This window comes from Humulus lupulus, chromosome X, assembly GCF_963169125.1.
Source record: "Humulus lupulus chromosome X, drHumLupu1.1, whole genome shotgun sequence".
NCBI classification, from domain to species: domain Eukaryota; kingdom Viridiplantae; phylum Streptophyta; class Magnoliopsida; order Rosales; family Cannabaceae; genus Humulus; species Humulus lupulus.
Window position 1 is genome coordinate 40,883,609 of NC_084802.1, and position 72,089 is coordinate 40,955,697.

The window sequence follows — 72,089 nt, forward strand, 5'->3', positions numbered from 1 at the left end:
ATCCATTTCATCATTAATTGCCTCCTTCCAAAAAGCGGAGTCTCTTGAGGACATTGCTTCTTTGAAAGTTTTGGGATCATCTTCTATTTGAAGTATTATTCGATGTTTCCAAGTAACTTCCTCATTATCACCTTCAACAAGGTATAGTGTTTCTATTTGAGAACTCTTCTCACTTAATCCCAAATCTTTGATCCTTTGGCTCCTTCTAGGCAATTGAGGTTGCTCACCAACTATTTTAGGAGTCTCCTCTTGAGGCTCTCTAATTTGAGTTGGTTCTAACTTGTTGTCATCGCATGACATGTTCTCAAAAAACTCAACCTCTCTTGATTCAATTATTATATTAGACTCCAAGTCTAATAATCTATAAGCTTTGATATTTTGGGCATAACCCACAAATGCACATCTTATAGCTCTTGGACCCAACTTGGTCCTTTCAGGATCGGTGCTCTTGCAATAAGCAAGACACCCCCACACTTTAAGATAACCAATATTTGGTTTCTTTCCTTTCCATAACTCATATAGAGAGATATTATTTTTCTTCATGGGAGCACGATTCAAAATATGACAAGTTGATAGAAAGGCTTCACTCCACAAACTAAAATTCAATTTAGAGCGTAATAGCATAGCATTAACATCTCAATAAATGTTCTATTTTTTCTTTCCGTTATACTATTTTGTTGTGGAGTATAAGGGATTGTACATTCATGAATTATTCCATGCTCTTTACAAAACAAGTTAAATTCATTTGAAAAATATCCACCACCCCTATCAATTCTAAGCACTTTAATTTTCCTTTCAAGTTTATTTTCAACTTCTGCTTTATAAACTTTAAACACATCAAATGCTTCATCTTTATTCTTAAGCAAATATACATATGTGAACCTAGATCGATCATCAATGAAAGTAATAAAATGTATACTTCCTCTTCTAGTCAACATTTCATTAAGTTCACATAAGTCACTCTGTATCAAATCTAACAACTTAGAGTTTCTTTCAACACTTGGAAAAAGTTTCTTTACCATTTTAGATTTAACACATAATTCACATTTATCATGCTCAACATTATCACAATCAATTAAACCACATTTAATAGCCCTTTTAATTGTGCTAAATCCTATATGTGTAAGTCTAACATGCCACAAATTAATAGAATTTAAGTCATGCATATAACAAAAAGAAGAAGAAACTTTATTGTTCACATTGTCAATTGAAGTACACAGTTTTAACATGTCATCACAAGCATATCCCTTTCCCACAAAAATATTGTCTTTAGATCAAATAAGCTTGTCTGAATCTATCACTACCTTGATTCTTGGTTTGCCAAGAAAATTGTCACTCACAAGGTTTCTACTCATTTTTTATACATACAAAACATTGGTGAGTAGAACCTTCTTGCCAGATGTAAAGAACAAATCAATTGTTCCCTTGCCTTCAACCTTGGACCTTTTCTTATTGCCCATTTGTATCTTATCCATTCCTTTGAAGATTCAAAGGTCTTGAAAAGAGTTCTATCATAGGTAACATGAATGTTGGCACAAGTATCATACCACCACCAATTCACATTTCCATGAATGGCATTAACATCGCTTAGTGTTGCCACTAGCTCATCTTGGGTTGAATTGACTCTTGCCTCGTTGTTTTGGTTCCTCTTGAACCTACAATATCTAGCAAAGTGGTCATTCTTGCCACACAAAGCAAGGTCCCTTGGAACTTTTGAATTGTTTCTCATTCTTCTTGGGCCCTGAGGGTTTTTGACCCTTGCCCTTGTTCTTTCCAATTCCTTTGCCTTTGTTGGGAGGCTTAGCCACCACATAGGCCTTAGAAGTCTCTTAATTTGACTTCTCCTCATCCATATCTCTAGAACGGGATTCCTAATCAACACTCAAGTATTTTAGAATTTCCTCCAAAGAAACCTCTTCATTTCTATGGAGAATTTTCTTTCTATAGCCTTTCCAAGAAGGAGGTAACTTGGCTATAATGTCACCAACAAGGAATTGTTCCGGCAATGCAATATTAATTATAGAAAAATTATTCCCAATAATTTCGAATTCATGAATTTGAGGGAGAAGGGGTTTATCATCATGAAATTTAAATTCCATATATTGAGTAATAAGGAATTTCTTAGTACCTTCTTCTTTCGCTTTGTACTTCTTTTCCAAGGACTCCCAAATCTCCTTGGCAGACTTGGTGTTGGTGTAGAGATCATATAACCTATCTGAAAGAGCATTACGAATGTGACCCCTACATATCAATACATCTTCTTCGCGCTTCTTCCGTTCTTTGACAACTTCTTGAGTATCGTCTTCCTTGGGCTCTTCAGAGGCTTCTAGGTCTTTGTCCAAGACATAGAAAACCTTCAAAGTAGTGAGCATGAATCTAATCTTGTCTTGCCAATGAAAAAAATTAGTCCCATCAAACTTATCCAATCTTACAAAGTCTTGAGTCATGAATTTCAATGTCGAAAAAGAGTTAGATTCTTCCATGATATGTTATCTCAGATTATAGAGTATTAGAATGTTGGGGGAGAGTGAGATACCACCACCTCAATATTTAGAATCTACATGAAAAATGGATTGACAAAAACTAAATAAAGATTGAGAAAGAACTTGCAAACCCAAATAGATGAATGATCTTCTTCAACTTTGATGAAGCTTCAAAACCCTAGGCAAAACCATCACTTTGAGCAAACCTTGAGAACAAAGAAAAATCACAAACCAAGGCTTATACACGTTGCAAAACACTGTCATAATACTCTATTTCCTAGCCACCATGGATGTTTGAGGCCTTTTCTAAGAGGAAATGAGGACTGGGATTGAACAAGCCTTAAACTCTCAAAGTTAAGCACTCTCTTTGAGAGTTCTTGGAGAAAACTAGAGATTTGTGGAGTTAGAGAGAGATTGGAGAGAGTGATCAAGTCTTCCAAAACCCTATTTTGACCCTTATATAGAGTAGGCACCGTCATTAGGTCTAACCAATAGGATTAGACTTGTAAAACACGTCATTAAGAGCATTTCACGTAACTTATACGTACTAAAGTAGGCGACGCATCGCCTACATGCAGGTGATGCATTGCTTGTTAGGGTTTTTTGAAACCCTAAGCATCAGACGATGCTACTCCCCCTCTCTGTTTTTTGGCACTTCCAAGGGTCCTAAAAATGCTCTAAATGCTACCAAACTTTTTGGGAACCCTTACATACCTCCATGCATCACTTTGGACCCAAAAAGACAATTTTAAAGTACCTACAATTGAAGCTCAAATTTCACATCTTCACTATGTGAAATTTACTAAGTGTTTATACCTTGCTTGTATTTTAACACTTATCTTTTGTATTTACCAATCATAACAAATCTTTTTATGATCTTTCTTAAATGCTCTTCCCCTAACAAAATAAGCTTCCTCTTTGTTTGAATCCCTCTCTTTAATGATCTCACATTCCTTAGACTTTAACACAAAAATTGTTATGATTGGTTAAATACAAAAGATATATGTTGTTATACAAGCTATGTATAAAACACTTAGTGAATTTCACATAGTGAAGATGTGAAATTTTATTTTCAATTGTAGGCACTTAAAAACTATGTTTTTGGGTCCAAAGAGATATATGAAGGTATCTAAGGATCCCCAAAATGTTTGGTGGATTTCAAGAATTTGAATGAAATGTGTTTGCTGCAATAATTTTGTGAGTTTGAGTTTATTGCTTATATTAAGAGTGCAATAGTGAATGTTAATGAATAATTCAAGGGTTATTATTATATTTGTTTTGTTTATACAGTTATTCATCATCATGTGAAATGTGGTAATTGTAAATTAACCATAATAATATTGGGATTAAGACAATTGATGTTGAGATTATTGCACTTCTAAATGAATTTAATTGTGTCACTTTAATTGATGATAAGATCTTTGTGACCTTAATTAAATTTAATGCATTCAATGAGGAATCCATGATAACCATAAAGAGAATTGACACAATTTATGCATATAGTGATGAGACTAATGCAACCATAAGAGAAGGTGGACATGTCAATGCAATTGATGATGAGATCATTGCAAAACAAAGTGAAGATACTAAGGTCAATGCATTTCATGTTGAGATCATTGCAAATCTAAGTAAGGATACCAAGGCCAATGCATTTGATGTTGAGATCATTACAACCTTGAGTGAAGTTAATTCAACCCAAGGAAAGGTGCAATGATGGTAGTATGATAATTGTGCTACCATGCATGCAACCTATGATAAAACTCTTTTCAAAATCTTTAAAAGTGCAAATGAGGGACTTGAAGTCCAAATGGGAAATGAAAAGAGATCCAAGGTACTTGGAAGGGGTTGGATTGATGTGTTCTTCACTTATGGAAAGAAAGTGGCATTAACTAATATTTTCTATGTTCCCGGTATGACTAGAAACATTATAAGTGGAAGTTGATTGAGTAAATCCAATATCGAAATGGAGTTTGAATCCAGTAAACTCATTTTGACTAAATTGGGCATTTTTGTGGGAAAGAGTTATTCATGTGATGAGATGATCAAATTTTGTACTCTTGACGATGACAATAATAATATGGCATCTAATTCTTGTAATGTGAATAATTCCAGTTCTATTACTTTGTAGCATAATAGACTTGTTTATATAGGTTATAACATAATTAAAAGTGTTGTTAAATGTAGATTAATTAATTGTGATGTGAAAGAGCAAAATAAATGTGAATTATGTGTTAAATCTAAAATGGTTAAGAAACATTTTCCAAGTGTTGATAGATGTTCAAACTTGTTAGATTTAATACATAGCAATTCATGTAAATTAAATGACATGTTGACTAGAGGATGGAATATATACTTCATATCCTTTATAGATGATTATTCTAGGTATACTTATTTGTACTTGCTTAAGAGTAAGGATGATGCATTTAATGCATTTAAAATCTATGAAGTTGAAGTATAAAATCAATTGGAAAGGAAAATAAAGACTCTTAGAAGTGATAAAGGTGCTGAATACTTTTCAAATGATTTTAATGTGTTTTGTGAACAATATGGTATTATACATTAATGCATTGCACCACACACTCCACAACAAAATGGGATAGTTGGAAGAAGGAATGGGACTTATCTTGAGATGATTAACTCTATGCTCTTACATGCTAAATTGTGTTATAATTTGTGGGGTGAAACTTTGCTTGCTACAAATCATTTATTGAATCGAATTCCTATGAAAAAGAACAGTGTGTCTCTGTATGATTCATGGAGAGGAAGGAAGCCTAACTTAGGCTATCTTAAAGTGTGGGGGTGCCTTGTTTATTGCAAGAGCACTGAGCCTAAAAGGACCAAGTTGGGTCCAATGGTCGTTAAGTGTGCATTTGTAGGCTATGCCTCAAATAGCAAGGCCTATATGCTATTAGAATTAGAGTCTAACGTGATAATTGAATCAAGAGAAGTGGAGTTCTTTGAGAATATGTTATATTGTGATAGCAACTCTCAAGAACTCACATGTGTTGGAGAATCTCGTAAAGAGAAAGATCCAAAGGTTGATGAGCAACCTATATTGCCTCAGAAAAGCCAAAGGCTTAAAGAGTTAGGATCAAATGAGAAATGTTCTCAAGTAGAGATTCTCTATGGTACACTTGATGAAGTCACATGGAAATCTCCTATGATTCTTCAAGTTTAGGATGATCCCAAAACCTATTAAGAATCAATGTCTTCAAGAGACTCCGCTTTCTTGGAAGGAGGAAATAAATGATGAGATGGATTCAAATATGTCAAACCACACATGGTAATTTGTAGTCCTTTTACAATGTTCAAAACCAATGGGTTGCAAGTAGGCATTTTAGAGGAAATATCATACCAATGGCACATATAAACCTTCAAAGTTAGATGAGTAGCTAAAGAGTTTAAACAAAAGGAAGGAATCAATTATTTTGACACATATATATTTGTCTTATCATCAATATATAACCTTTATGTTTATCAAATGGATGTCAAAAAAAATTCCTAAATGGAGATCTCAATGAGGAGATCTATATGGAACAACCGGAGATTTTGTTCTAAGGAGAAATGAACATAAAGTGTGTAAGCTTGTTGATTAACTCAAGCACTGAAACAATGGCATGATAATTTTGATAAAGCCATAGTTTCAGATGGATTTAGACACAATAATGTGGACAAGTGGTTATACTCTAAGACTTTTGATGCCTATGTCATATTGGTGTGTCTATACATATTAATGATTGTTGATTTTGAGTAATGAGATGGGAGGCATAATAGAAATGAAGTGGTTTCTATCTTCCACTTTCTAGATGAAGTACCTTGGAGAAGTCAATACTATTTTTAGTATAAAAGTGATAAGAAATAGTGGGGGGTATGCCTTAAGTCAAGCTCACTTTGTTGAGAAAGCTCTTGACAAGTTTAGTCATCTCACAATCAAAGAGGTGAATACACCATTTGATTCAAGCATAAAGCTTGAAAAGAACAATGGTAGAGTGGTTAGTAAACTAAGTAGGTTTACTAGCAATCCAAGTATTGAACATTGGAAGGCAATTGAGAAAGTTCTAGGGTAGCTTGTGAGTACCATGAAGTTAAGCCTCCAAAATACAAAGTTTCCTAAGATACTTGAAGGATATTTCAATGGAAGTTGGATATCGAGTGTAGGAGATAATGTCTCCACAACCGGTTGAGTGTTTATGCTCGAAGGAGGAGAGGTTTCTTTGGTTCAAAGAAACAAAATATATGTTACCCACAACCATGGAGGCTGAGTTTATAGCTCTAGCGGCAACCAGCGAAGAGGCCAAATGACTAAGGGATATCGTGATGGATATCCAAATTCTGCGAAAAATGTATCGATGATCTCGATACATTGTGATAGTCATGCCACATTAGCTAGAGTCTATAACGGTATATATAATGATAAGTATAGATGGAATCCTATCAATCTCATTTGTGAAGACAAGTGAGAACTTAGCGGATCCATTTACAAAACCTCTTGCGAAGAGGTTAGTGAGTTCCACTTCAAAAGGGATGGGACTGAAACTCCTAGAATAAAATATTCACCAATGATGGAAACCCAACTCCAAACTTCTGAACATCAATGGAAAAAGTTCAATGGGTAAGAACAAGTCATTGATTAGTGAATGGTTTCAACACTAAAACTAATTGTGAGTTCCATCCAAGATGGTTAGTGTTGGTTGCTACCGAGTAAGGGTTAAGCCTATGGCTTTTAATGAAGCTCAGTTGAGTGCAACAAGGATCTATAAAGGTAGCAAATATGTTGTAAGAAGTTCACCTATGTGAACTTAGAGGTGGTGATGCCTCTCATGGGAGCTGGAGTTCCTCCCTGGAAAGTTCATGAAGGGATGAGCACATGACCATATGAGTGTTAAGCGAGAAAGTGGGAAACCAAAAGATCTAGTGGAGGTGTATGAGTTATTACTGGTTTTATCATAAGAAATACTTTGTTCAATCTTTTAAGCTACCAATTATTTCGATAAGACTTGTGGTATTTTCACTAAGGTAAAGTTCAAGTCGAAAGACACTTTGTGAAAACAAGATTATTAAGTTGTGAAAAACAAATAATTAGCATAATATGCGAGTAGAACATTAGGAAAGAATCCTCGAACAGAAACAATAACAATATAATAAACATGGAAGAAAACACCAAGATTTATATTGGTTCGGAAAATTTGTCCTACGTCCAATTGAGCACCACCACAAGCTTTATTGATTAATATTTGAACAACTTTGTACAACTCTCATTCTTCACAGTTAAGAAGAACACACAATAAGTGACAATACAAAATCCCTTGTACTCTAAAGTCGACCAAGCTTTCTTGCTTTCTTGAAGCTTTCTCTCACTTTTGACTAAACTTGTTATCTCTCTTTCTTGAAGGATAAAAACCAAATACAAAGCTTACTATCTCTCTAAAGTTTACAAAATGATTATGTGTTCTTTGAAATGACTCTCACAATTCCTATTTGTAGCTAAAAGTGTTGTAATCTCCTTAACCTTCTTGACCAATAGAAAAGAGATGGTTAAGAACTTGACCAATAGGAATGATGCACCTATCTATGTCTAGAAGGAATAATTACCACAGTATTATATGATGATTGATGAAGAAGTAAGATTTACAATATGCCAGAAATGGTGATTTCAAGATTTGGAGATGTATTAATGTCATGAAATTTGATGGTATAATTCCTAATTAAGTAATTTGGAATTAATTATATCACTTTAATTTGTTATATTATATATGTTTGGTATTTTACTCAATGATTTTTTTTAGAGAATTTTTCTATAATGACCAAAAAGTAATAAAAACTAACATATTTATTGTAGCACAAAAATTTTTACTTCCTTACGTAAAAAAAATTAAAAATTACAAAAATACTACTTCATCTCTCTCTCGGTCTCTCTCTCGCAGTCGGCAACCGATACTCTCTATCAAGGGTTACCCACAGCGACTTCCAACTGCAACAATATCCAATCTCCACCTCAAACAACAATGAAACTGCAACCAAAAACTTTATCATGAAACCCACGACGATTTCGAATCCAAACAACGGTAAAGCTTGACCTAAAACAACACCACAACAACGACAGATCTCGATCTAAAAAACAAAACAACATCTACAACCCGATCCCGATCTAAGAAACCAGCAACAACAATGGCGTATTGTTTGATTTTGGGAAGAAACGTTTACAACAAAAAGACAACAACAGTTATGTTGAAAATGGCTAGACACGTTTAATTTTTGGGAAAATCAAGTCAACTATAAGGTAAGCAACGAAAAATGTAGCATCTCGGAATTTTACTTAGCTAGATAGTAGTAGTAGTAGTTAGTAGTAGCTTGTAGTATTTTAGTTTTAGTGGATATTGGTTCAAGCCAGGATTTAGTTGGAAACTCATAGAAACAGTTATAGATTTTATAAGTTTAACCTATAGTTTAGAAATATTAATTTTAACATAAGGTTTGATTAATATAGCTGGTCCTAGAAATATTATTTATTATAACCTAAGGTTTAGAAAGAATTAATAAGAATGTGACACTTGTCACAAGCATGTTTATTTAAGGATTTAAGGATTTTAGATGAATAATTTAATAATGGATGAATCTAGAAGCTCTAGAACCCGCCGGTACAGCACCCCATCTACTATCGTATACCTTGGAGCCTGGTACACGGTACAGCACCCCATCTACTATCGTATACCTTGGAGCCTGGTACAGTACCCGCCGTGCGTCATTACATCCTTCGAGTAACTTTCCTTTGGTGAGATACTCGAGGAGGGGGGTCATCCAGGTCGGTATGGCGTCAATCATCTCGACCTCCGCCCTAACCTCTTCTATGCTTGGTTTCTCCAAGAACTCTATCGGTACTAACCCCAAAGCCTCCGTCTCCCCGGAGGTCGCGAGCTTGGCAAGGGCGTCTGCGTTAGCGTTCTGCTCCCGAGGTTTCTGTTCGATTGAGCCTCGCTCAAACGCGGATAGTTCGACTTTTACCTTGGCCAGGTAAGCGGCCATCTTGGCTCCCCATGCCTGATACTCACCTAGCACCTGGTTTACCACGAGCTGGGAATCGCTGAAGCACTGAACGGAGCTGGCCTTCAGCTCCTGGGCTACCTTTAGCCCGGCCAGCAAAGCTTCGTATTCGGCCTCATTGTTGGAGGCCTTGAATCTGAATCTCAGCGCTGAGTGGAATCTATGCCCTTCTAGGGATATCAAAATTATTCCAGCCCCGGAGCTGTTCTCATTGGATGAGCCATCCACGAAGATCTTCCATGACGCCTGGGTCGAGGTGACCTGGGGTGACCCTTCCACCGGATCCTCCCTGAATCCTGTGCACTCTGCCACAAAATCGGCCAGGGCCTGACTCTTTATAGCAGTTCGTGGGGTGTACAGAATCTCGAACTAACTGAGCTCAATAGCCCACTTCAACAGGCGTCCCGATGCCTCAGGTTTTTGCAAAACCTGCCTTAAAGGTTAATCGATCATGACGTGTATTGAGTGGGACTGGAAATACGGCCTGAGCTTTCGGGAGGCCGTGATAAGACAGAATGCTAACTTTTCCATCAACGGGTATCGGGATTCGGCTCCGAGAAGTCTCTTGCTGATGTAATAGACTGGTTTTTGAACCCGGTCTTCTTCTCGGACCAATACGGCACTAGTTGCCTCCTCTGTGACAGCTAGGTAAAGGAAAAGAGGCTCTCCTGCCTTTGGTTTGGACAATACGGGTAGCTCGGCCAGATGTGCCTTCAGGTCGAGGAAAGCACTTTCGCACTCCTCTGTCCACTCGAACTTCTTATTTCCTCGGAGCAGGTTGTAGAAGGGCAAGCACTTGTCGGTGGATTTTGAAATAAACCGATTAAGGGCTGCAACCCTACCTGTCAGGCCTTGAATGTCCTTACGCGACCTAGGTGATGGAAGCTCGATTAATGACCTGATCTTATCGGGATTTGCCTCGATTCCTTTAGTGTTGACAATGAAACCTAGGAATTTTCCAGACGCGACCCTGAAAGTGCACTTCTGCGGGTTAAGCCTCATGCCATATTCTCTTAGTATCTTGAAGCATTCCTCCAGGTCGGAAACGTGGTTATCGGCAGTCTTTGACTTGACCAGCATGTCATCAACGTACACTTTCATGTTCTTCCCGATCTGGTTGGCAAACATTCTATTCACTAATCTCTGGTATGTAGCTCCGACGTTCTTCAGCCCAAACAGCATGACCTTGTAACAATAGACGTTAGTTGGGGTCATGAAGCTGGTGTGCTCCTGGTCCGCCGGGTTCATGGCGATCTGATTATAGCCTGAATATGCGTCCATAAAGGACATGAGCTCGTGCCTCGCCGTGGCGTCCACCAATTGGTCGATCCTTGGCAAGGAAAAACAATCTTTGGGGCAGGCTTTATTCAGATCGGAGAAGTCGATGCAGGTCCGCCATTTCCTGTTGGGCTTCGGGACCAGCACGGGATTGGCGACCCAAACCGGAAACTCGGCTTCACGGATAAAGCGGCATTTCTTGAGCTGGGCTACTTCTTCTTCTAAGGCCTCAGCCCGAGTTGTTCCCAGGCGCCTCTGTTTCTGGGACTTTGCAGGAACGCTCTTATCCAAATGAAGAGTGTGCATGATGACATTTGGACTGATTCCCACCATGTCCTCGTGCGACCATGCGAACACATCCAGGTTATCCTGCAGAAATTTGATCAGCTCCGCCTTCCTCTTGCCACAGAGGTCTTTCCCGAGCTTAACCATCCGTGAGGGATTTTGCGGATCGATATTTACTTCCTCGAGCTCTTCGATAGCTTGGAGCTCGGACTTGTCCTCGCCCATTCGGGGGTCAATATCCTCACTTAGGACGATACTTTCCCCTTCGGCGCTCTGAGGTTTTTCAATCTCAGGATTAGGCAAAGATTCCTGAGATTCCTCTTCTCCACCTTGGATGGCCATTGCTAACTACCCAGGTTTCAATTTTCCCTTCATGGAAATGTTGTAGCATTCCCTGGCAGCGAGCTGATCGCCACAGACCGTGCATATCCCTGTGGAGGAAGGGAATTTCAGTGCGAGGTGGCGGACGGAGGTGATGGCTTCAAAAGCTATAAGCGTAGGTCGACCCAAAATGGCATTGTATGCGGCGGGGCAGTCGATGACCACGAACTCGAGGAGTTTTGAGACTGTCCGAGGTCCCTCTCCTAAGGTGATCACCAGCTCGATCATCCCTATAGCCGCTGATCCTTCTCCCGAGAAACCATACAGCATCATGGAGGTCGCCTTCAGCTCGGCGACAGTCAAACCCATCTTCTCCAGCGTGGACCGGAATAGAAGGTTTACCGAGCTCCCATTATCGATCAACACTCTCCTAACCCTCCGATTGGCGAGCTGTACTGCTACGACCAGAGGGTTGTTATGAGGGAACTGAACGTGGCTAGCATCTTCTTCAGTAAAAATGATTGGTTGCCTCTCCAATCGCTGCTGCTTTGGCAGATGCTGCTTGGGGACGAACTCTACTCCATTATGAGCCTTGAGTTCGTTGACGTACCTCTTCTGGGCACCCCTACTCATGCCAGCCAAATGAGGACCTCCAGAGATTGTGGATATCTCTCCTCCTATCACTGGAGGAGGAACGTCTTGGTCTACTCGAGACCCGGGCTGACTGACTGGGACTTCCGGAGCAGGTCGGCTTACTGGAACCCTATTCCGCGCATACTGAGCCAAGGGGCCGGCTCTGATGAGAGTCTCGATCTCATCTTTCAGGTGTCTACAATCATCGGTATTGTGGCCAACGTCGTTGTGGAAACGGCAAAACTTGGAGGTGTCTCGCTTCCCCTTCCGGTGCTTTAACGGCTCTGGCTTCTTCCAGGGGAGGCGAGTAGAGTTTGCTAGGAAGATGTTCTCCCTAGAGTGGGTGAGCTCCGTATAAGTCGCGTAGACCGGCTTAAATTTTTCTACGAACTTATTCTTCTTTGGGTCGTGCTGGTTGCCCTCGTCGTTCCCCTTTCTCTTGCCACCACCGAACTGGTTATTCTGTGTAACATTCTAGGTCGCTGTCACGACCTCCGTTCCTACTCCAGCGGGCTGCTCAGGGACCTGGCTGGTTCCTGCGGCTGAGGCTTGGGCCTCCTCCAAGTTGATCCACCCCTGGGCCCTATTTAGGAATTTGTTTACTGAGCTGACTCCCTTCCTTTGTATTTCATTCCAAAGTCCCCCTCCGACGAGGATTCCAGTCCTCAAAGCCATGAGCTTGGAGCTGTCATCTGCGTCTCTGGCTCGAGCAGCGACGTTCGCGAACCTGCTCAGGTAAGCCTTCAGAGGCTCGTCGGGTTGTTGTCTCACGTTAGCCAAGAAGTCGACCTTGACGCGGGCAGCCTGGGAGGCTCGGAATGCTCTTTTGAAGTCAGCAGAGAATGTCTTCCAGGAGCTGATTGACTGCTTCTTGTTTTGTTTGAACTACTGTCTGGCCGGCCCAGTCAGTGTGGAGGGAAATATCAGACACCTCAGCTCGGGGCCAATGTTGTGGGCCATCATCAGGGTATTGAACATACCCAGATGATCTAACGGGTCTCCGTCTCCGTTGAATTTGGATAGGTATGGCATACGGAAACCGGGCGGGTATGCCGTTGCTGCTATGTTGGGGGCGAAGAGCTCAAGTTCGTCCCCCGAATCATATTCGTCTTTTTCTTTCTCCGACAGGAGCTTCCTCATTAGCTCCTCCATCTGAGCCAGGCGCTCAAGGGTTTTGTCCTGATCTCCTTGGTTATTCCGGGGCTATTCAATAGCTCCAGATCCATTGTATATGTTTGGTGGGTTATAGCCCCTCCTATCTTGAGATAGGTTATTTGGGACATTCCCACCGTTACGTACCTCAGACAGGTCTCCCATTGAGCGAGCATGGCTGCCACTTCCTACCGGGTCCCCCCTATGAGAGTTAAGGCGATCTCATAGGTCACCCCTAGGGGTGGCTTGAGGGCTTTGCGCCGAACTTAGGTGTTGGCGCAGGTCTCCGCCAGAAAGGTCACTTCGGTGACTTCCGGTCCAGTAGCTCCCGTTAGAGAAGCTCGGAGCCCGCCTCTGGGGGTGAGGATCCAAGCTTCCTCTGGGCGCCCTGCTACGATGGGAAGGTCCTGCGGATGGCAGGTTTCTCCTGCTGCTCCCATAAGCTGGAATATCTCGGATAGGCCGAGGAGGAGACGGCTATCTTATTGGTGAAGGAGGATGTCTGAACAGGGATGTAATCCTGGTTCCGTCAGGGCGAATCTGGTTAGGTAGAGGCCTTTCAACCCTGCCAACTTGTGGGCCTCGCGCCTGGCGATCTGGACGGGGCGCAGGACGGCTGGCCGGGACAGGCTGTCGCTGTGAGCCCTCCCCGGATCTTCTTCTAGAATTCCCTCGAGTCCTTATGGGTGCGCTCGAGGCTGGCTGTGAGCTGGGAGTTGAAGTTCGGACCGAGCGACTATACTGTTGTTCGGCTCTGGGTAGTTCTTCGAAGTTTTCCTCTCAACGGTGTGATGAGGGAGTAGAGTTGGGTGTCGGAGGTCTGGCCGAGCGGCTAGGCCTGGACCGATTACCCCGGCGGGACTTATGAGTCTCGCCTTGCCTCTTTCCGACGTTAGCGTCGGTTGTAAGAGGGGGTAGTCGGGCCAACACCTCCTTAATCTGCTGATTGGCTTTCGCCAGCTGACTCCTCAGCTGAGCATTCTCCATCTCTACCGCCGTGTAAAAATCCGGGTTTGGATTAGGTGGCCGGGGTGCCGAACTTCGAGTGTCATCCTGGCCTATTGGCTGCTTGCCCGGCCGCTGCTCAACTTCGAGGTTTTGCTCACCGGAGATGGCGGCATGATGGGCCCCCTGCCCATCATGTTGGTCCGCCTTATTACCGTGTCTTGATCGAGTGGTCACCATAGTTGGATACTTGCGATAGCACCAATCTAACAAGCTCTCAATGAAAGCACCAATCTGTTGACGCAGTTCTTCGCCAACAGGTAATTAAGAAAGTAAGAGAAATGGATTAGTGCTAAGTAATGAACCGAAACAGATGAATGATCTTAAAATGGACTGATGACACGAATACGTTTATAGGTGGTTCAAAGGTTAAAATCCTTCTACTCCACCAGCCAATATTATTGCTATATTTTTGGTATTTCTTACAAGGAATTTTTTTATACAATAGAATCCAACCCCTTGCAACTCCCAGGCTCTCCATATTTATAGGAGAGGGCACCTGGGAGTTGGTAAGGGGGGTCATCCTGTGACCTTCTTACCCATCATGTCACTACTGTGACATTCATGATTAATTCCTAAATCCTGACTAATGAAGTGTGGTCTAATCAATAGGTAAGGGGGATAATGGGCCGCACGGCCCAATCCAATCGTGGGTGCCTGAACACGCACGTTCATGCTGCGTGCCCGAGAATTCAGGGATATATCAGACACGTGATGTCTGATATATGCACGTTTACATTGCGTGGTTGACTTTATAAAGGGTCACAGCTTCCAACTCCAGCTCGTGCCTCGAGCTGGATGCCTTCTTGACCTTCGGTCTTCATATTCCTTACTCGGCCCTTAAATAATCTTGGTAAACCTTTGGTTACCTCAAGCTAAAGAGGTAGGACCTGACAACAGTAGTTCCGGCCACGTGGCTGATATTATTATTCCATATCTCAGCTCGCTAATAGCCTGTGGAAAATTAGGGCGTACAACTTAGTTCCTTGTAAATGATATTTCAGTAAACTAATTTAATTACTGAAATGAGATCTCTATCATTTAACACCTTGAACCAAACTAAAAGGAAACCATCGTTTCACTTCTTCATCAGAAACTATAGATGTTCATATCTATGATTAACACTCCCACTAATTATACTATCGAGTTCCCAAGATGTAAGTATGGGCTAGTCCGTAGGGTAAGCTGGTAATGAACAAGTCAAAGAACTCAAATAATACAATCAGTTAGAATACTAACCACTTAGAATTTAGATTGAATTGACCTATGGTCAACTATATGATATGACTAGAATAGATAATAACGGTATGTTTACTTATCTTATCAACTGTCAATATCGGTCCAGTCTGATGTAACAAATACATCCGATCTTATCTACTTTGCTAATGTTTTGGAAAGAACATAACACTATAATGTGTAAGTAGATCATATCGTAGATTGGCAAGTCAGTGTAAATCATGTGCACTGACTAATCTTAAGACTAACTTATTTTGAACATATAATCATATTTATATTCCACTGTAATTACGTCACTATAAATAAGATTAGCTATATGCTCGGGATTTAATAGAAGTTTATATTAAACAAATAATCATGAAAATAAACACATGTGAGCAAAGTGATTGACCAAGTCAAAATATGATTTCTATTATCTTATTGATAATAAAATGAGATTACAAAGAATTTGGGTTTTAATTAGGGCATAAAACCCCAACAATATATACCCAACCCGAATGCACCATCTTCTTCATTTCCCTAATTCGAAATCTAAGTGTAATGCCCAGAATTCTCCGATGTGTTTAACGACGTGAATAGTAGGCCGGGAGGGCCATACTTGCTTAATTGTGTTATTAATTAATAAAATGCATGTATATGTTGATTATATTATAATATGATGTGAGATGCATGCATGTGAGTCCATATTTTTAATTACAGGGGTGTGATGGTAACTTGGCCTGTTGAGGGTAAATTGCTTATTTGGATGCATGTTGGTGATATGTTTTAAGGCCACATTATAATGTGGATTTGTTCGAGCTATTCGGCATGAGACGATCTTTAAGTGTTAAAGTAGCGGTTTAGTCATAACGGGATTAAGTTCGAGGCTCGGGGTGATTCTCGGGATGTTTTAATGATTAGAACGTTGCCGGGAGTAAAAAGGGTAACGGGACATGAATTATTGGTGTTTGGGAATTTTGAGAATAGCGGGAATTGGGAAGCGTTAATTATGATTAACGGTATAGGTTCGAAAGTACCAACTTTGCCCTTGGGAAGGCTTTAGAAACTTTTAAAGACCTAGGGGTATTTTAGTCATTTGGGTTTGGATTTATATGGCTTTGGATGGCTGTAGAAACAGAACAGAAAAACAGAGCAAGAATTACCCTTCCCGTACATCCATTTCTCTCTTTCTTCCTTTGAATTTTTTGGTCCCAATTTGAAGATACAAGCTAAAAAATCAAAGCTTGGAAGTTGTAGACTCGGTTCATCCATTGAAAAGGACTTTAATTCCATTTGAGGTAAGAATTCATCCATGAAAAACAAGCCATACTCTGTTTTACTTTATAGTTTTGGTGTGGGTAGTTGGAATCAATGGGAGATTTTGTGTAAGATTGATTGGGTTTTGATGAGGGTATGATGTAGATGAAGTTTAGGGGTTGAATTGGGTGTTTTGGTAAGGTTTTGGATTGGTTTGGAGGGTTTGGTTTCAAGAGAAATCGCAAAGAAGATGAACCAAAAAGTTTCTGGTCTGTAATTGGCGCAGCAGCGCCACTTAGGGCGCAGCAGCGCTAGGCAGGGCTCAGAGCTGGGCTCTCTGACTTGGAAATAGGGCTGCAGCGCCACTCAGTAGGGCTGCAGCGCCATTTGGTAGGGCTGCATCGCTAGTCCATTTTTCAGCAAACCTATTTTAGGGCTCGGAATGATCCTTAAGGCTCGGGGTTTGGTTCCTTTGCCCCGTTTGAGTATATTAAGAATCCCGAGAGTGGGGGATTGATCCCGGGAGTGTGGTTTTAGATTGTGAACCATTTATTAATTTATTTTATTAATGGATTATAATTGGTTATGATTATGTAACCGCTAAGGAATCTAAAGGTTGATCGTTCTCAAGGGTCGTTCTTTTACTCATTCTAGCTTGAACCAGAGGTAAGAAAACTGCACCCCGAGTGTGACATGCATGGATATTCATGAGGCATGTTGGTTGTGTAAATATGGACATGGATTGAATATAGAATGCTTAGCATATGTTGCTCACTTGTGCATGGTACTGACTCATTAGTCAGATTTGGCAAAGGTGCTAGTATCAACTGTGAAGCTGTGACTTATTAGTCAGGTTCGGCAGTGGTATTGGGAACTGGTCACATTGCGCTGACTCATTAGTCAGGACGGCCTTAGCGTGTAACGCAAGCCAACAAAGATTGGATCTAATCTACTATCAGCATTGAATGTCTCAAAGAGCGTTAATGCCAGACCGACCCCGAGGGTCGATGAATGAATTAAGCGCTTGGAGGCTAGTGGCTTACCTAGCAGCCACTCTCCCACTTGAAACAATGACATGCTTGTCAGTCACTCAGTATGGTTTACCAGAACCTGTTGAAGGCTAGTGGCTTACCTAGCAACCACTCTTCCATTTGAATTAGTGACTTGCATGCCAGTCACTCAGTATGGTTTATCAGGACCTCGTGTGATGTTCCCTCTTTTGTTTGAAAGCTTTATGCTCAGTGTGATTATAATGATAATCATTTGATAATGTTTATGAAAAGTGTTATGTTTTCTTGCTGGGCTTTGGCTCATGGGTGCTATGCTTTGGCTCATGGGTGCTATGTGGTGCAGGTAAAGGGAAAGAAAAGCTCACCTAGCCTTGAGTGGAGAGCTGATGTGGTGATGTGTACATATGCGGCCGCTTGACCACCACGGCCAAGGAGTTCTCAGAGGAACTAGGGGGTTTACCCTATTTTTTCCGCTTAGGTCGGCGGGATTGTAAATTTGAAACAGTAGTGACCATTTTGTACTGAGAACAACTTGTAGATGTTTTGTTTAGCTCTGCAGAGCAGTTTGTAATGAAAATCTCCATTTCCTTTTTATTGGTTTTACACCTTAACCTGTTAATTACACTTAGAGCACGTTTTTTACTAAAGGACTCGGGTAGCGAGTCAAATTTCCGGTCCACCGTTCACCGTAACTGTTCTGCACCAGGGCGTTTCACTAAGCCTTATTTCGCCGCCTAACGTAGACCCTCCAGCGATGCCACCTCCACCACCACCACCACCATATATATAAGTACATGTAGGTATATATATTTATATATATTTTTTTTTAATTTTTCAATTGTTGATTGTTTTTAATTTTTATTTAGTTTTGATTTTTTTTTCTGTTTTTAATTAATTTAGATTTATGTTTTTATTTATTTTATTTTTATGCTTTTATATGTGTGTATGTTGGGAGAAAGTAAGATAACACCACCTCAAAATTTAGAATCCACACAAAAAATGGATTGACGGAGACTAAATAAAGATTGAGAAGGATTATGCAAACCCAAGTTAGTGAATGATCTTCAGCAACTTTGATAAACCTTAAAAAACCTTGTAGAACCACCACTTTGAGCAAATCCTTAGAACAAAGCAAAACCACAAATACAAGGCTTATACATGTTTCTTAACGCTGTCCTAATACTCTATTTCCTAGCCACCATGGATGTTTTAGGCCTTTTCTAGGAGGAAATGGAGGTTGAGATTTTACAAGCCTTAAACTCACAAAGTCAAGCACTTTCTTTATGAGTTTTTGAAGAAAATTTGAGATTCTTGGAGCTAGAGAGAGAGGGGGGTAGAGAGAGATTGGAGAGAGCGATCAAGTCTTCCAAAACTATTTTTTGACCCTTATATAGAGTAGGCGCCGTCATTAGGTCTAACCAATAGGATTAGACTTGTAAAACACGTAATTTAGAGAAATTTACATAACTTGTACGGACTCTAGTAGGCGACAAGTCGCCTGCTAGGGATTTTTGAAACCCTAAGCATCAGTCGATGCTGTGCCACTTGGGTGGGTGGCGTAGCATCGCCACCCTCTCTGTTTTTGGACACTTCCAAATCCAAATGCTACCAAACTTTTTGGGAACCCATAGATACCTTTATGCATCACTTTGGACCCAAAACTACATTTTTAAAGTGCCTACAATTGAAGCTCAAATTTCACATCTTCACTATGTGAAATTCACTAAGTGCTTATACCTAGCTTGTATTTTAACACTTATCTTTTTGTATTTAACCAATCATAACAATCCCCCACTTGGTTAAATACAGATCTCATTCTCTAGCTTAAAAAGGCTTTAGTGCATAAAATAAAGTACCTTTCGGTTTGAACTTTACCTTAGTGAAAATACCGCAAAGTCCTATCAAAATCATTAGTTGCTTAAAATCTTGAACTGAGTATTCCATATGATAAAACCGGTGATACCTCACACACCTCCACCACATCTTTTATTTCCCACTTTCTCGCTTAGCACTATCATGGCCATGTGCTCATCTCTTCATGAATTTTTCAGGAGAAAACTCCAACTCCCATGAGAGGCGGCACCACCTCCAAGTCCACATGGTTGTAACGTCCTCCTAATCCAGGACCGTTACACTGTGTACTTTAAATTGTGTTAGACTCGCTAAACAAGTCATTTGGTTAAAAACGTGTAGCTATGGTAATGTTAAGGGTTAGGGCTAAAAATTTTGGTCAAGGAATTGTTGACTTTTATTTAAAAAGTTTGTATATTCATGGGATCCCAAAATATTACAACCAAACTTTTAAAAAGGTATTTATACATAAAAAGTTACATCCGGCCGACCTAAATGGCAAAATTAGGGCTACAACCCTAGTTCCTTTGAGATATCATCGGTCGTGGTGGACGAGCAGCAGCATATGTACACGCCGCCACCAAAGCTCTCCAACTCATGGCTGGTCAAGCTTTCCTTTTCCCTTACATGCACCACAAAGCGCCCGTGAGCCAAGGCTCAACAAGAAAACATAAACCTGTGCATAAACAAAAAAAATACAGATTTCTAGATACCTATCTAGCATACCCAGGAGTAATAACCTACTCATGCATGCATATAATTATAAATAAAAGGTCATTGGACCATTCTGGGGCCCGCCGCCTTAAACAGTTGACCATAGAGTCAACCCCGGACCCTATGCCCTAGCTACGTGACCATATAGTCACATGGGGCCTTTGCCCTACATTTTTTTCTACATTAATTTCGAATTTAGTTTTTTTTGTCATAATTAATGTTGTTTCCAACCAATAAGAGACACTAGCTATATTTAGAAATTGACATGCATTTGAAAAATGAAAAGTTTACAATATTATATTTTCATAATAAATACACGTTTTTTATCAGGTAACCCTTCCAAAAATTTGAGAAAATCAAAATTTATTTTTAGAAATATTAATTAACAACTATAAATATGGACCATTGATCTTAATCTAATAGTTAATATTAAAGTAACCAACCATGGGTAGTAACCATTAAAAGTGCACCCATATATATATATATATATAAAAATAAATATATTATCATACACATTAGACTATGTTGTCTATAGTTCATACAAATTAAAATAATTTTAATTTTTTAATTACTTAAAAAAATATAATTTTAATGTACATTTTCAAATATAAAAAAATGTTACTTTTACAATATTTATATTTTTAAAAAGTCTAAAATTGTATAGGAAATTTGAGGTACTATGCATCCTAATACCCCATATTTATTATTTGTACAAACTTTAATAATTATTACAAAAATATGCCTTCCAATAAATTTTTGCCCCTCACACAATTTCTAGCATTTTTCCTCTCTTCTCTTTCTCTTTCTCTTTCTCTTTCACTTAAACAAAAATACTCAGAGATTAAATCTCTGTAAACACTTATTTCATCATTTTTTTATACTTCTCATAAAAAAACAATACATATAATAAATGTCACATCACCATTGAAGTACCCATTAAGTTTTTTATTTATTTTAGGGGTGGTAGTTCGAGTCACGACACGATACTAAAATAAATGGGTATGGGTGACATTTAATAATCGTGTCGTATTCATATTTGAGTTTTTGACACATTTAATAATCGTGTCTTGTTCGTGTTTACTTTAATCGTATCGTGTCATAATCGTATTGACACATTTAATAATCGTGCCAACACGAATAATTATCATAGGTTTCATAATTTTTTATATAGTTATGATTAATTGTGTCAACTTCATGTTGTATCATGATACATTAATCGTGTTATTGTGACGTGTTCGTGTCATGTGACTTGCTAAAATAATCGTGTCGTGTTCGCGTTTTTGACACGTTTAATAATCGTGTTGTGTCATAATCGTGTCGATATGAATACGACACATTTACACAAATTGTCAATCCTAATTTATTTATTTATGTTTTAATGATTCAAAATACAATCCAAAACTTAAAACCACGAAAATATTCACTCAAAACACTAATTCATGAATTTTGAACACTTATGTACATGATTTTTTGGTTTTATTTGCATTTTTTTCTTTAGATGTGGAACTCTGAAAAATTGCATATTTGTTATTAAAATCGATGTTTAGCGATGGTCTAGCAACGGGTCCATAAAAACTTGATTTTTAGATTAAAAAATCAATGCTTTAATGATAGTGCCATGAAAACTTGATTTTTTAGGCAAAAGATGATAGAAAATTGATGCTTAACAGTGGCCTAGCAATGATCCTATGAAAACTTAATTTTCTAGACAAAAACGATGGTCTGCGATGATTTGCGATAAAATTTGATAAGGCATTACTTTTCACTTTAGATGTCAATTTGAGGTTTTTTTTATTTTTTTAATTTTGGTATTTCCTCCAAGATCTACACATTTATAATGGGCATAACCTTAAATTTTGAACGCGTAAAAACTAAAATTACAGTTATTTAAATATCAATCTTCATTAGATTCTCCAATTAAAAAATAAATAAAATCGTCTTTAGGGTCTCAAACAAACAAATCTCAAAATTTGTTGTTCTTCACCCTAAATTTAAGATTCTGCACATTCTAAACGTTTAGATCTAATAAAAATTAGAATTAAAAAAAACACCTCAAATTGATGTCCAAATGAAAAATCATGCATCAATTTATTTTATCAGATTTCAACGCAAACCATCAAAAAACATAGATTTTCTAGTTTTTTTTTCTGAAAAATCAAAGTTTCATGACACCATCATTAAAACATCGCTAAACATTTTTTTTTTTCTTAAAAATCAAGTTTTCATAGCACCATCGTTAAAATACCAATTTTCTCTTCCTAAAAATCAAGTTTTCATGACACTATCGTATATCATCAATTTTAATTTGCAATTTCTAAGATTCCAAATATGAAGAAAAAAAATGCAAACAAAACCAAAAAAATCTTATACATAAGTATTCGAAATTCATGAATTAATATCTTAAAAGTAAATATTTTCTCGAGTTTAAGTTTTGATTCATTAAAATCAAGAAAAAGTCTTTAAAAAAAACATGAAAAAAGTTGCAAGAGAGCTTTGAACAAGGAGGGTGCCTCCGCTGCTTTAGCTTTGAACGAGGAGGGCACCTCCACTGCTTCCGCTGCTTTTCCCTAACTAAGGTGGAACTCAAATGAGGAAACAAGAACAATTAGCCAGATCATAAGCAATGGTGGTACCACACTACCTCGTGAATTATCGATTCCAAAGGAAAAGAATATGATAACCAAAAGGTAAAAAAATATATATATAGGCCAAATGATGGACACAAATCACAAATGGCAACAAACAATAGATGGATGATGAGAGACCAAACATGGAGGTAGAATATGAATAGAACATTTTATTATTATACCTCAATCACAAATCAGTTAATAACAGCAGACTTGTTAGTGCTTAACATAAAAAGCTCAGGTAGTAGTGGTTAGAAAAGAAATCAAAATCTAAACCTCAACGCTTCTTAAGCCAGAAATTGGGCTTGGTTCCTCTCTCCAATATGTACCATCTGCCACAACAAACCACAAAAGAATCATCAACTTGGCGCCACCACCAATGCTTTTCCTCTGTAAGAATAATCACTTTCTCTGAGATTTACTATTTGTAATACTTGCAAGAACCTGACTCTAACACAAGGTTCACTCCATCCCCCACTAAGATCATCAACCATATCATGTAATGAATGGAACTTGAGATTGGTTTTTTTTTCTCTTTTCTTTTTATATTATTATTAGCTACAAAAGTCTACCATCTAATTACTTACATCCAATTCCTCGAAATAGCCAACCTGGCGAGGAAAAAAAATGCAAAAGAATTGATGAGCCAGAAGAGTGCAATGAGCTTAATCAACGAGCTGATCGGAAGGAAATTGACCAAATATATCAGGACATGAATCCCAATTTCCCTTTTCTCTTGCCTCCCAGTATCCACCAACGTATTGATAAGAATCACTTCCTTTATCCTTGGTAAACCACTGTGGTTTCCAACCGCTCTCTTGCATCTTCCGAGCCTGCATTTGGATTAAACATAAATACATCCATAATTATCCATCAAATCTAATAACGTTCTAAATTACTGATTACACATCTACCACACTCCACCAAAACAATTAAAAAATCGCACACAATCAATAACTTACCTGTCGCTGTCTCTGCTCCAGTCGTAACTTCTCTGAATTTGCCATTTCATATTCTCCGTTTTCTAGATACCTTTGATCAGGTCTGAGTCTTGAATCTGTTGGAGGCAACTTTTCCTGCGTGCCATATAAAATATTAAACTTCCATCCTGACAATAGTGTGTTTTCAATGTAATTGCAGATTATAACATCTACATAGTATCAAAAGATCAAAACTATAAGAGACAAAGTTCCACTGTAGAATTTCCAACCAAGAGTGTTAATGAAATTTGAAATGACCTTCAATCCAGGGGTAAGTTCATTCAGAGTGATGGCAAAACGCGTCAAGTTATATCTTGTCGGACACTTGGGCAGCTTGCTCCTCTTCCAGAGAAGATGAGCTTCAGACAACGACTCAAATCCTTTTCCCTTCCCAGAACAGTCTCCAGTGACATAATGCATGCTCTCATCCCATTTTCCAAATAGCGTTGCCACTGTCTTTCCATTCTTATCTTGGACTATACCTTGGACCTGATTTAGGGATAAAAATAAACATAGATAAATATCAATATCAACAGTAGAAAGATACAGATATATTCTCTCCTTAACATTACAAGAACAAAAAACAAAGATTACAAAAAGCTGAGAAGCATGTAAGAGAAGAGGATAGGGTACACTCAATGACAAGAAACATAAAATATAAAACAGAAACATGAACAAAAAGAACTAAAGAAATCTAAACTTCACAGAAAAATTAGCATTACATTTAATCCATCTATTCAAAATTACTATATCCGGAAAACATATGTAGTCGTTTCACCTTCTTAGAAGCAAGTTAATCCATAAAAATACTCTACATGTATATATACACAAACAAACATATACATTCGATTTCAAATCCAGTACATGATTCAAATGTTATACTACTCTTCAACTTTTCTTCATTTTTATTTTAAATCCTCAAAACATATTAAAAACTTAAATGAAATAAAGAATACAAAAGAAGATTAATCCACAAACTGAGTTTCCCCATTCCAAAGCTATAGTGCATTTATTCCAATAATGTCAACTAGTACTCTCTTTTATTTATGTTTTGTGTGTTTTTTTTTCATGGGTAAGAAACATGGACCAGTTTTCTCAAATATAATAAAGAAAGAACAAAAGATGACAAGGAATTAACTAAAAAATACAACCAAGTACCACCAATCCCTGACAAAGTAAAACAAAAAAAATAATAACCTTGTGCAACTATATCTTCCAATCAGGATACGTTCTCCATAGAATTTCTATGCAAAAATGCATAGAAATATTTTGTAAGATTCATTTGCAGTTTTCTCCAATAAATTCATTTGAATGAAATCCAAAACACAAGTGAAATAAAAACAATCACCTTTTAAGCCACTTCGAGTGCTTTGTCATTTCCTAACCTTCAAGCCACATTTTTTAAAAGAGAGAATATAAACACAAACAAAAGTGAAATAAAAATCAACACGACTAGTATTCACCCACATAACTGGTTCAGTAAAAAGTCTTGCAAAACAGATATCTCACTGTTTATTTCAATATAGCTAAAGGTCCAGCAAAATATGTATTAAAAGCCATTATGACACCATGTGAAAACCAACACAAAAAGTAAATCTAAACACCAATTCAGCGCCAGGCAGGTTCATCAGGAATGAACTAAATCAGTTGAAAAAGCATAAAAAGTACCTGATGAGGATTTCGCTCAATAATTGACTGCTCCTTAAACTTTAGCTTACATGAATAACCATGACTTCCTTCTATGCGCATTGTACCATAATGATCACAATATAACTTCCCCAATATGAGGTTGTAAATTGATGTTGTAACCTGAGAGAATAAAGTCCATTCAAATATGAACTATAATAATATAATAATATCAAAGACATCAGGCTGCAAATAATAGATAATGGTAGAACCATTAGAGTTTTTCACCTTACTCCACTTAAAAACTTCCCCATCTTCAAATTGCACAGTTAAAATACCAACAGGATCAAGCTGAATTGAGCGACCCCAGAATTTGCTCTTCAAATTGCTATCCCCCCAAAATTTCCATCCTGTACCCTCACAATGACAGGCAACGACCATTGGATGATGACTAACCTGAGACCAAAAATAAGAATTTATCAGTATTAGATTAACTACTATTTATAACATGTTTACACTTTACATAGATAAGAACTGCCTTAAATTTCTCCTAAAAAGTGTTTGTGTCCCTCCATACCCTCACCCATAGGCAAAGTGAAAGTAAAAGAAAAAACCTTGACGAACTTTCATCTTTTCTATCCTCCAAATACCTTGAGTTCCATATAAAATTCAGGATTTAGGAAATTAATCTAATAAGCTAGTGTACTGGTATCAAACAATACATAATTATACTTACAAATATACACACTAATTTAAATACTCTTATTTCTCAGTGGAAATTCAAGCTGCTACCATGTTTTTAATTTAAGCTCATACAGCATACGGTTCTATGATAACAAAAAGAAAAGGCAATTTAAAATTGAAGTTTAAATATGATTTCACTGACTCATCCAATATAATTTCACTGACTCATCCATGTAATATATAACAAGACATCCAAGCACTGTAATCTCGGTGTTGATTTATAATGGAGTGGTAAAAAAAACATATATGAAGTTCCTAGTTAATAAAATAATATAAAAAAACAGGTATAATCTATAACAAGACATCCAAGCACTGTATTCTCGGTGTTGATTTATAATGGAGTGGTAAAAAAGAACATATATGAAGTTCCTAGTTAAAAAAATAAAAATAAAAACAAAAATACAGGAAAGGCCCACATAAAACTATCCTGGTATAAATATCGTCATTTTGCCAACCTAATGTCAGAGGAATTATTACACACACTCCAAATGCATACACGAGAAACAGAAGACATTTTCATACTTTCTGAAGCAAATGAACTATAAGATTTTTAATCACCTTCTCCGAGAAAAATCGAAGGCCTTTATCTGGATAGTCAGCCTCATATGTCTCCCCTAATAATGGATTAAATGGTTTGCAAATTCTTCCTTCAGTTGAAGCATATCCAGATACGGCGAAAGCAGCAACATTAAGAATTCTCATGAGGCTATTACCCTGCAAAACTTAAAAGAAAATGAAGAATTAGTAAACAGAGCAATAACTAAAAAAAATTAATTTAAAAAAAATCTCCGAATGGGACTTGGCAACAGTGCATCATCTCTAAAAGAATTTCAGACATCAACAAAATATAGCAATCACATGAAACAGAATGCAACAACATTTAAAGAGTTTCGAGTCTTGACAAAATTAAACCGCACCAAGTTTGCAACTCCATTATTTGTCATTGTGACCTACAAAATTACTACGAGGGAAAAAACATGAAACACAAACACATTTATGAATGGAACTGCACATCAACTACTTATTCTCAGAAACTTACCCTTTTTCCCCACTCATAAGCACGGTCAATGAGAAAAGAATACTCCAAATCTTCAAAACATTTTTGTAGAGAGGAAAGAGGTTCGTTAAAATATACAGGAAGACAAATTTTAGTGAGGTCCTTTCCAATATTATCCTTAATCATCGACCAAAGACTAACACCCTTCTCTTTTTCAATGGGATCAGGCAATTTCTTACGCCGCTTAACACGGGGATAGCTAGTCCCAACATACCTAATGGCTGGATCAATGTCATCTTCAGATTCAACCGCATAAAAACCATCATCATCTGAAGAAAATGATGATATCCTATAATCAGAGGCATTACTTTTGAAAGAACTTGATGATAGAAAATCGCGAGTATCAAAAAAGGTATTCTCTTCATCATCTGTTTCTTCTTCTGCGGCATCAACTCTTTCATTATCATCATCAGACTCACTTCCACTTCCTTCTGAAAAAATAAAGAACGCAAAGCTAAGATCACAACAGAACATAAAACTAAACCAAGAGAAGATAATCAGAAGATATCAATAGCCAAAGAACTTGGCCTCTGTTATCGCAACTTTCAATATCAGGGGAAACAAAACCTAATCAAATGCCAAAAATACTTTATTCATTTTACAATTTTATAAAACGGGGTAATAAATAAAAATAAATAAGAACTGAAAAGAAATCATATGCTACATACAAAAAAGAAAGAAAAAAGACCAGGTTAAAAGAATTGACTAGCTTCCAGTTTCAGACAGTTTATATTCTCTGTATTCTTTTAATGTTACAATATAGATATGGAAAATTCACGAGTCCTCTTACCTATTTTTATAAATAAATTTTAACACGCTTAAAATCTTCCACCACCTTTCCAATGCCATGTGGGGTGGCGTCAAATGCTAAAACTGGTCAAATGTCAGGGCTCTACCACAGAAATATATCATTTGAAGTTTTAAACTTGATACCAGCACTATAGCTTATGAAATCAATCGCTTCAGAATTTACTATTTAGGTTTGGTAATATCAGTTTGTCTTCAGTAAACTAACTCATAAAATTGACCAGTACCACAAACAATAATCAAGGCAAAAAAATTGTATTCAGTACAGAACAGTAAAATCTTGTGAGGATTTGTGCTCTCTTATTACATGTCAATACCCCACAATCCAAAGAAATACGAAATTGACTCAGTATGTAAAATGTTGCTACAAGTTCTCAAAACTTACCACTAAATTTATCCTGCCTTGACCTAGAAGAAACCCCACAATCCTTCCACTGTCTTTGACTCTCATCAACCACTGTATTCTCTAAATCAACCTTTTCTGTCTACAAAATCCAATATAAACAGCAGTTTGTAAGCGAAACATAGTGACAAGAACAAGAAAAGCATTGCTAGAAACTTTAGTTAAACAACATCAGTACAAACACAAAAGGTGAAAATCAGTCGCACAAACATGTCGATCACTGTTCGACCTCAGTATCATCACTTCAAATTAACTTAACTCATTTCAAAGCTAATCAAAATCTATTTCTTCATGTCATCAGCTTCAAACCTTATAAGAAAGTCACATAAATTCCTCTCCTTACGTAAAACAACAAAATTATTAATATGTTCTAAAATAACATATACTTAATCAATAATAATAATAATGAAGCTAATGACTAGAAACTGGCTAAGAATATACTTTTTTCTGATCATACTAAAGATAAACATTCACTTAACCAAGTAACTGTTTAAAATATATACATATTCGTATACACACAGAGAGAGAAAACAGAGTTAACTCTGTGTTGTAGTAGCAAAGCTTGTGCTCAAACGAATCCAAAACATGAATAAATATAAAAATAAAAACAATTAGAATGTATCCAAACAATCATTATCATCTATAGGATTTGATATGTAGTTCAATCAATCTTCTCTGAGATAATGCTAGCACAGATATAGTCGAGACATTACAGAGTTTAGTCATCAAAATGCATATATTTTACATATAACTGGCTCACTGCAAAGTGCAAAGATATTAGAACTTATGGTACGGATGATTTTTAACTCGTGATTTTTTTTAGTGGAAACTCAATAGAGAAGTATATTCTTTTTAAAGGAGACACTCTCATCTTTTCCAGCAGCCTAAACACCTTAGCTCCTAAAAATGCCTCTGGGCCCTTGGCACCACACTACCACTTCATCAAGCATAGCAATTGCCTTAACCACCACTGTTGTTTATCTCCTCCACTATCCCCAATGAGCAGCACTAAGTTAATTTTCTAAATATTAACCCTCAACGTGGACACCAGAACTTCACTCATAAAGAGAATTGCTGGGAGGAATGGTACCATTATTATAGCTCAAGTTAAATGCATAAAGCTATCAAGGAAGGGGTAAAATACAAGGGATAGTGCGAACTAAAAATCAAGAGTATAGAAAGAAAGAAAGAAAGAAACTCTCAATAAGCATGAGAATCAACAGGGAATTATTCTAAAAGTAAATGAGTTTTTTTTAAAAAAATCAACAATTAAAGGGAAAAAAGACAGCTACAGACGATATTGATTTTCTTTATAGATCTGAGGATTTAGCAAGAACAGGTTGAACTAGACTTTAGATATAGCAAAGATCTGTATAAACCCCCTAAATTAAACAACAGATTCAACCGCATACATAATTAATGCTAGTTTAGTTCAATAGAAGTCCACAAGTAGTGCACAAACAAAGGGGGAAAAAATATATATTAAAAAAAATGTAAACAAAAATCGTTTTTTTAAAAAAAAAACCAGCATGACGATTTGATACAAGAAGAATAACATTACAACACTTCTTGCTAGAAACAAAAATAAACAAGAAAACCCCAGCCTCCAAGCAATTTATGAGGTGGTTTAGAGTGCTTAAGAATACTCCGGACTAGGAGGAGAAACGGAAACTGAAGAAGAGTTCTGAATGGCATTAAGTTTCCGTACCTCTAGCTGTCGCAGTGTGTCGAAGAGGAGCCATTGTTTCTGCTTGAGCAGCAGAAGCTGGTTCTGTAGAGCAGCAAACTCGCTCTTCATAATATGCTCGCTTTCCTGAATGATAGCTTCACTAACGCCCTCATCCGTAAGCAGCTGTCTCAACTTCTCTGTTGAAACAGCTACATTGTCAATCGGAGCCATTAGCTCACTGTTCGACAGTCGCGGAAACATGTCTTTCACAGCTTGCAATGCTTCCATCCAAGCCACACGATCCTCGCGTGTCTCGGCCCTCAAATGCAGCCTCTTAGTGCCAGTAAATATTGAAAATCTCTTATCATCAGATCTACTTTCACGGATACTCGAAACCTAAAGATACATTCTTCAGAAATCAATTAACGATATACAAGCGAATGCATAATTACACTTATCTGAACATTTTCAAGAAATAACTGAAATGAAATGAAAAGTCAATTACACCAGGAAAAAATAATTCAAAGCAGGATACCAGGTACTGATAGTGTTAAAACTAAAAGATGCAAAAAATTATCCATACATCGGAGATGAAATGATGGATCAAAACCGTAAAATTGAAATGGAAACTGAAAATTAAATTATTTTACTAAAATTTGAGCGATGAAGAAGAGCACAACGATAAGAATCGAAGGCAAAATACATAAAATTATAATCAAAACAAATACCTTGAGATGAATTTCGCCGAACGGTTTCCGGCGATGCTGGTTAGAGTTGGCACTCTTCTGACGAGAAATCCTTCGCAAGGATTCTTCGCCGATAACCTTCGATCCTTTCTCCGTCTCCGGGGTAACAACGATCCTATCAGGTCCATGAATCTTATAATACGAAAGGACTCCATCTTGTAACACGAACCACCGAGGTCGCCAACCTTTTCCGTAATTCACCCACTTATACAGTATACCAGAAACCCCATTTCCAACGAGATCGTTGATTTTGACATCAACTGGTTGCTCCCTCATCGACGGAGGTCGAGCCAGGGCCTCCGCCGCCGCCACCGCCGCAGCCGCCGCAGTCGTTCTTTGGCTCAGCCGGCCGTAGTCGCTATTGCCAAGGCTATTATTACTGCTGCTATGATTGTGATTGTGATTGTAATTCTGACTCTGATTGTGACTGTACGATTGGTGATGATGATTGTTGATATGGCTAGCCACTCTTCCGGTCGAATCGGATCTGGCGGCGAGCGAAGTCACCGGAGACATAGCGAGTTCGGCGAACTGAGACGAAGGTTTAGCCGGGGAGTGGTCAGAGACGGTAGAGACACAACAAAAGGGATGCATGTAGAATTATATTAATCAGCATCAAATCAAAACCCGCCGGATCGGGGAAAATTAACTTCGCCGGAGATAAAGAGGTTCCGGTGATACTCACGGCGGTTCTAGAAAATACTCTTTACCATTACTCCATTTTTTTTTAAATTAAACTCAAAAGAAAAAGGCGAGATTTGCGGGAATGAAGGACCGGGCAGTTATATATGTTAAAGAAAAACCGAGAGCGAAAATGATATTTATCCGTTCCGTTTAGGGACATAAATGGAATTATGAGAAAAAAAAAGTTTCAGCGAGAAAGAAAGGAATCGTCGGACGACGTCGTTTGGTGGTGGCCTTTCAGGTCAATAAAGAAGAAAGTGAGGGGAAAACTACAACAGGTGCTGCTTCTTCTTCTTCTGGCTTTGCTCCTATGATACCAAAAGAAAGTTTTTAAATATGAGGCGGTTGGTTAGAGCGTGTTACGAAGTTTACAAACTTTTGGACTTTCTCTCTCTCCGATGGGTTGTGATTGATTACAGCGAGGACACAGGAAGCTAGACAGTGGACTACCGCCGGCTCATTCAGAAGATGACACGTGGATTACGCGAATGAAGAAACGTGACGAGGGAGTGGCCGGGGGTGTCTGACGACGAGGGTAGCTAGCTAGCTAGTGTGCTTTGGTTGCGCTCTCGAGTTTTTGACCGCTATTTATGAACGTTTCAAGTTTGTATTTAATTTTTTATTAGTTTTATTTATTTAATTGTTTATATATATAATATTTTGTAGTATGGGCATAGAAAATGTATCAATTGAATGGGAGTTTGATATTTAAAAAAAAATTATAATTTAATTTTTTTTGTATGATCGTGTATATTATAGTTATAGCAGATATTTTACTAATTTTTTGGAAATTTCAAATAATTTACAGTATCTAAATAATGTTCAAATAATCAATTGCACACGTGACTAAGTCTTTCTAAGCATGGAAAACAGATTTTTTGAACTTTGATTTGTACACTAAAAATTATTTAAAATTTCCTGAAAATTTGTGCAATATCTGTCATAACTATAATATATAATTTCATAAAAAAAATAATTAAATTATAATTTTTCCAAATATCAAAAATAGAAAATAATTTTAAGACAAAATTATTTTTATATGTCTCTATGTAGAATTATCCTATATTATAAATTTAAAACTGTTTTGGGGTAAATTTATTAAGAAATTAGACCATACTTTTTTTTAAAATTATTAATGGCATCAAATATGATTTACATACAAAGATATATATATATATATATATATATGTAAGATTTTTGAATGGTTATTATCCATTGGATACTAACAATTATGATGAAGTAGCAAGATAGTGACTTAGTATAGCAAGTCACTAATATGTAATATTTTTTTCTACATTAATTTCGAATTTAGTTTTTTTTTTGTCATAATTAATATTGTTTCCAATCAATGAGAGACACTAGCTATACTTAGAAATTGACATGCATTTGAAAAATAAAAAGTTTACAATATTATATTTTCATAATAAATACACTTTTTTCATTAGGTAACCCTTCCAAAAATTTGAAAAAATCAAATTTTATTTTTAGAAATATTAATTAACAACTAATCTTAATCTAATGGTTAATATTAAAATAACTATTCATGGATAGTAACCATTAAGAATACACATATATATATATATTATTCAATTCCAAATGCTAAGAGCACTCCCAGCGAGTGCTCTAAAATAACTAAATGAGTAAAATTATACTAAAATGTACTAACATGAGTCTTCAATAAATGTTTTATCCTTCAAAAAAAAATTATCTTCATCTATAGTACATACCTATATTTATAACACACTATTCATCTATGTAAACATATAATATTAATTTTTCATATTGTGGCTTACATTATTCACACACAAATATATATATATGCTCCTCTTTTTTTCTTTTTCATTTTATATATTTATATATATGTGGTTATATACTTAGTAAATGAGTCTTATTTATATTTTATAATATTTTTATATTTCATTTTTTTAATAAATTTTTATTGTTATTTTTACTTTTTATTTAATTTTAGCACAATAGATACATTATATTTATATCTCTTCTATATAAAAAGTGTGTAGATAATGAAATATTTTTGTTTTAACAATTTGTAACTATACTATAATTATGTGATATAATATATGGGTAGATATTATACATATTAAAATATATAATGATATTATTAATAGTTAAAGAAAATATTTAAAATGAATAGAAAATATGTAAAAAAAATATATAGTATCTAAATGATATACATACAAAAAAATAGAAAAATTGATGTATAGTATAATATAAAAATTAGAGGTAAAATAGAAAAATATGTATTTTGAAGAAATATTTTAAATAATAGAGTAAAGCACCGATGCTCTAAGCATACTAATTTTTATGCATTAGTGTTGTAAATGTATTATGTACACGATAGTGTGAAAACATTTTTAATAATGATTCCTTTTTTTATGCTTATTCGATTCACAAAATTAGTACTTATTAGTTATTGCCTAAAGACAAAGAATTTTCTTTCTTTTTTTTAAATAATGTGAAAAATTAATTTACTTCTGCCCTGACCGAAATTGGTTTTAAAAAATGCATTATTGTTATTTAATTCTCAAAAAAAATGTCAGAAAAACACTTCAAAATTTCTTTTTGGAGTACAACTACATAGCAAGTAAATTAAAAATAAAATAAAAAATAAAAATTGATATCGATAAATGTTATTTCTTACTAATGATTCTTGTAAGTTGTAATGTTCATTATATTATTTACTTCACAGCTCCACTGACATTGGTTTCTTTGGCGATTATGTGGTATCATTGTAAAATTATTAATTAGGTCAAAAGAAAGAGCAGAAATAACTATACTAGTATAAGGTAGAATATGCTATTTATAAATAAAAGAATATACCACTTGACTCTTCTGTATTTTGCATAAGAACCAAAGTTTCAATAATATATATTAAAATACACATTTGTATTTTACCGATTAGAACAAAATATATATTTTTTAATTTAATTTTAGTCAAAACTAATTTTAATAAGATCATTATACCGCTTTAATTTACTTATAATTACTTTTTCTATTTTATAAAAATTAAAAAATTATATAAAGAAAACATAAAATATTTTTTTATAATATTATTTCACTTTCTGATATAAAGTTTAATTTTGAAATAAATTATTTGTTCAAAAAAATATTTTTTTTAATACTAATTTCTTTATGTGACATAATGCTTCTTAAAATATTTTGTTTTGTTTAAATAAAATATTGTATACATATTTAAATATAGAAAAATAATAATTTTAAGTAAATAAATGAAGTCTATTATTATCTTTGACCAAAAATGAGTTCAAATGAGAATTATGTCATGATTAGTAAAATATATAAATGTAATTTAGTATTCTTAAAACTACAAAAGTGTAAATATGTACTTGAAAAAAAAATTACATTGCTGGATTTAAAGGATCAATTTTTCAAAATGACTTATCACTCGTTTAGTACATGTTATCTCACCTTTCAACTTGGTATTAGTTCTTAATTATTTTATTTAATCTTCATAAACTAGTTTTATTTTTTAAACTTCAATCATGGCACCCTTTCTTTTGGTTTAACAGTAGAATAAGGAAAATGATTTCAACTTTGAGTCAAAAATAAATTGTTAGTAATAATAAATAGTAGTTTTTCATAAATATATTTATAGGAGGGGTTTTCATCCAATGAAAAATAAATTTTGACCGTTTATTTTTAATATAATAATCACAATAAATCATTTATCAATTTATTATCAATCTAAAATATAATTTTTCAAATATAATATTAGTCGATAATTAAGCCCATCACCAAAATTAATTTTACGTTTTCAAAAAAAGTTAAGGATATATATTATTTTAAAATAGTAAAAAGTGGTTCGCATATTTTTAATTAAAATTTTCTTTAAAAATATAAAAATATTCTAACTTAAAATACATTAATATCTTTATTTTTATGTATAAATATAAATTATAAAAATGATTAATAAAACTTAAACTTTAAAATAAATCAAAACTAAAATTAAAAAAATTACTAATTTTGTTTTACTTATAGTACAAGTTGGCTACATTATTATGGAGACAAAAATACAAATTCCAAAAGAGAAAAACTACATATAAATTTAATTACATCTCCCTCTCCTATGTTTGAGGTCATTCTGCTTGTGGAATTGCAATGCTGCTCTCCTTCAAGATTAGTCACCTCTTCAAGATTTAACCCAAAATCAACATGTTGCAGAGATAGCAATGACCAATGAAACATAAGCATGGACAATATATGTATAGTGTTAAAAAAAATTATCCAGATTGGGAGAAGTAGAGAAACCTCAAAATCATCCAAGATTCAACTCTTTTTGTTAATAATCTAGCATATGATATATATTAATATAAAATTCAATTAGAGTTATTAAATAGTTTAATTATACAATAATAATATATTATTTTTTTGGGGGGAACCATTTTATAAACACCTTGGTAATATTTGATGATATTAGGGAATCGATACAATTTATAAACCAACTTAATTTATATGCATTTTATATATAAATTTTAAAAAAATGACAGTTTTTTATTATTTTTAAAATTTTGATTTTAATTAATTAAAAATTTTAAGTTTTGTTAATTAATTTTATAAATTATATTAGTACAAACAATAAAGATATTTATGTATTTTAAGTGAGATATTTGTATCATTTTAAATACAATTTTGACTAAAAACATGTACTAAGTTTTGTTGGAAATACAAAGTTAAACTTGATAATAATCTTAAACCGAATAGAACAAAATAGTAATTTTAAATTACATTATATTAAAATGCCAAAAAAAAAAAAGAATAGGGCACCATGGCCCTCTCCCATTGCTCCGTCAATGCCAACTTAATACCAATAATATGAATTTAAATTAAAAAAACGTACCAGATAAACATAATAATAAGTAGCCTAAGCCAACACATACAAAATAAAACCTTTCTTATTATAATGTTTTATATGATCATTGTTTGGTTTTTTTTATTTTTTATTTATGGATGATAAGCCTATTTCGTTTTTATGTGTGTTTGTGTTTTTCTTTTAATCATTCACTTTATATGTATTTTTATATTGATTCATTTCTAAAAAAAAAGTTATAAACTCTTTAAGCTTGTTGTAATTTTTTTCAAATTTATTTTAAATAAGTTGTTTTTATGTTGATCTCAGATTTGCATTAAATATTTTACGTACCAAGAATGATTTAAATTTTCCTATGTTTGAGGATGTTTGGTTTGAAGGAATGAAAATTAAAGAATAAGATGGAAATAAGAAAATATATATATATAAATTAAATTAATATAAATAAATAAAATTGATAAAAAAAATATTAATTTTTTTTTTCAATCTTGGGTTGGAATAATATTTTCTTTCATTTTTCAATGAAATAGCTATTCCACCAAAATAATTGAATAATCATTCTAATATTTTAAAATGTAACCAAATATACCCTAACCAAACATCACCTTAATTCATATCAAATTATCAATTGAATACAAAGACTCAACTAAGAATTAACCAGAAGTAAACAACAATCTAAAAGAAAAAATATATATACATGAGAATGAAATGATTAATTGAACATAATTTATATGTTGGTTGTAACCACTATAATTAAACTATAAAGCAAAAAAAAATTATGAAATCATTAAATCCAATTGATGTCTAAGAAAGACAAAATTATACATTAGAATTTAATAACTAATTGAAGAGAAATATAATTGAAAAATGCTTCAAGTTGTGTCTAATACCATGACTAATACACATATGTGAAATACACGTGAAAATTTAGTAAGATTGTTTGTATCGATGTATAATCAGGAGAGTTTTAATAAGTCAAAATAAAAATTATAATGGAAATATTTATTTAAAAAAATTGTGGGACTTAAAATAAAAATAATTATAATTTTTTATATAAATATATAAGCAGCGCCCGTACCGTGTAGCTTATACTTGACTTAAATTAGCAATACTCTAATTCCATATATTGTGTGGTTTATAAATTGAAATTAGGTGCGATCACGATGCGGGTGGTGCGGTTTTTTGCCAATTTATTGGATCGCACCGTATAAGTGGTTTGAGCAATTTTTCAAATTGCACCGCATAGACTTCAAACCATATAAACCACACTGCAAAAATACGGTGTGGTGCGATGCGGTGTGAGCGATTTATACATATCACCAAATAATGTAACAATTAAACATTATAATTAATAAAGATTCATAACAAAACATATAACTAAAGAGTGTTTAACAAAACAATATATATACAACAAACTAATAAATTTTTAGCAAAACAATAAAAATACAACAAACTAATAACAAAGAAAAAATGTGATATAGAAGTAAATGTTTTGATTAAGGAGAAATATATTTATGTTGAAGTAGAATATGTGTTAGTATCATATGAAATATAATAATTTTTCTAGATATCGAGTATATTATACTATATGAATATATATATATATGTGTATCTAAGTTTAAATGTAATAAAATTGAAAAAAAATTAAAAAATTAATATATATAACGACGTGGTGCATTTTTAACCACATTTATAAAATTCAAAACCGCACCGCGCGGTTTGGAAAAAATATAAATCACAACGCAAAAAGTTCCAAACTGCAAATTGTGGTGCGGTTTGTGCGGTTTGATGAACACCCCTTGATTGTGGGTGAATACTTGCTTAAGGAGATACAAGCCAACATGTTTAAGAGATTGTCCTTGACTTTTGTTGATTGTCATGGAAAAACATAGTGTCAAAGGAAGTTGCATTCTATTAAGCTTGAATGACCATCTGGATTCATTGGGAGACATGATAATGTTTGACTTTTATTTGGGCTTACATTATTTATTTTAATGTTTTATAAAATATGGGTTGATAAATAGTTATTTGTTGATCTAGCCCATTTAATTTTAGTAGTCTCTTGTTTATGGGCTTATTATTTATAGTAGTCTAGTTGAGGCAGAAGTGTGGGCTTTCTAGTTAACTGAAGCCTTTGATGAGGAGGCTCAGTCCAACTAGGTTAATATAAGCTAAGTCTCCTCCCTTACTTCTATATATACGAATAGTCTCATCGCTATTGTGTAGTCTGATGATCTGCTTCAGAAATAGAGGTCCTAGGGAGGAAGGCTTAGTTGTTTAGTATTGCACTAAAAATTCACATTTTCTCCATGGCTGAATCATGTATGTTTTTTATATATTTTAATTGTTTATTGTGTTCTAAGTTGTCTACAAAATTATTGATAAGATGTTGTATGAATATCTAACATGTTGGAATTGTGATGTTCTGACAAATATTTGTTCTAGAAATGATGTCACCTCTAATGGACCATTTACCAAGACGTCTGACAATCAATATTTTTAAACCTTGTTCTTAGAATATTTTTTAAGATCTTATCCAAAGCATCAAAGCATAACTTATTTGTCATAGGTGCTTCATCCCAAATGATCAAAGAAGTTTTCACAAGAAGTCCAGCTAATAGGGTGCCTTGTTAAATTTCACAAGATGACTCTGCTGTAACATCCAAGGGAATACGAAATTGTTAATGTGTTGTCCTACCATTAGGCAATTACAAAATAACTATGCCTAGAGTTGTAAAAGGCAAGACTATTTTAGATTGTGATCTGAGCTTTGCAATAATTATATTCCACATAAATGTTTTACCAGTACCACCATGTCCATTGATAAAAAATAAATTTCTTTGTTCATTCTCTAGTGAATGTACTATTGCTTCATAAGCTGATTTTTGGCAAGGATTTAGAGCAACAAATAATTTCTTATGCAATATTTTTAATTGATCTCGGTCATAATCAAGTTCTTCTTTGACCAATCTATTACCTAAGTCTCTTATCAAAGAAGAATTAGGTAGGGGCATTCCGTCTATATCTTTCAAACTTTTTCTCATCTTCACCATGATACTTTCAATCTCAAACAATGTGTATGCTTCAACTTGTTGTTCAGTTAACTGAGGATTGTTCATTCCGAATCTCTTCCTTTGCAATGAAGTTATGTCTTCTAATAATGCAATATAATTAGATTTCCAAAGTTGTGATGCACTAGAAACCTGCAAGTGAATGAGTATCGTGACAAAAAGATGTCTTTGTTCCTTTCTAGTTACCCATATTGAAATTTCAGTCAAGCAATCAATACATTCTTTATCATCGTATAACAATCCAAAAGCATAGCATGCGGCTTTAAAAGTACGACATGTCACCCCATTTACTGTTTTAATACTTTTGTACGAAGTGCTTCCTTTGATAAAATTGAGCAACATTCTCATATAGAAGCGTTCTCCAGTAGAAGGATGTGCGAAGTAAATTCTTCCAATTGCCAAGCCATTTTTTCTCCTAGTCCATGTTTTCTCCTTTGAATTCCAAACCCAACATGTAGGGAAATCTGAATAAGTTAGTGTTGGGGTTTTATGCCTTAATAAAAATTCAATTTCTTTGTTATCTCATTTTATTATTAATAAAAGAATAGAAATCATTTTTTACTTGGTCAATCACTTTGCTCACATGTTTTATTTTCATGATTATTTGTTTAATATAAACTTCTATTAAATCCCAAGTATATAGCTAATCATATTTATAGTGATGTAATCACAGTGGAATATAAATATGATTATATGTTCAAAAATAAGTTAGTCCTAAGATTAGTTAGTGCACAAGATTTACACTGACTTGCCAATCTACGATATGGGCTACATACACATTATAGTGTTATGTTCTTTCCAGAACATTAGCAAAGTAGATAAGATCGGATGCATTTGTTACAACGAACTGGACCGATATTGACTTTAGATAGATAAGTAAATGTATCGTTATTATCTAATATAGTCATATCATAAAGTTGACCATAGGTCAATTCAATCTCAATTCTAAATGGTTAGCATTCTAACTGATTGTATTATTCAAGTCCTTTGATTTGTTTGTTACCAGCTTACCCTACAGATAAGCCCATACTTACATCTTGGGGACTTTGTAGTATTATTGAGTGGAAGTGTTAATCATAGATATGAACATTTATAGCTTCTAGCAAGAAGTGAAATGATGATCACCTTATAGCTTGGTTCAACGAGTTAAATGATTGAGTACTCATTTCTGTGATTAAAGTTCACGGAAATATCATTTACAAGGAACTTAGTGGTATTTAAGGATAAAATACAATGAGGGATAAAACGGTAATTTGCCCTCGACACAGTTGTAGATCATCTATAGAGGATTGAATGACAAATTATGGTTGTAGCAATGGATAACGTATTAAAGTGTTATATGAGTTCAAGAGTGCAATTCCAAGTCTTTAGTGGAGTCACGATGAATTAATAGGGTAGTGAAATTATTCGATAATAATTTTACGGTAACTTATTGGAGCTTGAATTCATGGGTTCATGGTCCCCACAATGTCTTTGATTAAATCATCTACATAGTCTCGATTAAATTATTTAATTATCAATTAGGATTGTCAAAATTATTTTGTGTCAATTTTGGATAATTTTACTAAGATGTGGAATTTAGAGAAAAATAAATAAATTTGAGCAAATTTATTAATTATGACAAATTGATGTTGAATTGATAAATAATATTAAATCAATGTTCAAATTATAATTAGTTAATCTGAATAAATGATTTAAGTAATTAATTAATTATTGTTTAAATATAATTATAATTATATATATGTATATAAAGTTTTAACAAATTTTGTTAAATACGAAATCAGTTTATTATGTATATATTGTATTATATTTATTTAATTAATAATGATTTTGTTTTATTATATAATTATAGAAAACAATAGTATTTGAATTTAAAGATATTTATGCTTTGAATTTAAAAATGGAAAAATCTCAAGGCTTGGCAAAATATTTATAATTCAGCCACATAGGGATTTTTAAGCTATTATTTTAATTATTTAATTAAATAAAATTAACCCTAAAGTGTTGCTATAAATAGGTACTTAAGTTTAGAGTTTTGGAAGCTGAAAGTAGTTTTTTGAAGGTAGTTCTGATCAATGTGGAGGCAGTTAGGGATTGGCCGAGGCTAAGAAACGCCTCGGAGATCAGGAGTTTCCTTGGGTTGGCAGAGTATTATCGGCGCTTTGTGGAAAGATTCTCAAAGATTGCTACACCACTGACATAATTGACACTAAAGAACTTGAAGTTTGTGTGGTCAAATAAATGTGAGAATAACTTCCAGGAGTTGAAGTGATGATTGATTACTGCTCCGGTGCTGAACCTTCCTTCAGATGGGAGTAAGTTTGTGGTGTACTGCGATGCATCAAGATTGGGGTTAGGATGTGTGCTGATGCATACTGGGAAGGTCATTGCCTACGCATCACAACAGGTGAAGGAATATGAACAATGATACCCTACTCACGATTTGGAGTTAGCAGCTGTGGTATTTGCACTTAAAGTGTGGAGAAAATATTTATATGGAGAAAAGTGCGAGATATACACCGATCATAAGAGTTTGAAGTATTTCTTTACCTAGAAGGACTTAAACATGAGACAGAGACGTTGGCTAGAGTTGGTAAAGGATTATGACTGTGAGATTTTTTACCATTCAGGGAAAGCCAATGTAGTGGTGGACGCTTTGAGTCGGAGAGGCCCAAAACATTTGTTTAGTTCGAAGCATATATCGAAGGAATTGGCAGAATACATAACTAGAGCAAGGATAGAGTTGGTGGTGGGCTGGTTGGCCAATATTACCTTGTAATCCACTCTTTTGGAGAGAATATAGGAGGTCCATATGAGTGATTCTCAGTTGATAACGCTTAGAGATGACATCTTAGCTAGAGTTGCTAAGGATTATGCCATTACAGAGACGGGTTTGCTAAGATACAAGGATCGAATTTGTGTTTTGATTGACATGGGTATCAGACGAGAGATCCTTGATGAATCTCATACCACATTACATCCAGGCACCACGAAGATGTATCAGGATCTAAGGTCATTGTATTGGTGGCCTGAGATGAAGAAAGATGTGGTTGACTATGTGGCGAAGTGTCTAACCTGTCAGTAGGTGAAGGCTGAACACCAGCGGCTAGCGGGGTTGCTACAACCTCTAGGTATTCTCGAGTGGAAGTGGAAAGATGTTTCTATGGATTTTGTAGGAGGCTTGCCCAGGACAGTGAGGCAACATGACTTGGTATGGGTGATAGTAGACAGATATACCAAGTCAGCTCATTTTCTGACAGTGAGAACAAACTATACAGTGGACCAATATGCAGAACTGTACGTGAAGGAGATTTTACGTCTCCATGGGGTTCCAAAATCTATAGTGTTGGTCCGAGATCCCATTTTTACCTCCAAGTTTTGGGGAAGCCTACAGAAGGCTATGGGGACTCAGCTGAAATTTAGTACAACTTATCATCCTCAGACAGACGGGCAGTCTGAGAGGAGGATTCAGATATTGGAGGACATGCTTAGAGCATGCGTACCGGATTTCGAGGGGTCTTGGAGTAAGTATCTTCTGTTAATTGAGTTTTCATATGATAACAGCTATCAATCAACGATTGGAGTAGCTCCACATGAGATGTTGTATGGCAAGAAGTTTAGGTCACCCATTCATTAGGATGAAATGAGAGAGATGAAGTATTTGGGTCCTGAGATGGTTCAGAGGACTAATGAGGCTATTGAAAAGATCAGAGCTCGAATGTTCGCCTCACAGACTAGACAGAAAAGCTACGTTGACCCTAAGTGTAGAAATGTGGAAATCTAGGTAGGGGATCACGTATTTCTGTGAATTTCACCATTGCGGGGAGTAAAAAGGTTTGGGAGGAAGAGAAAGCTGAGCCCTAGGTTTGTAGGACCTTTTGAGATCCTAGAAAAGATCGGGCAGGTAGCCTATAGATTGCCCCCGTTATTATCAAGAGTTCATGATGTGTTTCATGTCTTAATGCTTCGGAAGTATGTGTCGGACACATCCCATGTGCTGTGTTATAAGGATTTAAAGATACAGACAGACGTGTCTTATGAGAAGCTACCAGTTCATATTCTAGATAAAAAAAGACAAGGTTCTGAGGAATAAGACAATTCCTCTAGTGAAAGTTCTATGGAGGAACAACATGGTCGAGGAAGCGGCCTGGGAGCTTGAGTTAGTTATGTAGGATCAGTATTCCGAATTGTTCAGGTAAATTTCGAGGAATAAATTTTCAGTAGGAGGGGATAGTTGCAACGTCCCAAATTTGCTAATAAGGCTTAGTGCCTTAATTAGTGTGTCGGGAGGGCATAATTGGATTTATATGCGAATTATGTGAAATTAATTGAATATATGTGTGATTATGTGACATATATGAATTATATTGTGATATGAATACTTATTCATGTTTATGTGTATTGAATATGCATGTGGGCTCGTTTTCGTTAATAAGGGCATTTTTATAATTTTGACCTGTTGAGGGTATAATTGTAATTATATATGTGTTATGTGATTGAGACCGCATTATTATGTGGATATATTTGCGATATTTGGCATGAGGCGATCCTAGTGAGCAAGTTAGCGAAAAAGTCACAACTGGTCAAATACCCGACTCATGGTGAGCGTCAGGTTATTTCGGTAATTTAGGGCATTGCAGGGGTTTACTAGGGAATGTGAATTAATTTGGTGATTATTTGGGCATGTCAGGGTTAATTGGGAAATTATGGTGTAATTTGAGGATTAGTGGAAATGTGCCAAAGGACCGTTTTGCCCTTGAGGGCATTTAAGTTAAAGCACTTGGGTTAGGGGCATTAGGGTCTTTTCCTAGCTTTGGTTTGACTTAGTTGAAACTAGAAGCTTTTAGAAAAACCAAACCAAAGGACAACACTCAACATTCAACAACTCACATCCCCCTCTCTCTCGTTTCTTTCTCTCTCTCTTGAAGTATTGGGAAGCTTTTGAATTTTTGAGGAGTATTGGCCTGAGAATCTAAGGAGCTGGAGCTAGGATTGGGATTAAGAGGCAGCTTGAGGTCGTAATCACAGTTGGGGTAAGATCTGTGCTCTGGTCTTTGGGGAACTCTATTATAGTTTAAGTTTTTGGCTGAGGTTTAAACTCTAGCTTTGGTTTTTGAGTTTTGGTAAGGATGTGGTTTAGTTTTGGGGTAATTGTGTTGCTTATGTTGTGTTATTGAGAGTCCTAGACTCAATTGTGACTTTGGTATAACTTTGGGTTGGGTTTGGAGAGATTTTGGCTTGGGGAAAACGCAGGAAAAACCCAGAATATCTGGGTTCGCGAGGTCGTGCAGCGGCGCTATTCTTGGAGTGCCGCGGCCCGCATGAACTCTGGGGCTAGGGGTGGTTCTCTGAATCGCCTTAGCGTTGCGGTGCTGGGTGGCCTGCGCAGCGACGCGTGTATAGGGAAGTAAGGGAATTTTCTCTCTGACTTGTAGAGAGTCGCGACGCTTGTGAGGGGGCTGCAGCACAAATTGAGGATTTTGTCCAAATGGGGTTTTTAAGCTCGGGAACTCAAACCTAATGGCTTGGGAAGGGTTCTACTACCCGGTTTAGTAGAATTCGAGATCCCAGAGGATAGGAATTAACCCTAAAGATTTTAATTAGTCTTTGATGGTTCTCCATTATTGTGTTGTGACTAGGTTATACTGTTAGGGCTCGGGAGTAAGGATCGCGCTCACGATCGCCATACGCTACCTACTCAGGAGTCAAGGTAAGAAAACTGCACCCTGGTTGTGATTAGGGCTCGGGCCCCTGTTAAGGAATATGACTATGATTATGCATGTGATTACTGGATTAGGCAAGCTTGTATATGTTGTATTTGATTGCGTGTTAGGAAAATTTTATGTTGATTATATTTGATCTGAAAGCTCGACCTAAGAGAGTCGGGGTCGGCAATACACTTGCGGAACGCAGGCCGTTTTGGCTAGGGCAACCTGGGAGTGTAATATGCACTTGTCTGGCTCGAATGCCACCTAAATAATTAGAAGTACGGTTTGCACTTGTCTAAGTCAATGGTTGTTTAAATTGAACTATGTGTTTGTTTGAGCAGGGTTGTTACTGCTAAGCTTATTATTTATATTATGTTACTTATTTGAATCCATTGATTTAAGTTTTCTTATTGAGCCTTGGCTCACGATTGCTATGTGGTGCAGGTAAGAAAAAAGGAAAGATGGACTAGCCATGAGTTGGAGAGCTTTAGGGGCAGTGTGTATATTTGCAGCTGCTCGACCTCCATAGCCGAGGATTCAAGAGGGACTAGAGTCAAACCCTAATTTTGCCTCTTAGACCGGCTTATGTTGTAATTACCTTTGGAGTTTTAAATGCCTTGTAAATATTTATTTTGAGATATCATGTACAGACTTAAACTTTTAAATGAAAGTAATTGTTCCTATGATCAAAACTTTTAAACCCTAATCTGTTAATTACTCTTAGTTACATGTTTAAATCCAAATGACTTGATTAAAAAGTTCAGTACTACTTAAGATACACAGTGCAATGGTCTCGGATATCTAGGGCGTTACAGTGGTATTCGTGGTTCTTTATGTAGATGATATCTTACTCATTGGAAACAATGTTAAGAAATTATTAGATGGGAAGAATTGGTTGAACACTTAATTCAAGATGAGGGATTTGGGTGAAGCGAGTTATGTTATAGGTTTCCAGATCATTAGGGATAGAAAGAACCAACTCTTAGCTCTATCTCAAGCAACTTACACTGATAAAGTGTTTGAACGTTTCTCAATGTCAAATTTCAAGAAAGGACATCTACTGTCCCACCATGAGATTCATCTTTCAAAGAAGCAATCTCCCCAGACTCTTGAAGAGGAAGATACAATGAGAAAAGTGTCTTACACATCTGCAGTTGGAAGTCTAATGTATTCTATGTTGTACTAGACCAGATAGCTGCTATGCAGTGGGAGTAGTGAGCAGGTATCAGTCAAACCCAGAACCTAAACACTAGATAACAGTTAAGCATATCTTGAAAGATTTAAGACGGACTAGGGATTATATGTTAGTCTACAAGGGTGGTGTTCTGAACCCTGTAGGCTACATCGATTTAGATTTCAAGACTGATGTCGATGACAAGAAGTATACTTCTGGAATGGTGTTTACTCTTGGGGGTGGAGTTGTGATATGGAGAAGCATAAAATAGTCTACAATCTCATATTCCACCATGGAGGTTGAGTACATAGCTGCATTTGAAGTAGCTTAGGAAATAGTCTGGCTAAAGAAGTTCTATTCAGACCTTGGTGTTATTCCAGATATGGATAAACCGCTTGTGTTGTTTTGTGACAACACATGAGCAATAGCCAACTCGAAAGAACCTCGAAGTCACAAGAGGAGTAAGCATATAGAAAAGAAGTATCACATAATTCGAGAATATTTGGCCAAGGGAGATGTGAAGATTATGAAGATTGCATCTAAAGACATTCTTGCATATCTGTTTACAAAGACATTGCCAGAAACGACATTTGATAAGAATATCAAGGAAATAAGATTAATAGAATTAAGACATTAGTTTCAATTAGTTCAACTGAGAGTTTGTTAGGGTTTTATACCCTAATGAAAACCAAATTTATTTGTAATCTCATTTTATTATCAATAAAAGAATTGAAATCATTTTTTACTTGATCAATCACCTTGCTCACATATTTTATTTTCATGATTATTTGTTTAATATAAACTTTTATTAAATCCCGAACATATAGCTAATTATATTTATAGTGACGTAATCACAGTGGAATATAAATATGATTATATGTTCAAAAATAAGTTAGTCCTAATATCAAATCAGTGCACATGATTTACATTGACTTGCCAATCTACGATATGATCTACTTACACATTATAGTGTTATGTTCTTTCCAGAACATTAGCAAAATAGATAAGATCAGATGTATTTGTTACATTGGACTGGACCGATATTGACTTTAAATAGATAAGTAAATGTATTGTTATTATCTAATATAGTCATATCATAAATTTGACCATAGGTCAATTGAATATCAATTCTAAATGGTTAGTATTCTAACTGATTGTATTATTCAAGTTCTTTGATTTGTTTGTTACCAGCTTACCCTACAGACTAGCTCATACTTGCATCTTGGGGACTTTGTAGTATTATTGAGTGGAAGTGTTAATCATAGATATGAACATTTTTAGCTTCTAGCAAGAAGTGAAATGATGATCACCTTATAGCTTGGTTCAATGAGTTAAATGAATGAGTACTCATTTCTGTGATTAAAGTTCACGGAAATATCATTTACAAGGAACTTAGTGGTATTTAAGGATAAAATACAACAAGGGGTAATACGGTAATTTGCACTCGACTTAGTTGTAGATCATCTATAGAGGATTGAATGACAAATTATGGTTGTAGCAATGGATAACGTATTTACTTTTAAGTGTAAAGCGTTCTATGAGTTCAAGAGTGCGATTCTGAGTCTTTAGTGGAGTAACAATGAATTAATAAGGTAGTGAAATTATTCGATAATAATTTTACGGTAACTTATTGGAGCTTGAATTCATTGGTCCATGGTCCCCACAATGTCTTTGATTAAATCATCTAGATAGTCTCGATTAATTGATTTAATTATCAATTAGGATTGTCAAAATTGTTTTGAGTCAATTTTGGACAATTTTACTAAGATGTGGAATTTAGAGAAGAAAGGATAAATTTGAACAAATTTATTAATTATGAAAAATTGATGTCGAATTGATAAATATTATTAAATCAATATTCAAATTATAATTAGTTAATTGAATAAATAATTTAATTAATTATTATTTAAATATAATTATATTTATATATATGTATATAAAGTTTTAATAAACTTTATAAGATTTCGTTATGTACGAAATCAATTTATAATATATATTATATTATATTTAATTAATTAATAATGGTTTTGTTTTATTATATAATTATAGAAAATAATAATATTTGAATTTAAAGATATTTATGCTTTGAATTTAAAAATGGAAAAATCTCAACGCTTAGCAAAATATCTAGTTTTCGGCCATATAGAGATTTTAAAGATATTATTTTAATTATTTAATTAAATTAAATTAAATTAATCCTAAAATGTTGCTATAAATAGGTACTTAAGTTTAGGGTTTTGAAAGCCGAAAGTAGTTTTTTGAAAAAGCAAAAACATAGACTCAAGAGACCTACTGTAGTTGCTCATATTCTCGCTTCTTCTCTATAATTTTCTAATCTCATGTGTTGAGAATTGCCCACTCTAGTCTAGGTGATCAAATGTAATTGTGGAAGACTGAGTTGTTTGAAGATCTAGTTCACTCTCTTGTCATGTGCGACATAAAGGAACAAGGGTTTGAGAGAGTGAAAGAAGGAATCTGAATATCCGTAGCGTAAAAGTAAGATTCTTAAATTCTTATATTTTGATTTACTTAATGAAATTCATTAGAAACATGTTTCTAGGATGTTTTATATATTAATTTGTTTAATATATGAAATATACATGAAAATATTTATGATCTTGTAAAATGTATTTCCAAGAGTTAGCTCTCGTGCATCATCATAATTCTTGTTTATCTTAATCCACTCAATGAATTTTGTTTTTTCTATTCACTATATGCAAACAAATATTTATAAATAGAGTGATTTTGAGCAATTTAATAAAAACACAGGAAAAATAAAATAAATGTATATATTAAACTAAAATAAAATAAAAAAGTATAATAAAAATATATTTTTTTTATAAAAAGTTGAATAAAAAATGAGAAAAAATAAAAAAATAGATAAAATGATTTAGAGAAATTTTAGAATGTCACACCATCTCTTTAAGACTCTCTTTTATATATAAGATATAGATTATATATAATCATAGTTACCATGTTTGTTTAATTGTGAAATAAAATAAAAATTATATGAGAAAAGATCATGCTTTAATATTTAAATTATGCTTATAAGAACACACACATATATATATATAAAAGTTTGTAGTGCTCTTTACTAGTTATACAAAAAATTAATTCAAAAATATTGTTGAGGTAACTAAAATATGATTTATTGTTGTAATTTTTATATTTTTAATAATTTAATTTTTTTAATGAAATAATATTGTAAATTATTTTCAATTGTTTGGGGTGGTATTTTTGCCAAACAAATAAATTTGGGGGGCAAAAATCTACGGATGTCATAGTTGGATGTCATAGTTCAAGGGAAAATACTATGTTGATTTGTCATATCAGTCAACCGTTGAATATTTTGGATGAAATATATCTAAAGAGAGTATTTTCAAAAGTTTCTATAGTTCAGGATATTTCATCCCAGCAAAAAAAATTTAGGAAACAAGAATCTACATGTTTCATAATTCTAGGGGTGGAGGAGAAGCTTATTTGTCATTTTCTTAAAGTTATTCAAATCAATGTTATATATTTTATAGGTTTGATTGGTTTTCTATTTTTTTTTTTAAATATTAGTTTTAAAAATATTATTTGGAACTAAAATGATTTGTTTCTTTAAAATTTTGATTGATTTATATTTTTTGTGTCTAAAATATAAGAAAAAAACACAAGGTGATATTTTATTATTATGAAGAAGATAATGTATATTTTGAAAATAAATAAGGGATGATTTCATAAATACATATTTTTTTTTAAAAAATTACATTTTTACAACCCCTATTTTTTTTTTCAATGTTACTAACTTAATTTTTCAAAAATACTATTTTCAAAGTTTTTTATTTACAAACATACGGTGTCAAAAAACAACTTAAAATCAACAAGATATCAACCTCAAATCAACTCGACATGAACACATTGCATCAATCCAAAATTAACGAGACATCAACCCCACAATAACTGCAAATCAATGAGACATCAACCTCACAACAACTGCAAATTAACTAAACATCAACGCATTGCATCAATCCAAAATAAACTAATATATATAAACAACCTTGAAAAACTTATGACTGCATTTTAAAATGTGTCAAAACTAAACTAAAAATATACATCAGAACAACTGAATACAACTCCTAAATTAATTGAAAAACAATTGAATATTTATCCAGTATTATTCGATTCGTAAAAGCAACTAGAAATCACCTAGTGTGATTGCAAGAATCCCGTGATCCGCAGGGAAAAAGATTGGGTAAAAGTTGTGCAATCCCACATCGCCTAGGGAAGGTCAAGTGTGATGATTTTAAGACTGTGTAGGTATGGGACTACACAGTTGAAGATGGCTTAAATGGATTAATGGGTACTACTTATGCCAACAAGATGCATCTTCTTTTCTGTAGCCATCACTTGAGAACTCCAAAGTTAAGCGTGCTTGACCTGGAGTAGTCTTATGATGGGTGCCCTCCTGGGAAGTTTTCCCAGGAAGCGTGCGAGTGAGGACAAAGCACGCTAGAAAGACTCGTGTTGGTTTTTAGGGCCAGTCGTCATTCCAGGAAGCAGCCATAGTGACGTGGGGCGTTACACCTAGACATCAACCCCACAACAATATAGTGTTGAAAAAATAACTTAAAATCAACTAGATATCAACCCTGTAGCAATACAATGCTGAAAAAGAAACTGTATACCCAACATATATGTAGTATAAACTTAAACAATATCAAAAATATACTTGAATGAAACTTCAATTTACTATATAAAAAAATGTGCAAAAAATACTTAAACTATACATTAAAATAACTACACACTTATCCACAATATATTTAAAAATAACTCAAAATATACTTGAGAAAAATCAAAATTATACCCTAAATTAACTAAAAAATAAACTAGAAAAAATAGTGCTAATAGTAATAGTGATTTTCAAAACAAAAGTATAAAATATTTGTTCTCATGTTTGCACACCTATAAGTGCATGTCTTCTACCAGTAAACTTTGGTACAAAAAGCACCAAGGTGTGTTGCATGCATGAATGTGCATTGTAAAAGAGACACGGGTGTTGCCTAGACTAATTAACTTATATTTGAGATTAAATTTTTTTTAGAAGCATATTTGATCTTAGATATGATGTCCTCTTGTGATTGAATGACTCCACATATATAGAATTTTATATTTATCTATATACATATATATACCTCAACTAAACCAGTAGAGCTTCCAACATTAAAAACATATATGGCCGTCATTAAAAAAAAACCTCCTTTTACTAAATCCAATATAATACTTGCTTCATATAAACATGTGTTATGCACAAACACACACATATATTTCAATTTGTAAAATAAGCTAGTTTAAGAAGGTGATCATCAACCCACCATCTTCACCATCTTTGTTGGCAGTGTATTCAGGGAAGAAAGAATCATTGAAGTTCTGATTGTGAGATGAGAGAAAGAGAGGGAAGGATGAGAGATTGAATCGCAAACCTCTACCAAGCTCACCATCGGCATTGGCAGCGCTTCTTCCCTCTCCTTACGAGCCTCCGTCTTCTTCAACACTTGGTCGTGGAATTGTATAACTGGAAAAAAAAAGTCGGCGTCGTAAAATTAAAAAAATCTCCGCCCAACCGTAAAATTGTAATTTTTCCTTACCAGTCCGTTTATTATGTAAAATTCTCAATAAATAAACATTCAAATTTTGAATCTTAATACTTTTAAATTTTAAATCAATCAATTAATCATGAATAAAAAAATTTAATATGAGTTTAGATATTTAATTGAGAACTCATGGCATAAAAAAATAAATAAACTATACATTTGTTTTTTTTTACAAAAACAAATTATACATTTAAATTATATTTAAAATTAGATAGGGTTAGGTTGAATAAAAAAATGAATAATTTAATAATTTACCAACAATAAATTAGATTAATTTTTATAATATTTTTATTTTGATTTCATACAATTCACATGTTAAAAGTTATCCAATTTATACTTTTCAAACATCATCTGAAGATAAAATTTGGAAATAAATACTTTACTAAAGTTTGAAGTAAACAAAACTTCCATTTATTAACTATTGGATATTGGTGCATAAATACGTAAGTTTATACTTCTTATGCACTTAAATACATAACTTATCTTTTTGACGGTTGTTTCCCTAAAAATCAACATGGTGTGACACAAACATAAGCATGTAAAAGACACATGACAAGATATTTATAGAGGACTTGTCGACTCATGGCCAAATAGGAGAAGAAAACACGCTATCAGACACATTCAGGGAACTATGCGGAGCAGCAAGAAAGATGTTGGTTAAAGGACGCGCGACAAGAGCTGCTCGATGGAACGCAGTTAAAGCTCAGAGTTAGTTAATGATGACGGTGAAATCTCGTCAATGAAATTAGGTCGGAAAACTCAAAGGTAAATGCGGCGATGTTTAGATAAGAACTTAGAATTAACTTATGAAAGGATAAACACAGATGAACAATGGAGTGAAAAATGTATATTGCTTAATAGCCTCTGCATACAATGAATTTTCCAACCCCCTCTCAGGTGGTGTTAGAGTTCATTTTATAGTAGGCTCTAATGGCCTTAGGTACATGGTGGTCCAGGAGACCAAGTGGTACATAAGTACTATGTCAGGGGAGTGGCTTCAGAGGTTGTGGTCGTACATCCAGTACAGGAGCAGATGTCAGGAGGATGTCTCCACTACTTGTCTGTACCCATGTCTGATGAGTGGTGGCAGGCATAGTGGCGCAGGTGATAGTGGTGTCGACTCTGACCTTTGGTCGTAGACGTACGGGCCATAACTCTTATCCCAGCAGTCCCACTGGTACTGGTGTCCGTACTCAGTACTAGGTCATACAAGTATGTCCCATTCGACTCGTGCTGGAGCCTCTAAGCATAGGGGTCTCAAGGTGTAAGGAATGGGACCCTTGGGGCATGGCTCTACTCACGTGGCCACTAGGTGACGTAGCTCTCATTCCTTCGCGAGGCCCCCTTGGAAGGCTTATTGATGGCACGGCTCTTTTGGCTGTTCAAGAGGCCGAGTGTGCTGCGGATGTGACCCCCATGGGGCCATGGGCGAGGCCACCATGGGGCCTAGATGGTGAGGCCACTCCGTGGGCGTGGGCGAGGCCACCACGGGGCCTAGATGGCGAGGCCACTCCGTGGGCATGGGCGAGGCCACCACGGGGCCTAGATGGCGAGGCCACTCCGTGGGCATGGGCGAGGCCACCGCAGGGCCTAGATGGCGAGGCCACTTCGTGGCCATGGGTGCCAAGGCTCGGCCGAGCGACGCCAGGGAGACGTGCACGCGAGGTGGTCGAGCGACGCCAGGGGATGCACGCGCGAGGAGGGCCTCGCGCCTGGGGCACGGCCGAGCGATGCCTGGGGGGTGCGCGCGCGAGGTGGGTCTTGCACCTGGGGCATGGTCGAGCGAGGCCATGGGGGGTGCGCGCGCGAGGTGGGCCTTGCACCTGGGGCATGGCCGAGCGAGGCCATGGTGACGCGGTTGGGACTTTGCGCATCGCGGGTTGATCCGAAGTTGCCGTCAAAGGATGATTGGCCTTCACGGGATCTTTTATGGGCACGGAATATTGAGCGTCCACACTATCCTCGTGCAGTATTCATTGTGGCCCCTTAGCTTAGCAGGGCCAAAGCTTGTGGCTCATAATGTGTTGTTTCTCATGAGATGATCTTCTGTATTCAACAAGGCCTACAGGCTCGAGCCCAATAGCATGAATAAGTGACCTTTATCCCTATGTTCCAACCAGGGACTGAAGAGTTTTTATTTGGTGGATTTTTGGCATCCACGGTTAAGTATATAGATATTTGCGAGATATCTATTATTTCAAATATAAAGTGAATTATTTACCTATTATTTTATATTTACTTGATGCACAAGTTACGCAAGGCCCGTGACCCATCTATGTACATTCTTGAGTTTATAAATAGTGGATTCAAGGATGCATTATTTGTTATGCTGTAATTCTTTACTTTTATAGAATTCTAAGAATCTAGTGTTGTTATACACATTCTTGTACCCACTCTCTTAGCTTGTGAAACTTGGTTGACTTTAGTATTCTGATCGCATGTTTTGGAAATTTACCTAAATAAGAGTACTAAATGGGCGTAGGTCATTACTGATCAGCAGTACTGACCACTATAAATATGTGTGTCGTATATTGCTTTAATTCAATTCTCATAATTTATATCGTAATCTTAACTTAGTTTCGTTAACCAAATTTCTAGTCAACATTTTGGTGCTTTTTTTTTAGAGCTGAACTCAAGAAGAAGAAAAAGAAAAATGGCTAAGATTACTAGGAAAATGCAGGGGCAGTATGCTGGTCATACGTTTGAGAATCCTTAGAACCCATCCCCTTAGCGCAGAAGTGACTAAAGAGGAGCCTCAAGTAGAATTAGAGGAAGAAATCCAAGACTTGGATGATGAAACCCTGTGAATAGCCATCAGAATGTTGCAGGATGAGTTATCCACACTGAAAGCTAACCAAGAGAATGTTGTTGAGACTATGATCATGCAACAAATGGAAATTAACAAACAAAGGCGAGAGCTCAATGATAGGCAAGCTGAGATGGATCATCGTCAGAGGGATGCAACTGTAGCCTTGGAGGCGGCTATATAGTTAGCACAAGGAATTCGACCTGCACAAAACCCTCAGCCATAACCATCACGAAATCCCCAACAGCCAGAACAACACTGGGCTGTCCAACCTGAGAAACAATCCTATAATTCTGGTAGACATACCAAGCAGCGTCAGCCTCCTCGGTCCAGTCGAGTCAGTGAACAACCACCTCGACAGAATAGGGACGAGCAACGTCCCTAAAGCTCAAGGCGTTTTGTAACTGACAAGCATGTCCTACCTAAAAAAGAACTAGGAAATATTCCCTCAGGAAATAGGAGGCAGCCAGACATAGGTCATGCAGTCAGAGATTCCCCATGACATAACAAAGTCCTGGGACATAGCGACCAACGTTGGACTCATAGGCCTCCTCTAGTTTATCCAGACAGTTTTGGACAAAGGGAAGGTGATAGTGCATACAACAGATCATGCACTCACAGGTTACAGTTTAGAGATGGGCATGATTACAACAAAGGGGATTCTAGATACAACAGAAATCCAAGAGAAAATGTTGGTCGACCTGATGAACAAATATTATAGTGGCAAGACCCTCCACCTCCTCAACCAATGAATCATCGACCAGCAAGTTAGAACGCAGGAGGCAGCCAAGGTAGCCTAATGTCTTTGATCGACTGGGAGCATCAAAGCAAAGACGAGGAAATGAATATCTGAGGGATATATTGAACAACCGAAGGGCAAAGTATAATAAGCATATCTATGTGGCAGATACTTTTTCCCCTGCAATACCAGCTGCACTCTAGGCCCAAATAGATGCTTTGAACCAAGTAGTTCAACAGCTGGTCAATAACAAAACTTCTCACATAGACCATGATCGGAGGAAATACACTCATTTCATTTATAAAATTGTCGTGGCCCAAATCCGTAGTAAATTCAAAATGATTGTGCTACCTAGCTATACTAGACAAGAAGACCGAGTATCTCACGTGAAAAAATTTGAGATACAAATGGATATTCAGAAGGTTTCCGAAGATGCTCAATGCAGGATTTTCTCGGCCACTCTATCTGATGCTACTCAGGAGTGGTATTTTAAATTTCCACTGACCAACATAACTTCATGGGAAATGTTCATCAAGGAGTTTTACAAAAAAATTTATGCTAGTTGCATACATTCAATCGAAGCAAATCAACTGGTAGATATAAGGCAAAAGGAAGGAGAGCCTCTCAAAGAGTATATTAAGAGGTTCGTGAAAGCAGTTGCTCACGCCAAAACGGTGGGAAATGAAGGAAATATGATGGCCATTATAGCTGGGGTACATCTTCAATCCCCATAATGGAGTAGTTTGCGAAAAAATGGAGTTAAGACCACCTAAGAGTTTTTGGATCGAGCAGATAAGTACATTAAGTTAGAGGAGGCAATCACCATTGAAGGAAAAGATCCAAACACTAACTAGAACAAAAAAAAAAAGAGCCGACCAAAGATGTTGGCAGCCCTAGTAAGTCCAACAACAGTGGTAAGAAGAACAACAAAAATGGTGGATAACGGGCAATTACTGAGCCTTTTATGTCCGATAATAAACTCCCTAAACATAATAGATATGAACCAAGGTTCACCAATTATATGGCCCTGGTCGACATCCGAGTAGAAGTGTACCAGGCCAACCACACCACCATACCTTTCAGGCGACCAGCCCCCATCAGGAAAGACATTTTAAAAAGAGACACAACAAATTTTTTGTCACTTCCATAATGATTATGGCCATGATATAAATGAATGCAACCAACTAAAGGAAGAGATTGAGTTTCTGATATGGCAAGTGTTGGGGTTTTATGCCCTAATTAAAACCCAAATTCTTTGTAATCTCATTTTATTATTAATAAAATAATAGAAATCATTTTTTGACTTGGTCAATCACTTTGCTTACATGTTTTATTTTCATAATTATTTGTTTAATATAAACTTCTATTAAATCCCGAGCATATAGCTAATCATATTTATAGTGACATAATCACGGTAGAATATAAATATGATTATATGTTCAAAATAAGTTAATCCTAAGATTAGTCAGTGCACAGGATTTACACTGACTTGCCAATCTACGATATGATCTACTTACACATTGTAGTGTTATGTTCTTTCCAGAACATTAGCAAAGTAGATAAGATCGGATGTATTTGTTACATCGGACAAGACTGATATTGACAGTTGATAAGATAAGTAAACATACCGTTATTATCTATTCTAGTCATATCATATAGTTGACCATAGGTCAATTCAATCTCAATTCTGAGTGGTTAGTATTCTAATTGATTGTATTATTTGAGCTCTTTGACTTGTTCATTACTAACTTACCCTACGGACTAGCCCATACTTACATCTTGGGAACTCGGTAGTATAATTGAGTGGGAGTGTTAATCATAGATATGAACATCTATAGCTTCTGATGAAGAAGTGAAACGATGGTTTCCTTTTAGTTTGGTTCAAGGTGTTAAATGATAGAGATCTCATTTCAGTAATTAAATTAGTTTACTGAAATATCATTTATAAGGAACTAAGTGTTTTAAGGATAAAATACAATGAGGGGTAAAACAGTATTTTAGTCCTATCTCATTGTAGATCGTCTATATATGATTGAAGGACAATTATGGTTGTAACAATGGATAATTAATAGTGTATCTATATTTGTTATAGAGAGTTCTATGAATTCAAGAGTGCAATTCCGAGTCTATAGTGGAGTCACGAGGAATTGATAAGTTAGTAAATTTATTTGTTAGATTTATGATAACTTATTGGAGCTTGATTTCATAGGCCCATGGTCCCCATTGTACCTTGGATATAATCATCTAGATAGTCTCAATTAATTGATTTAATTATCAATTAGAATTATTAAAGTTGACCAGGTCAATTTTTGATAGTTTCATAGAGTTATGTATTTTTTAGAAGAAAAGAGAAATTATGGCAGATTTATTAATTAAGATAATTTGGTATCTAAATTAATAAATAAGTTTAAATCAAGGTTCAAATTATAAATAATTAATTTGATAAAAGATTTAAATAATTATTTAATTAATTAAATCAATAGAAAATAATGCAGACATTGATTTTAAGTCCAATGGGCTTATAATCAAATGAGAAATTTCATGGGCCTAAAGCCCATGATAATTTCGACCTAGGGCTTCAAATTGGCTATTATTTTATTGATTTTTTAATTAAATTAAATGGCCTAAGTGAGTCTATAAAAGGAGTGCTTAGAGAGAAGAAGTTAGACAAATTTAATCACTGGTTTTCTGATAGTTTTAGATTCTCTCTAAACACAAGTCCTTTTCTAAGCCTCTTTGTTATTTTCTCTTCTTCTCTCTATATCTATTTCATTTGTTGAGAATTGCCCACACTAGTCTAGGTGATTCTAAGGATACATTGGAAGACTGTGAAGAAATTAGAAGAATAGTTCAATTTCTTGATAATACTCTGCGACAGAAAGGATACAAGGGTTGGAGAAACTGAAGGAATGACTCATTCATTCCGCTACGTATAATGTAAGTATTCTTATCTTTGTTTCTCTTTGAATTCAATTTTAGAAACATGTTCTAGGTTATCTCATATTAATTCGTTTAATATTAGATCTACATGAAAATAAATAAAGATCCTATATAAGTTTTCCTAACAGCAAGGACATATGAGGAGATATATACGAGCATGGGATAATCCTCAACAATGAGCTAACAGAGGCAACGAACAGGTACGTGACACCAACGCTCGCCTCTTCTACAGCCAACCCTGGTCGCAGGTACTCTGCTCACCATCTGTGGCGGACCACACTTAGCTGGTGATAGCGGTAAGGCAAGAGAGAGGTATGCCAATACCCTACGTCATGAGTAATATATTGAAATGCTAACCTTCGAGGAGTGAACTCCCAAACAATCTCGAATAGGGGAAGATTGTATAACTTTCTATGAGCTTGACGCGCAACACGTTAGGTTCCCCCACACATGTCCCCTAGTCATAGATGTCTAAATCGCCAACAAGATGGTGAAGAGAGTGTTGGTGGACACATGAAGCTTAGTGAATATACTTTACAAATTGTCATTGGAAAAAATGAAATTATTAGTACTAGATTTGGAACCATGCAACCAAACCATCTATGGTTTCTCTGGCGAGCGACTCGCTCCAACAACATCGATCAGACTCCTGGTCACAGCAGGAACTGCCCCTGTGAACATGACATTACTCACTACTTTTATATTAGTTGATTGTCCTTCCACATATAATGTTGTGATCGAAAGACCCATCCTGGTAGAGCTACGAGCAGTGACCTCGATGTGGCATCTAGCCATGAAATTCCCAACAGATGTGGGAGTTGGGTGCGTACTTGGAAATCAAAGGGAGGCAAGGGAGTGTTATAAATCCTCCATTATGAAGGCAAAGAATTATAGAGAGGGGAGTGGGCTCATTGCCTTGAACAGCACCAACGGATCAGAGAAAAGGTTGCAAGGAGTCATCGAACCAAATGCCCAATCCGGTGAACAAGTCACCAAATAGGGTGTTGCCCAAAGTGAGAATGACGATATAGATCCTCTCTTTGGGGATTTTGAGGAGGAAGTTGGACCTGTGGAGGATCTCAAGGATATTCAATTAGAAGGGGAACAACCGACCAGAGTTGTGAAAGTCGGTAAAACTTAGAAACAACAACAAAAAAAGAACTAGTGGAGTTTTTGAGGGAGAATGAAGAAGTATTTGCTTGGTCCCATAGTGATATGGTGGGAATAGACCTGACAGTTATTAGTCATGTCCTAAACACTGACAAAAACCACCCACTAGTACAACAAAAAAGAAGTTGCTCGATAAAGACAAGTCCAAAGCACTAAAAGACGAAGTCGAGAAGCTTAAGGAAAACATATTCATTAGGGTGACATTTTATCCATCATGGGACTCCAATCTTGTATTAGTCCCAAAGCCAAATGGAAAGTGGAGGACTTGCATGGATTTTACAGATCTCAATAAAGCTTGCTGGAAGGATTGTTTTCCATTGCCAAGGATTGACCAGCTAGTCGATGCTACATCAGGGCATGAAATGTTGTCATTTATGGATGCATACTCTGGCTACAATCAAATAAGTATGCACCCACCAAACGAGGAACACACTAGCTTTCGAACAGATATCAGACTATACTGCTACAAGGTAATGCCTTTCAGTTTGAAAAACGCTGGTGCGACTTACCAACAACTTGTAAATCACATGTTCAAGGATCAGATCAGCAATAACATGGAAGTATACATCGATGATATGTTGGCTAAGTAAAAAAAGGCTGGTGGGCATGTCAAGGATTTACAAGAGTGCTTCAAAATCTTGAAAAAATATCAGATGAAGCTTAACCCTCTCAAGTGTTCTTTTGGAGTCGAATCAAGGAAGTTTTTGGGGTTCATAATGAACTCACGAGGAATAGAAGCTAACCCCAAAAAGATTCAAGCACTGATTGACATGAAATCTCCCACCAAGATTAAAGATGTACAAAGTCTAACAGGAAGAATTGCTGCCCTAAGTAGATCTATCTCAAAATCTATCGACAAGTGTGTCCCAATTTTTAATTTGCTCAGGGGAAACAAGAAGTTTGAATGGACAGAAGAACGCCAGCAGGCCTTTCAAGCACTCAAGAAGCATATGGCTTAACCTCCTATTCTATCCAAACTAGTCGAAGGAAAAACTTTTTACATCTACCTAGCAATAATAGAATATGCTGCTAGTGTTGTTTTGATCAGATAAGAGAAGAGCATCCAAAAAGCAGTATATTATATAAGTAAGAGGCTAGTAGGAGCGGAATCACGGTATCCATCTTTTGAGTAGTTAGCTTATTGCTTGGTACTGGCATCACGAAAGCTGCGACCCTATTTTCAAGCCCACCCCATAATAGTTCTCACCGACCAACCATTACGGCAAGTCTTGCAAAAACCAGAAGTCGCTTGTCGACTATTAAAATGGGTTTTGGAGTTAGGACAATTCAAAATTTCTTACTTACCATGAACAACAATGAAGGGCCAAGCATTAGAAGACTTTGTAGCTGAATTCACTAATCTCCCAACATGCGAGTAGGCACCAGGAACACAAGTGCAAGCAGAAATTCCCACCTAGAAGCTGTTAGTTTATGGGTCTTCCAACGAGCACAATTCCAGGGCAAGATTGATTCTTATAACACTAGAAGGGCATCTATTTCACTGTGCACTTAGATTTAGTTTTATTGCCTCCAACATTGAAGTTGAATATGAAACACTGTTCGCATGATTAAGACTAGCCAAGGATGTAAACGTAAAATCACTAGAGTTATACAGTGATTCACAGTTGGTCATTAATCACATTCTAGGAGAATATCAGGCCAGAGGGTTGAAAATGGTTGATGGTTGTGTATCTAAACAAAGCAAAAGACTTGTTAGTGCAACTCAAAAAGTATACATTGCAACAAATACCCCGCGACCAGAATTTCAACGCTAACGCATTGGCCAAGTTGCAAGTTCCAAAGATGCAGATATACTAAACATAGTACCGGTCGAACATCTATCAACCCCCCGCATACAAGAAAATGATTCCACTCTCTCTATACATACAATTGATACTTGGATGACTCCCATTATCCAATACTTTGACCAAGAAATATTGGCAACAAAAAGGAATGAATTGAAGAAACTACAAAGATAGTCTGCCCGATTTATTCTAGTGGATGGAATTTTGTATCGAAAATGATATTCTATGTCCTTACTAAGATGTATTCCCAAAGAAAAAGCCAAGGAATTATTACGAGAAGTACACGAAGGGTTTTGCGGAGACCACGTTGGTGGCAGAGTTTATCAAAGAAAATTCTACGACAGGGGTACTTTTGGCCTACAATGAATGAGGATGCAACAAAATTTGTGAAGAAATACGACAAGTGCCAACGATTTTCCAAAATACCTTGAGCAGCCCCAAATGAGCTAAAACAGATGCAAATCCCTTAGCCATTTGCATTTAGGGGAATAGACCTGATAGGATCTTTGCCAACGGGAAAAAGGGGTGTGAAATACGCAGTAGTAGGTGTCGACTACTTCACCAAGCGGATAGAAACTGAACCACTTGCAACAATCACGACCAAGAAAGTTCTAGATTTCATCGTCAAAAACATAGTGTGCCGATATGGACTGCCAAAGAAAATAATATCATAAAATGGCACACAATTTGATAGTGACATATTCACCGATTTCTGCGAACCATATGGTATAACTAAAGGCTTCTCATCAATAGCCCATCCGCAAGAAAATGGACAAGTCGAAGCTGTGAATAAAATGATAAAGGACACCGTGAAGAAAAAGCTCGAATAGGTGAAGGGAGCTTGGCTAGAGGAATTACCCAAAATCATCTACTCGTACAGAACTACACATCGAAAAACAACGGGTCATACACCATTTTCCTTAACATATAGGTATGAAGCCATGCTACCAGATAAGTTAGATCCACCCTCACATCAAAGGCTAACATACAACCAGAATACTAATCACTATTTGCTAATGGAATCATTAAACCTGATAGAAGAACGAAGAGAGAAGGCTCAAGACAACGCCACCCGTTATTTATGGTTAGGATGGTCTGCGAGCAGCATAAGAGTGATGCTAGTAAAAGAAAAAAATAATATTATTAACCAAAAATACAAAAGTTATAAAAAAAAGACTTACAACGAGCATTTCATTGAAACCATGACCAATGACCTGGTCGGTTTTCAACAAAGGAAGAGAGGCAAAGGCCTCTTTGCTGAGTCAATATTTGGCCACTTTTTGCAGCTTGTCTATTGTGGAATTGGAGGCGTTGGTTAGCATCTCATTCACAGAAGGATCTCCCACCTGCTCGGTGGAAGATTTAGGTTGAGGAGAGGAAGGATGAGTAGTGGTCTTTAAAGGAAGATGAGTCTCCGTTGATCGAGACTTCTTACTCGGAGGTGCCCCGCTGGTACCTCCAACTTCTCTCGTGCACGATTTCTTTGTGCGCGATTTCTTTGAGCCAGTAGTTTTGCCTCCCGAGGTGTAGATGTCAAAAGCGTTGTTCTCCTTCATAACTGAAAAAGGGGTGAACAGATTAGTTAAAGTGTTGACAAGAATTTATAAAGATCGACAAGAAAAATTCTAAGTATTATACCCGAAATAAAGTTACTAGTGGCTACGTTATCTAAGTTATTACTGCAACAAACATTATCCTCCTCGAAGAAATCCAAATTAAAGCTACTGGTTAGAAAAATAAAGTTGTCATTCTTGTCGAACATACTGCTAGGAATGGGCAACGTATTTAGAAGAGTTGAAATATCCATACCATTTTCATCCTTAGATGAGTCATATACTCGACCAGGATGATCATGTAGTTTTTATTTTCCTTTCCCGTGGGAAGGAGGAATAGGTTCTAGTCGAGGATTGGAGTTTGGTTCCTTGATGATGACCCCCATTGGACAACACCTAGGGTTGGGAGACATCCTGTGGTTGGGAGACGTCATCAGTGCCTTCTTCTGTGGCACTCCCAACAGGTGATTCTTTCACCTCTTGGTGAGGCTCCAAAAGGCCGACCAGCCTTAAATTATTTTTGGTTACCAGTTCCTTGACACTCTTCTCGACAGAGGTTATGCTGGCTAGGGCCAAGACTCTCTCTCTATTATGCCTTGGGTAGGCTCTGGTTGAAACCATAGGCCTATATTCAACAAAATAGACTAAGACAAAGAAGAAAGAAACGATCAGAATTTTGAACTAATTAAGGAAGAAAAAATTACCTCCCCAAGTGAAGGAAAAGTTGTCCACTGTGATATTGGTGGTGAGGAAATACACTTGGATGTATTTACCCACATTGGACTTATAGGTTATATTGGTCAAGAATGTACGGGAAGATTTCTGATGGCAGAAATGGAAAAAAAACCCATATTATTTTGGTTGAGGTTGGATTTAAGGTCGAACAAGTAGTTAATTTCGCGGGCAGTAGGTACAAACCATTTTTTATGATGGTAAAGTATATAGAGTGTCGATAACACTCTATACCCATTCGGGGTTATTTGGAATGGAGAAGTGTCAAAATAGTTTGCCACCCCTTGGAAAAAATCGTCCAGAGGCAAGGTTGCCCCTGCCTCAATGTGGTACCTCGACCCGGCGCTATAAGCGCCACCAGGCACGTTTGCCCTCTGGTCGGGTGTTGGCTTGAATAAAGTAATTTCAGGGAGGCCATACTTCTTGGGATACTTGGCCACCATCTTGCTCGATATGATGCTAGGAGGGGCGATGTACTAGGGTACATAATTTTTTTTTTGAATTCTCTTATAAGAGCATGGGAAAGGAAAAGCTCGGGAGGATGCTTAGTTCTTACGGGTTGGTTGGTGGTCGAAGGACCCTTAGCATTGGCCGCATGCTGGCCAATGTGAGGATCAAGGATCGTTTTCTTTCTCTGGGCAACATGCTTTACTCGGGCCATGGATGGGTTGGTTTTTTGTGGTTTTCTTTTGGTTTGGTTAGAAGGACTTGAACTGGGATAGCTGGTTGATGGTATTGGCTGTGGTGGATTTTGTGGAATAGGTAAAGTAGGCTGCTCAGAGTCTACAAACATCAAATTTGGGAGATCTTCGTCTATTGGTCTCTCACCTCCCCAGGGATCGTGCATGAATATCTGAGAAGAAGAAGGGGAAGTGAAAAGCTATGACCAATAGGGTGAGAACTAAGAAAAATAACTACTGTTCATGGAAACAAACAGACGGGAAACGAACGTAACAAACAGACTACTTTTCATGAAAAATAACTACTGTTCATGAAAAATAACAATATTTAGCAACAAAAAGACTCTAATATACGAGCAACGAACGTAACATATCAAAAAGTAAAAATAAAAAGTTTCTTCAAGAATACTTTTCGACTTCATCACAGACGGGAAAAATCCAGATTTTTTCCGATACCTAAAGATCAAAGTTTTACTTCGATTTTGGACCCAAAATCAGTAGTTATACCCAGATAAAGCCTTCCTAAATTTCTTTACATTTTATTACCTAAACACTTATTTAGGCCTAGAATTCTGCATTTATTTTACCTAGAAATCGACTTTCTTCAAGAACACATCAAAAACTTCATAGCAATAGTTACAAAATGAGACAAATTCTCATAGAAGCATAGAAAAATTGATGAAAAATAAAAGGAGGTTGCTCAAAAATTTACTTGAAGAAGAGATTGCCAAAGAAATCTGTTGAGAATCTTCTAGGAACGCCTGGGATGTGTCTTGGATTGCTTAAAGAAAGTTTGGAATAGTTTTGAGAGTTCTTGAAGGAAAGAGAATGTAATGGTAGAAAGTGAGAAACAAAGAGGTTATTTATACTGAGTAGGTGAGTAAAAATTCATGATGAAAAAGAGGGTTTGGACCCATTGGGAAACAGAAAGCTGTTATTTTTTTCCTTGAAAACTGTAAAATCATGATTATTTACCTTTTCGAGGAAGTAAAAGCACAATTGGATGTGACGGGTAGGTGAAGGCTAGTTGAGTAAGTTTATTTAATGCTAATCGCATCATAATAAACTTGGGGGGCAAATGTTTTGTAGAGTCCAAGAACTTTACTTAGCTAATTATTTAGTAGTATTATAGTATGTATAGTATTATCTTTGTAACTGTGGATTTTTGGTTCAGACCGGGAATTATTTGGACACTCATAGTAGTACTTATAGATTTTCTAAGTTTAACCTATAATTTAAGAATATTAAGTATAACCTAGGGTTTGATTATATAACTGGTATTAAGGATAATATTTGTTATATTATAAGGTTTAGATATCAACCAATAGGATTTTAAGCACATGTTATGAATGGGTAATTAAGGATTAAGTATTTTTGAGGATTAAATTAAATAAGGGTAAAATTTGAATGCTTTAAGGTCAGTCAGCAGCTTTGAATACGTTGAGGGCTTAGTCAAGGCTGTTTACCCCATTCAAACTTAGCTAAAAATGTGTAATTTCGTGTTTAAATATTCAGCGTATGCCGATATATCGTAGCTATAGGGGGCGATATATCGCAGCACGTTGATACGGAAAACACGAAACGATGCACGGTCGCCTCAGGAATAATAGTCCAGGCGATATATCGCCTACAGGGGGCGATATATCGCCTCCTCCAGCATGTTTTCAAACATTTTTGAATTCTTTTCCTTTCAGCCATTCAAACTCCTTCATAAGTCCAGCATCTTTTGAACGAGTCTTCAGCCTCTGCTGAACGGTTATTCAAATTATTTTCACCTAAAAAGCCATTATTTTTATTCAAGTAAAATCAAGATACTTTCATTCCCAAACTCTATAAATAGGACCTAGTACCCAGCCATTATTCACCTTTTGCTCTAAGTTCAGAAGCTGCTAGTGTTAAGTGAGTGCGAGAGTGTAAACACCTGGTTTGGGAAAATCATAAGCTTAAACATCATAAGCTTATCAAACACTTTGGGAAGTGAGGTTCTATAGTACTTCGGTTGTGGTGTAGATTGGTCTTTCAAGTCTTTGAGGTAAACCAAAACTCTAGCTCATTGTTTTATGTTATTTTCTTTCTCATAGCCTTCTACTCAGTTTCCTAATCTCATTCTTATTTTGGTTAGGAAATCTAAGCTCTTGAGCACATGAGTTTTGGTAAGTGTGACTTTCAATGGTTTAGTCTTCCCATTTCCTTTTCATCTATTTTCTTCTTTAGAATCACTCTTTATATATGGTTTTAGGAGTGTTCCAAAAGTCCCAACTCAGTCCACATATCCCGGTAACTTTGGTAAGGAAAATAGGCTAGAATCAATATGTTATATGCTTATGTTATCTTATGTTTTATGTTATTAAATGTTTTATGATATGTATGCATGTATGTTTGTAGGCTTGGGCATATGACCCATATGACTAACAAGACCCCAAATGGGTTATGGGCATATGACCTACTTAGCTAGTAGGACCCCACTAATCCCATGGGCATATGCTTGTTTAGTCTATGGGACCCCAAGTAATAAGGGCCATTATAATAAGTGTATGTTATATGTATTATGTTAAGTCTTTATGTTTCTTATGAAATTATGTTTATGACTATGTGTTAGATTTTCCTTGCTGGGCATTAGGCTCATTCCTTTTTGTTTTATGTGCAGGAAAATAGCTTTAAGAGGCGGTAAGATTCGTGGACGCTTAGAGGATGTGTATCGATGGTGAATGGAGTCAAGGAGCCGAGCGTTATTCGATTCGAGGATGTAGTTTCTGTTTTATGTTTTTTTTACATGTATTTTCCGCACGATTTATGTAATGTCTTTTTATTTTAAATCATGTTTTGTTTTTAAAGACAATAGGATCCCATATCCTTTTTGGTATTTATGTAAGTAACTTTTATTTTTACAAGTTACTTAATAAAATTATGGTATTTTCGCAAATGTAAGTTCTATTAAGGATTTTATGTATAGTTTCGTTAATGGTTCAAAAGTCCAGATTAGTGGGTCATTACATGTTTCCCTAAAAATCACCATGATGACGTGGCACAAACATAAGGCACGTGAAAGACACATGACAAGATATTTATAGAGGACTGGTCGACTCACGACCAAACAGGAGAAGAAACATGCTACCAGGCACATTCATGGAATTATGCGGAGTAGCAAGAAAATATGTTAGTTAAAAGACATGCGACCAGAGTTGCTCGATGGAACGCAATTACATCTCAAAGTTAGTTAAATATACATATATTTGCGAGATATCTGTTATTTCAAATATAAAGTGAATTATTTACATATTATTTTAAATATACTTGATGCACAAGTTACGCAAGGCCCATGAACCATCTATGTACATTCTTGAGACTGTAAATATAGGACTCTAGGATGCATTGTTTTTTATGATGTAATTCTTTACTTTTTAGAGAATTCTAAGTATCTAGGGCTGTTATACACGTTCTTGTACCCACTCTCTTAGCTTGTGAAACTTGGTTGACTCTAGTCATCTAATCGCAAGTTTTGAGAATTTACATAAATAAGAGTACTAAGTAGATATAGACCATTACTGATCAGCAGGGTCGAACCACTATAAATCTATGTGTTGTATATTACTTTAATTCAGTTCTCATAATTCATATCGTAATCTTGACTTAGTGTCATTGACCAAATTTCTGGTCAACAACGGCATAAATACCTCATGTTTATTTTTTGTTGCAATCGTTACTTTTTTCTGTTAAGAGACAAATACCAAACTTTTTAATTAGGGATATTAACAGCATAAATACATAAGTTTATATAATTGTTGCACTTAAATACCTATTTTTTAATATTTGTAGCATAAATAATAAAATAATAAAATCTAATTTTAAAAAAGTAAATATTTATAACTAAAATTTGATAAATACAAAACTAACTCCTAAAAACATTAAATTAAAAATTAAAAAATAATTTAAAATTTTGAAAATTTCAAATTTCTTTAAAAACATTATTTCCAATTTCTAAGACCTTTCAAAAATTATTATTTAAAAACAATTTTGAAATATTTTCATATTTCTAGTTTAAATAATTTTTATATTTAGATATTTTCAAAATTTTAAATTTAATCAAAAAAAATTATTTCTAGTTTCTAAGATTTTTCAACAAATCTTTTTTTTTTTGTATATATTTAGATCTTTTGAAAAATCTTAGATATTAGAAATAATTTTTTGAGTAATTGGTGGCGAAAATACCTAAGTTTTTCAAAATTAGCAGTTTAATACCTAACTCTTTTTTTTCAACTAAAATACATTCCATTAACATTTATTGAAAACCTTAGGTACCTCACTTGTAAAGAACGCCCTAGACTAATACTTACAAAACATTCACATAACATAGTTTATAAAAGAATACCACTCATTATCAAAGTCTCAGTGGGGACTTGCTTAAAACCATGCAAGTTAGCGCCATAAGTTTTAAAAGAAAACATAATTTTTTATGCAAAGTTTAAAAGAAACAAAATTAAATAAATGAGTCCCACTAATAATTTAGGAAAGTCTCTTAAAACAAAACATAATTTAAATGGCGTTCTACGATGATCGTTTTTCCGTCCATAGGATTACCCCACGCCATACACCCCATAATGATAGAACTCCTCACGTCACCACACGTGCCATAAAAAAATCCTATTTGCTACCTGGAAGGAAAGTAAGGGGGGTGAGCTAAAAGCCCAGCAAGGAAGTACAAACAATAAGAAAATAAGAATACAACAATACAAACACTAACGTTCATCTAAAACATCATGGCATATCATAACATAATCGTAACATATCATCATTGCATATTATAACGTAATCGTAACATATCATCATTTGCATATCATAACATAATCGTAACATATCATCATATCACAATCATACAACATACATGATGAGCATGGCTCGCTAGTTGTCCATGTCACCCTATGAGGTAAACAGGAGTCTCTGGTCCTTGAATAACCTCGGCGCGTCCGCCCTAGGAGTTACGTCTTTAGCTATAGTAACTCGTTCGATGTATCTAACATCGTAATTTGTTTGATGTATCTAACATCGTAACTTGTTTGATGTATCTAACATCCATACACATATCATATTCAACATATCATCACATTATGGCATTCATATTTCATAACAATTCATTCATACAATAGTCTTACCATTCATAGCATAAAATCATAGAATTTATCTAACTTCCTTACATCAGGTTCAAGCTAAAAAAATTTCACAATCTTTCAACGAGCCTATATCATAATCAAAACAACATTTCTTAGGTTCATAAAATTACTGTTTTGTCCTTCCATACAACTCATGTGTGCATGGGCCATGCACACATAATAACAGTTACACATAACACGCAATTATTCTTAACTACACATAAAGCTATAAAGAATAATGCTCATTTTATCTATTTTATATGCATGATCTTTTTATAAAAACCACATAGTTGAATAATAAACATAATTTTGGACGTAAAAGTGGAGTTGCATGTAACATGCATACGTGGGAACATTACGTAATTGTGACGTTTTTTAAAAACGATAATTCTACATTTCTTATTTTTATTGTTTAAAATAATAGACATATATCATGCTTTATTTTTCTTAAAATTTCTAAGTTGATTAAATTTCTCAAAATATTATTTTATTTTATAAAATAATTTGATTTAGCTTAAAAATAAAATATGTGACAATTTCATTCATTAATCTCAAATTACAAAGAATTAACCAAAACTTGGAATTAATTAAAATACCTATTTTTAATATGTTTCTTTAGAAAAATAAATTTTATTATTGTGTTACATAAATGATGTGAGAAAATATATTTTTATTTAAATTATTTAAGACTTAGTTTTGTGTAACATAAATCCATATGTGACAAATAAATAACCATTTTTAACCTTTTTAAACCAAACTTTCAGCCACTATTTAAATTCTTTAAAAATCACAAATAAATAGAATCTAAATAAAGAAAAATCATAACTTATCAAAATATGCATTCATACCATTTTAAAATACCATTTTTCAATATTTCCATAACTTAGGATAATAATTTGTTCAAAAAACTCATCAAATTTATTTTAGTGGAACACACTTCACATTTTCTCACAAAAATTCCAGCAACTATTTTTACCTTTAAAAATCACCATATTCAATTTAAAACCTCATATTTTTCTAAAAATACAATAAAAATTCTGTAGGTATTTATTTGAGTAAAATATCATTTTAATGGGACTTAAAATACCATTTTTAATTTCATAAAATTAACATAACATCAAGGACATTACTTATGCATGCAAATCATTTTTTTATCAAACTTTTACCCAATTATTTACAAAAATCAGCAAGCTTAATTTCTCATGAAATTCATCTTTTATCCCAAAAATTTCACATAAAATCATACATGTCCAAAATATCATCATACTCTTATTATATACATAATTATAAGAATATTACTAACATATTCACATGAAATCTTATAAAACCCATTTTTTTTCTATTCCATTAAATCTACACATGAAATCCAACAACAATAACAATGGCAATAACATACATTAATTCATAAACATCACATTTCATATACATGCCTTTATAATAACCCTAACATATTTCTATCATTCCTCCTTTTATGCATATCAAGATTCATTAGTACAAAAATCACATACATCTTATCATATTTCTAAAATCATCATTTGCCATTTTACATAAATCAAAGATTTAAAAAAAAATAACCATAACAATATAAACATAAAATATAACCTCATATAAACCCTATCAAATCCATTTTCTCAATCATACCCATGAGCCCTTTTTAAACAAAACATATTATCTTAAAAAAATACAAATCATAATCATCAATCCTACAATAATCAAACCATTAGCATCACCATCAACAACCTCAAAGATAAACCCATCAAAACCAATATATAGGCTAAGAAAGACCATTACCTCTCTTGATTGTAAAATCAAGAATACAATATGATCAACACCCAAACTTCACACCCCTTGTTTAAGCCTAGGGTTTTTTTGTTGAAATCCACCATGAGGAGGAGAAAAAAATTCAATCACACACAACAAATAAGCAAGTCAAAATCATATAATCAAGAAAAAGAGATTGGACAAACAAAAATACAAGAAAACATACTCTAAACTTGGTTCCTCTTCTCCTTCTTCTTCTTTCTTTCTTTCTTTCTTTCTTCTTCTCCTTCTCTCTCTACACGCCACACTCACTACAAAAAACAAGGCCTATACCGAGAACAAATGTCATCGGTATAAGCCTAAATGTTCTCGGTATAGCCTCTACCGAGAACATGTAGTCGACAGTAAGTCTTCGGTACAGCCGCGTCGGTAGAACGAAACTTCTATCGATGACAATCAACATGTTCTCGGTATAGGTTGTACCGAGGACAATGTCATCGGTATAGAGTGAAAAATTTCCTCGACACAACCAACCCAAATTTGTCATCTTAATTTAATTTGAATTAAATATAAAACAATAGAATAAAATTAAAACACTTATATTAAACATATAAATAAAAACATAAGAGTATGTTTGCTGAATCAAAATAAAGAGTTGTCTTAAACATGATAATGTAATAGTCCATTGTAATAAAATTCATACATAAGTCCTACTGAGTCGGTGCTCCAACATCGG

At 35.2% G+C, this 72,089-nt stretch overlaps 2 protein-coding genes across 3 annotated transcripts; one reads left to right on the top strand and one right to left on the bottom strand.

Moving 5' to 3' along the window:
• Positions 1 to 23,022: 23,022 nt before the first annotated feature.
• Positions 23,023 to 32,020, bottom strand: LOC133805292 (oxysterol-binding protein-related protein 1C-like). 2 transcript variants are annotated; one of them, XR_009878910.1, is made up of 11 exons: positions 30,887 to 32,020; positions 30,198 to 30,554; positions 28,472 to 28,571; positions 27,262 to 27,710; positions 26,781 to 26,936; positions 25,767 to 25,934; positions 25,521 to 25,661; positions 24,111 to 24,341; positions 23,835 to 23,948; positions 23,460 to 23,705; positions 23,023 to 23,204 (listed from the first exon to the last, which is right to left on the bottom strand). XR_009878910.1 is itself a non-coding variant. In XM_062243427.1 (10 exons), the coding sequence occupies exons 1-10, from the start codon at positions 31,496 to 31,498 to the stop codon at positions 23,538 to 23,540; spliced, it is 2,496 nt and encodes an 831-aa protein (XP_062099411.1). In that variant the 5' UTR covers positions 31,499 to 32,017; the 3' UTR covers positions 23,023 to 23,537. The 2 variants fall into 2 exon arrangements, 1 of the variants encoding a protein (XP_062099411.1); XM_062243427.1 differs by having other exon boundaries at positions 23,023 to 23,705; positions 30,887 to 32,017.
• Positions 32,021 to 55,972: 23,952 nt separating this feature from the next.
• LOC133805745 (uncharacterized) lies at positions 55,973 to 56,299 on the top strand. Its single transcript, XM_062243906.1, has one exon. It carries the CDS (start codon positions 55,973 to 55,975, stop codon positions 56,297 to 56,299), a length of 327 nt encoding a protein of 108 aa, XP_062099890.1.
• The last annotated feature ends 15,790 nt before the right edge of the window (positions 56,300 to 72,089 follow it).

Bases quoted from the DNA above. Each gene is read 5' to 3' on its own strand.
- LOC133805292 (XM_062243427.1), bottom strand. From the start codon at position 31,498: ATGCATCCCTTTTGTTGTGTCTCTACCGTCTCTGACCACTCCCCGGCT. The intron at 26,937-27,261 runs GTAAGTTTCTGA...TAAGTTTTGCAG, and splicing joins CTTATGAGTGGGGAAAAAGG to GGTAATAGCCTCATGAGAAT. The intron at 23,706-23,834 runs GTAAGTTATTGA...ATCCAAATGCAG, and splicing joins TGGAGCAGAGACAGCGACAG to GCTCGGAAGATGCAAGAGAG.
- LOC133805745 (XM_062243906.1), top strand. From the start codon at position 55,973: ATGGATATTCAGAAGGTTTCCGAAGATGCTCAATGCAGGATTTTCTCG.